General features: G+C 35.6%; 2 protein-coding genes across 2 annotated transcripts; both read right to left on the bottom strand.

Annotated features, from left to right (window-relative positions):
• Positions 1-15,912: 15,912 nt before the first annotated feature.
• LOC106652656 lies at positions 15,913-17,150 on the bottom strand. The gene is made up of 4 exons (XM_014371746.1): positions 16,692-17,150; positions 16,557-16,612; positions 16,180-16,498; positions 15,913-16,104 (listed from the first exon to the last, which is right to left on the bottom strand). Exons 1-4 carry the CDS (start codon positions 17,148-17,150, stop codon positions 15,913-15,915), a joined length of 1,026 nt encoding a protein of 341 aa, XP_014227232.1.
• A 37,558-nt stretch (positions 17,151-54,708) lies between these two features.
• LOC106657821 (piggyBac transposable element-derived protein 3-like) lies at positions 54,709-56,478 on the bottom strand. Its single transcript, XM_014379497.2, has 3 exons — positions 56,298-56,478; positions 55,005-56,042; positions 54,709-54,755 (listed from the first exon to the last, which is right to left on the bottom strand). The coding sequence occupies exons 1-3, from the start codon at positions 56,476-56,478 to the stop codon at positions 54,709-54,711; spliced, it is 1,266 nt and encodes a 421-aa protein (XP_014234983.2).
• Positions 56,479-72,089: the final 15,611 nt, after the last annotated feature.

Raw genomic sequence — 72,089 nt, forward strand, 5'->3', positions numbered from 1 at the left:
GCAACACATCACCGGCCGATTGAAGATCGAACGTCGTCAACGGTAAACGAACGGCGCGACCGTTATCTGCCTAAATCTTGTGTCGTTGTACTCGATACCGCTCGAGAGAGCTACGTTGTAAGAGAGCCACCGATGGTCCGGTCTCGCTCTCTCCGAGGCCTGTTGTAGTTTCGTAATAATAAATCGTTATTATTTGTTTTCTTTGAAATAGAATATCGCGTGTCGTTATTTATGCGAGAATGTGTGCGTGGCAATATCCTTCTACCGAACTGCAGGCCTTCCACAGGTAGACCCTGGACGTACAGGACGGATCCATGAGCCAAGGGACACACATAACCGACGAGGTACGTCGGGAGTAAGATATGAGGTTATAAAGTCAAAATGAGCCTAAACAAGGTAAAAAAAGCAGTCTTCAAGCACCACCAATACTTGCCAATTTCACCTCAAAATAGTCATTATTTCCGGAGATATGAGAAAAAATAACTGTTCATGTACATTATTCGCAATATCTCGCTAACTACTTGACCAAATCGGATGGAATTAAGCTTAAAAGATTCGTATTGATGCGTGCTTCCTATATTTTCCACAAACAGCTCCATATCATGACGGATTGACCGAGATATGAGTGAATATCTTGTTTCATAACCTCAAAATAAAGGCGCTTGACCTTCTATATCTTCCTCTTTACTTGGAGAAATCAGACAAACTCAGCTTAAAAGATTCATACTGACTTTTTATTTTTCCTAACATTATCTTGAAAATTGACGGAGATATAAGTCGAAATGAGCCTCAACAAGGTCAAAAAAGCGGCCTACAAGCACTACCGATACTTGCCAATTTCACCTTAAAATAGCCATTATTTACGGAGATATGAGGGAAAATAAATTTTTATGTTCATTATTTGTAATATCTCGCTAGCTACTTGACCAAATCGGATGAAATTAAGCTCAAATGATTCCTGTTGATCCGCATTTTCTATATTTTTCACAAACAACAGAAATTTTCGTTTGAAATGGGTCGAAAAAAAAATTTTTTTTGATCGGAGGTTCAATAAAAATTAATCAGAAAGCTAATTTTTTTGGACAATGTCTGCACATATAATATGCACAAGAAATCTCATAGATTTTCCGTAATAATTTTGTTTTTCCGATGTGAAAAAATAGAGATCTAACGAATAAGTGACTCTCTGATCGTCGGAATTTAAAATGTTCAACTACTGCAGAAGCTGTCTTTCGTCTTTTTACAACGTTACAGCCCATTTTTAATTTTATACTTAACAAATGCGACGATTCTACGTTAAGGTGACTTTCTCGAATATCGGTATAGTGTAAGTTCAACCACTGTAGAAGCTGTCTTTTGTCTTTTTGAGACGTTACAGCATGATTCCAATTTTGCAGATAACCAATTTAGAGACCTGTCGAGTTTCAGACTCTTTTATTCGTGGCATGATGGATGTCCACCCCCTGCAGAAGCTGTCTTCCGTCTTTTTGAGACGTTGCAGCACGATTCTAATTTCTTCAAACTTATCTAGCGACCCAACGAATTAGCGACTTTGTGATTTGTGGGACGTCCGATGTTTCACCATGTGGAAGCTGTTTTTACAATAGTCAGAGAATGTAAGAATATTCGAGAGTCAGTCTCTGCACTCGTCCACCACAAAGCTGGTCGATTTTTAGAATCTTAATTTCTTCGCTCTATCGACGCCTGAGCTGATTTATCAATGGCAATATTTGTATAATTTAAGAAAAATCGGGACACAGTTTTTGCACTAGTCGCGCGCATAGCTGGTCGATTTCGAGAATCTCAGTCGGTCGCACTATCGATTCCTGCGCTCATTTTACGATCAAAATTGTCCTCAAATGTAAAAAAAATCGAGAGACAATTTTCGCACTCGCTGCGCGCATAGCTGGTCTATTTCGAGAATCTCAGTTGCTCACTTTCGAACACATTAGGTTGTATATTGAATTAAAAGTTAGCTCTTACGTGTTAGCAATACGAAAGACTGCTTCAATAGAATAATCTGCCACAAAAAGTCTCCAAGCATATTGACTTAAGAGCTTATCAAGTCTCTTACGACTTGTTTATTAGAGACATAATTGAATTATAAATTAAAAAAATGGCGAACACAGGCAGAAAATCTTACATCTGGAAGGACTTCAGATTTATTGTTAGTTAAATATTTTCACGTAAAAATTATTAATTAGCCTAATATTATCCACAGAACATAATAACATTATTAATTATTAAAAAGAAAATTATTAATTGGTTTCGTTGCATTAACATAAATCTTGTACAATCTTATGGAACTATACAATCTCGCAGTGTACTTTTAATTTTTTTATCATAATTTATAGCAGTTTCTGTAATTTTACTTTCTAGCATCACTTTCAGGTATACTTTCAATACGTTATCATTTGGCCTTTTTTCATATTCTTTTTTTATTGAACTTCGCGTTAAATTTTTAATTTTTTTCGGATTGTGATTGTATGACTTTTTTTGTATCGTATTTTTTAAGTTAGGCTCAAAATATTTAACTCTTACATTATTTATGCGCGATATTTTCGTTATTTTATTTTTTTTTTTGTATTCTCGTAATGATTCCCGGTAAATAATCATATTTTTTAGAAAAGTAGGCCCAAACTAATTGATTATTCTTAAAATCTTCGCGAAGCAGTGCAGAGTTCTCAGACTCATCTACACGTCGTACATGCAACATAAGCTCATTAGAGCATGAAGGTATTGGCGCTTTTGCAAACTGTGCATCGGTCACGACTGTGGGTGTGTTTTCGAGAAAACCGCCAGGAAGAATAAATTTTTCGGATTCTATTCCACTGTTAATAGAGGGCGAAGAGGCTATTGGGCTCAAATTTTCTGGTGGATCCGAAGGTAAATTTACTACTTCTTGCAATGAAAATTTTTTGTTGCAAGAAGTTACCATTGGTGCTTCTGAGTGTATGACAGGCGGGAAAATTGACAGGTGAGACCTGGGGATGAAATCATGATTTTTAACTTTCCGACGAAGACGAAAAATATCTTTGAAAATAAAATGAGTTACAGTAAAAACTTGAGCTTTCCACGTAGGTCTTCTTTTAGTTGTTGGTATGAATCAGGGCATCCATTCAATCCTCCAAATTCTTCTCGAATAGATTCTTGAGCTGATTTTAACGAAAGCGGTGATTTTCTCAGCAAGGATCGAATATGTTTAATTTTATTTTTGTCATTTAAATCAAGCTCATCATCTACACTTTTTCCTTCTAGACGAGCATAAATATGATGAGCTTTGTCAACAGAAACATAATCTGCTGACTGAATTTCGTCTATTTCAAAGGTTCCATCACTGAAGTGAAATATACGAAAAATTAATAATAGGAACGCTTAACCTTCAGGATAAATTTAAGAAAAAACTTACAAAACCGTGAATAAAAGCAGCGAGAGTGTTGGATGAATATCATACAATGGTGAGTCAGCGAATGCGCGAACTCCACCAAAACTGTTCATATAAATTCGAAATTCATCGAAATTTTCTGTGTGTCGAACTACACTGGGACCCGCGATTTTTAATATTAACGATCGGCAATCGTCATCTGAATGAATCGATGTCCTAGGGTTTCGATGTAAATGTTTGTGCAGCTCGAGCAACTTACACAACTTTCTATTGAAATATTCTTTATTCAAAACTACCTTTTTACTCATGGTATCTGCAAAATAAATACACACGGACAAGCCTCTACTGTAATGTGGAGCTACAGACTGAGTAAAAAATAATAAGTATTATATTTAGTTTCCATGGCTACCGAGCAGCTAAATTCGGAAAACTAAAACCAAATCATACCCATGAACAATGCCATTGTCATACAAATTATGATTTCAAAAAATTCTACCATAAAAATAAATACGACTACATATGAAAAAAAGGTCGTGTAACGATTAAAATGTACTAGAAATGTCAGAAAAATTGCAAGACAGCCTCTGTTCTAGTGAAGCGCATGAAGAGTCGATTTTGAGAATCTCAGTCGGTCGTCTTAGGATTAAAATTGCATAAATGGATAAATTACTATAACTTGTGTTTCTTTGAATTTGTGGTATTTTTGGTATTTTTTGATTTTTGAATTGCACAAAAGTTCATGCAAATCCTTCGTGAATTTCAACAATTCGCTCAAGTCGATCACATTTAGAATGTCGATGAATTGATTTGCGGCATCGTGTGAAGTTGCGCTATAGAAATAGGAACTAGCCTGTTTTATGATGTCAAAATTTCTCATTACAAGCGTAGCTGCCGCATTAGTTCGCATTAACTCTTTCAAGTTACAACGTAGAGCTAAAATGTCGCTGAATTTCGGATTCACACCCGGGGAGCTTGAGGAAGTTAAGCTTTGTTTTTACGATGCTCTCGATTTCGGAGCAAGAAAATTCGAGCTGGAGCATTCATACGCCATCGAACAAGGAAACGAGGCCGATTTTAACCTGGTATTCGGAAATGCTGTAGACTACCTCAGAGGCCTTGATGACATTTTTATCTGTAGATTTTTTACATGTAAGTCTAATATAATTTAAAAAATTTTTTTATTTTTATTAAATCTAAATGAAGAACTCTTTCAAGTTCATTTCTTTTTTATATAAAGAATTTAAACTCAACTAACCTAATTTTAAAAAAAATTCAAAACGATGATTTTAATTCGTTTGTGTTTGTGAGTTAGCCTGCATTGATAATGTTTATTTGTTGCAGGGAAAACTATGAAGCACCTTTTTCTGGAAGCCAGGATGATCGAGCGCCAAATGTCGCTGAGGACAACACTCTCAGATGTAGATGAAGAATTCGTCAGCCAGTATGCGCTGTTCTTCCGCGCGTATCGTCTGCGAAACAATAATTATTTAAAGAACCTATCCCTCTCAAATCATAGATATTATTAAAGTTTATGTTTTTCTGTATATGTGAGTGTTCTTGTTGAATGTAATAAAAAAAAAAGTCAATAATTATATTTGAATAATCACTCTCTCTATCGCTCACTCTATCGCTCTCTATCTCTCTCCTTTATCTCTTTTTCTCTCTCTCTCTCTCTCTCTCTCTCTCTCTCTCTGTCTGTCTCGATAAAAAAAATAGAAATTTGGCAATTTCAATAATGAAAACCAAAACCGATCTAAGCTTCCCAGTGCAACCTTGGACTCACTATGGACATATTTTTCTCGATAAAACGCTGCTGTATCGTGCGGTCACTTGCGAATGAAATTTCGACTAAACTGGTCGAATCGCAAAGTCCACGAGCGACGTTCGACGCTTAAAAATTGAAAAACTCGTCCTCGAAAGCCGATTCAAGCTTCCCAGCGCAACCTCGTGCTTGCGACTCAGCAAATTAGCGACTTTCTAATTGTCGGCTTGTTGTAAGTTCAACCAATGCAGAAGCTGTTTTCCATCTTTTCACGACGTTAAAGCCCCATTTTAATTTTGTCGTGAACAATTGCAGAGACCTATCAAATTAGCGACTCTCTAAATGTTGGCTTGTTGTATATTAAACCACTGCGAAAGCTGTCTTACGTCTTTTTACAACGTAACAGCTCAATTTAAATTTTATAGTTAACAAATGCGACGATTCCACGATAAGGTGACTTTCTCGAATATCGGTATAATGCATGTTCAACCACTGCAGAAGCTGTCTTTCGTCGTTCTAAAAACACCACAGCCCGATTCTCATTTTATCGTGAATAAATTCAGAAACCTAACGAATAAGCAGCTCTCTTATCGTTGAAACGTCTGATGTTCAACCAATGCAGGAGCTGTCTTTCGTCTTTTTACGACGTTACAGCCGCATTTGAATTTTTTCGTGAACAAATGCAACGATTTCACGATGAGGTGACTTTTTCGAATATCGGTATAATGTATGTTCAACCACTGCAGAAGCTGTCTTTGGTCTTTTTCCAACGTTAAATCCCAATTTTAATTTTATCGTGATTAATTGCGATAAGGCGGAACAAAAGCTAAATATTGTAAGTGATGATATTAAATGTTACCTTCCAATTTCGATTTTCATAGCGAAAAACGATTGTCATTATACTTATCTTTCGTTAGCTGACTGTATATAATTAAGGCAGCTTATATACATGTTCTGAAATGTTGCCATCCATAATAACGGTATTATGAATTTTTACAAATAACCTAAATCAGTTAGGAATTGGTAGTGTTAATAGTATTGTTACAATGGAACTGACACGAGCTCAAATTCATACTCTTCAGCACGAAAGTCTTGTTAGGCGTGATTTCAAAGTTGTTGAAGCACGGCGCGATTTTGCTCAAAGAAATCCTGAGGTTTTACCCGTGCCTAGTCGAAAATCTTCTTATAGGTAAAAAACGAAATTTCTCACGAATCTCATTAGGTTTAAAAATTATTTTTGGGAATCTCTAGATTAATTCGGACTTTGAACGAGCATGGGGTCGTAAATCCTCCAAGAAAAGGCCGAATAAAGCCTGTCGTCGATGGCGAATCGCTAGGAGAAGTTGTGAATATGTGTTTGCACACTGAAGGGGCGAGTATAAGAAGTATAGCTGCAGCGACCGGTAACTTTAATAGAAAATCTTTAGTATCACTTATGACGTTTAAAAATTTAAAAAGTCTAATCCTATAAAATATTGTTACAGGTGTTAAACAAACTTCAGTTTTCAGAATGTTAAAATCAGTGAACTTAAAACCTTTTAAGTCCCTCAAAGTGCAAAAATTACGTCCTGCCGATTTAGTATCCCGAAGACGGTTTTGTGAATGGGGACTCAATCGTTTTAGTAAGACACTTTTTATAATTATTATCCGTAGTATTATACACGGGGCGAACAGAAGCTGAATTTTTATCCTCCTGCGGGGTAAAGAACGTCCAAGCGTGTCCAATTTTTTAAGCATGCGACTGTAGTAATGTGATGGTAAATAGATGTGCTCTACCCTGGTGGAGGGTAAAAATTACTGTTCTGTTTGCTCCGTGTAGCTCTACGTATACATTACGTCATTATGAAATACATATCCGGGTATCAACTCGAAGCGACACATAGACTTGCTGACTATTTTGCAGATGATGATCCAAATTTTTTCGCAAATGTACGTTTTACGGATGAAAGTTCATTTACCAGTAACGGCGTGAGAAACCAGCAAACACAACGAAAATGGGCCTTTGAAAATCCGTATTGGATAAACGAGAGAAATCACTATCCGGATTTTAAGGTAATTTTAATTATCAATTCAAAAGTTATGAACATAGTGGTTTGTTTTCACCATGAGACGGATGTCGGGCTCTCGAACTATGTCATAATACCGTACCTCGTCGCCTTTATTGAACGATTTAAAAACCAACTGCCAAATTAAAATCGTATTGACACCTTTTTGCCACTGCACGTTGATTCCCACACGCTATGACACTGCGCGCATAGCAATAACGCATAACGCATGTTTTTTCCTCTCGGTTTATTAACCCTTTAACGCCTAAAATTGTAATTTTGTGTATGAATTTTTCATTGCTTGAAAGCCATAGATAAAGTTAATGTTTTTCTACCTCGTCCTGCAATTTTTATCTAGCCCCTATATTTCTTAAATGGCGAATTAAGACCATGCAGCGATATCAAAATTCATCAATTTTTTACTCGACAATCGTAAACTTTACGGTGAATTTTTGAATAATAAAAAATCATACAAATCGATCAAAGAATACGTGGAAAATTTTTAAGAATTTTTAAAAATATAATAGATCTTTCAAAATCTAGTAATTTTGCAAAATAATACTAATCTAACAAATTTCAAACAAAATTTGTTCAATTAACATTCTTTAGAAAGTCAATAATAACCGACGAAAAAATTAATTTGTATAAAGATAATAAACACAGTAAGAAATTTCACGATTTTCTACTCACTTATTATTGACTAAAGAGAGAAAGTTTTTAGAATAAAATAGCTTAATTTTGAATATTTGCGTGAACGTTTGCGTGCCCCTGACTAGCCAGAGCGGCGTTGTAAAGCTTCATTGCCGAATATTTGTTGCACTTATTGTAAGGTTGCCAGCACACTACGTCGTAATTTATAACCGAAAATTTTCCACAGATAATGACATGGATTGGAATTATCGGCGAAGAATTTATTGGCCCATATTTTTTTGAAATCAATATTACGGGAAGACTTCATGCTGGATTTCTCCGAAGAGTTGCATTGCCAAGGCTTCGTGAAGTTAATCCAGATGCTTGGTGGCAGCAAGATGGATCACCAGTCCATGGGAGCCGTGAATCACGAGCAAATTTAAATCGTCTATTTCCAAATAGATGGATCGGAAGATTGGGCCGATACCATGGCCGGCGAAATCTCCAGATTTGACCGCGTGCGACTTTGGATTATGGGCTGACTTAAAACGTCGAGTTCATAAAAGAGGCGTGAGTGTTTAAATAATATTTTTTTCAACATAAGCACCCTTTTGAGGCGTATTACGCGCTGAGCAAGCTGTGTGGGTAATCGGTTCGCGTACAATCGAGGACGGTAGCACGCTCTGACGGCATTCAGAAGCGTCACCGTTATACCGTTCGGCGAACACAACAAACGGCTATAGCCTATACTCTATAGCATTGATCGATCTTCGATGGATTAAAATGAATTTTCAATCCATGTTTGCGATCAATGCTTTACAATATTAGTATTTTATACAAAGGGTGTGGATATGATTTTTCTGCAAAACGAGGGGTTGCAGCAGAAGCCAAAGGCGAGTGCTGTATCGAGTTTTGCTAAGAAAGCTCATTCACAGTAGTTGCATACAATATTTTATAGCATGAGAGCCTAAAATTAGCGTCAAAGCTGCGATTTTTGCGTTAAAGTGCTATAAAATGAATCATAAATATCCATCGTATAGCTTCTCATACCGTGCGCTTACCAGATGTGAAACATCGATGCTTGTGTTGGGATTTTCTGACTTTTCTTTTTCTTGATTGTCTCGTTTTTTTGATTCATGTTTTTTGTTCTTTTGTTTTCTTACTTTTTACTTTATCGATTTTAGATTTTTGTATTAAATTGATTTTTTCTTGATTTTTCGAGTTTTAATTCGTTTTTAATTTTTTACTTTTTTTGTTTTTTTTTTAAATTCTATTGCGTAAGCCGTTCAACTTCGAAAAGTCATGATCCTTAAGCTATTTTAGGCCGTAAAGAGTAAACTTGTTTAATTGATGTTGAAAAAGTTTAATTTAATTGTAATATCATTCGATTGTTAAATATAAAGGAATTAACTAGATAAGTTGTTGATGACAAAATGTAGATTTCATTGATTATTCGATCGGTATATACATTATAGCAAAAACACTGTCCAAACTATCGGCATTCTGTATGCTCAACTAATACAGAAGTTGTCTTTCGTCTTTTTAAGACATTATAGCTCGATTTAAATTTGAATTGCAGCCTAATGTGTCGATAAAGCGACTGACTGATATTCTCAAAATCGACTAGCCATGCGTGCGACGAGTGCGAAAACTGTCTCTCGATTTTTTTTAAATTATACAAATATTGCCTTTCATCAATGAGCTCAGGCGTTGATAGAGCGAAGAGACTGAGATTCTAAAAATTAACCAGCTTTGTGGTTGACTAATGCAGAGACTGTCTCTCGATTATTCTTAAATTTTCTGAATATTGTAAATACAGCTTCTATGACGTCTAGAAAGACCAAAGACAGCTTCTGCGGTAGTTGAACTTACACTATACCGCTATTCGAGAAAGTCGCCTTTTCGTGGAATAGTCGCATTTGTTCACTTTAAAATAAAAAATGGTTTATAACGTTGTAGAAAGACGAAAGACAGCTTCTGCAGTGGTTGAACATCCGACATGACGCCAATCAGAGAGTCGCTTATTCGTTAGGTCTCTGAATTCGTTGAGTATAAAATTAGAATCGGGCTGTAACGTCTTAGAAAGACGAAAGACAGCTTCCGCAGCAATCGTAAGTAACTCCTCGCGACTTTTCAACAATTCCTTATCAGTTTCAATAAATAGAAAGAGGCGCGTGAGGGGAAGTTGGCCCTCCCAGCCGCCGTTGCTAAGGGCGTCTTGTGCATAACACTGTAGCGAAAAAAATTATTTTTTCACGTCGGAAAAAAAATTATTACGGAAAATCTATGAGATTTCTTGTGCATATTATATGTGCAGACGTTGTCAAAAAAAATTAGCTTTCTGATTGATTTTTATTAAACCTCCGATCGAAAAAAATTTTTTTTTTCGACCCATTTCCAACGAAAACTATCCATTATTGTTATTTCTTATCACATATCCTGGTACTCCATTGAAAAGGGCAAACTTTTTCCTTAATTTTGATATAAATTTTGTATAGACAATAATGTCGTTTACTATTTTTAATTTTGAAAAAACCAATGTGTGCGCTTTATCTGGAACATACTGTAAGTCGAAATGACCCTAAACAAGGTCAAAAAAGCGGCCTTCAAGCACCGCTGACACTTGCCAATTTCACCTCAAAATAGTCATTATTTACGGAGATATGAGGGAAAATAACTTTTCTTGTACATTATTTGTAATATCTCGCTAGCTACTTGACCAAATCGGTGACCGATTGAGGCGAAGATGTGTGTGTCCGTCAATAATAATATCGTCGATCGTCATCGCTCAAGTGCCGCTAGCTTGACCCGTTGTTGCAGCGCACGGGCCTGCTGCTCCGTCTGACGCTGGAACTCGGCAAGTTGTTGTTGTCGGCACTAGCTCTTCCTCGTGTAGCACTCTGAGTTCCTCTCTTCGTCGTCGGAGAGCTTGATTAGCGGTGGCGATCATCACGCGTCGAGTCGTCACTCGTTGTAGGTCATCACTTGCAATGGCAATGGCGTCGTCGCCCTCCCGGGCTTGATTAATTCCAGCTACGACTTCGCGGGCACTCTCTTCGTCGTATGATTCTAGCTCGATGACTTGAGATGTTTTTGCGGCGTCGCTGGCCGCGCTTGGGAGGGCGCGTGCCTCGTCTTGCAGTTTGACTTCGTCGACCTTGGCCTCCTCCTTGGCGTCGCCGACCGCGACCAGGAGGGTACGCATTTCGTCGGTCAATCCGGTTGGGTTGTTTCCTCGGCGTTGTCGGCCGCGACCGGAAGGTTACGCTCCTCGTTCTGTGGTCCTACCTCGTCTACGGGGACTGTCTCAGCGGCAGAACAACCTCGGCATTGTCCTCAAGTGCTGGCATTGTTGGTTCACTTCCTTCGATGTCCATGTTGACTATCACTTCCTTTTTATTTTTGGCGACTTCCGCAGCTGTCGAGAAGCGAGCTCGCTCGATGGCAGTTACAGTGGTACTGACCAGTACGTGCGAGTCAGCGAGTTGTGATGCGGTTCGCTCTGAGCGCCTGGCGGACGCTTGCTTAATCCGGCCTTTGTTCTTCGTCGCTGCGCTCGCCCGGCAGTGCCAGTTGCCGTTTCGTTGATGTGTGCGTGCGAGCTCACGTATTGCGTGAGTCGATGTTTGATGCGACGGCGAGTGGTTACCCTCTTTGAGCGAGTTTCGCTGCTCTCGCCTGCGTCATTCGAGGGACCAGCACAATGTCTTTCTCGGTCGTAATATTCGAATCGGCGCCAGCCGGTACAACATCGTGCTCGATTGCAGCTGGGCCCCGTACCTTTCGAGCGACAGACTTGCCGCTTGGATTTTGCGTGACCCCGTTTCTCTTTGGTCGTCGTACGGCTGTGATTCGATTCACAACGATGCGTTGTTGGCGTGTCCTTGGCGACTTTTTCGATTTTGCAGCTTGGGTATTTTCTTCGATCGGAGGAGAATTTTCTTCGCTGACGGAAGAGGCGAGTTCGTCATCGCTAGGATTCTCCTCGAAGTCGATCGTTTGTAGATCGTTTGTCTCTGATTCACAGACGACATTTCCTTGTTCGTCACTGATCTCATACACGTTCGAGCCGAGGACTTGGGAGACGACGTAAGGTCCTGTAAACGGAGGGACCATCTTTGAAGCGATACTGCCAGAACCCGATGATAAGATTCGATTTTTGCGCCAGACTTGATCGACAACATGGTATACGACGTCGCGATGCCTTGCGTCGTAGTATTTAGCCTGCCGTTCTTTTGCATCTCGCGAATTCTTTGCAGCAAGTTCATGGATTTCCTTTATTTGATTCATGCGATCACGCCAATGGTTTATCTGCTCTGTTTCGTCGTCTTTCGCATCGGCCTCGTCCTCTTGCTGGCGTACGGTATTTCCCGGCCACGGGTGGTGGCCCATATTTAAAAAGGCAGTGTTTTTTGCAATACGAGTCAAAAACATAAACCTCGATCAAATATTTTAAATAATCTGCTTGTGCTGTTGGAAGGGTGAACAAATCATAAGAAAAGTGATTAAAATATATATACAAGTCTTTATTAATAAGTATAGAATTATCAATAATATAATATGGCAGTCAAAGGCGACTCAATCAAAAAATAACTAATAATTGCTTCAAGTTTAGAAAATTAACAAAAAATATAATCTTTGTCTTACCACGATAACTTTTACAACTTTTATAAGTTATGTGGCAGACTCTCTTTAACGACAATAAACTTCTATCGTCGGACCTGCCGAGTATATACAATTGTCTTGGACTCTTAGAGTCCTCAAATTGTTTACAAAAAACAGCGCTAAGTAAAGCTGGTCACTCCTATGACGAGCGACGGCCACCTAAAGCTAATGCTTCGCGACCGTCGTTCTCTCCGAATAGCACGGCGACCTAGGGCAAACCCATTCGTCGAGCTTCGTGGCGACCTGAGATGGCTCACCGACCACTACTCATCCATATGAGTTCCAACTCTGCTTCTTAGAAGCTGTTGCATCAATCGACTACATGGTAGGAGACGCCTGCCTATATACGTTTACCAGCTCTCGGTCGCTTATGGGAGCGACGCTCGCAGGCAGACGCCACCTAGTGGTGTGAAACGTAAACGGGCAGGGCTCATTTTCGTCGACTCTTGCGTAGCGGTTTTATACGCGAAGGTGAGTTCGGGCAGGTGTACGTCCCAGGTGTTATGTTTTTCCTCGATATACGCGATTATTCTCGTCTTGAACGTGCGGTTCACGCGTTCAGTAGGATTTTGGTGAGCATCGTACAGCGCGTTGGTGGTGTGTTTCACGCCTCTTTCCTTCAGGAATTGGTCGACAATTTTATTTTTAAATTCGGTGCCGTTGTCTGAGTGGAATATATCGGGCACCCCGAATCTCAAACAGATCCGCTCGTTGAGCTCACGCCAAATCGTCTGGGCGTTGGCCTTGCAAATTAGAATGACTTCGACCCATCGCGTAAATTCGTCCACAAAAACGAGAATATATTCGTTGCCTCGGGCCGTCCGAGGAAAGGGCCCCATAAGGTCGCCAGCAACGACGCTCCATGGTTTTGTAAACGGGCGTCTTCCCATCAAGCCTGCCGGCAGAAGCTGTTGCACCTTGCCTGGCTGACATATTTGACATGCCTTTACGTATCGCGTCACGTCGCGATGCAACGAAGGCCAAAGGTAGCGTAACGCAATGCGCTCGTAGGTCTTGTGTCTGCAAAAATGTCCTGCAGTCGGTTCTTCGTGATTTTCGTGCAGAATTTCTCGGCGCTTATGTTTTGGCACGAGCAATTTCAAGGCATCCTGATCCTCGATTGAGTCTTCGATCGACGCATCAGGCCGGTAGTGGTACAATCGATTACCAACTACTTTATGCCAAGAAAATTTTTGCGGTACCACGCGTCCTTTTCGTCTTCGATGAAAAGCGAAGAAAATTCGCAACTTTCGTCGTCCTCTTCGTGAAGACGCAAGAGTGCGTCAGCGACAACATTTTGGCTTCCTTTCCGATAAAGGATTTTAGTCCGGGCGCTGGTGACACTTGAGTGAACTTGCGAGATCCCCTCGGCGAGTTGACGGATTTCTATATTTTTTGGGTCACTGAAACCGAATTTGAATGTCGCCAGGCCGAATTCCTGGTCAATTTTTTGTTATAAACAAATTAATTGTTTAAACAGCTATATCTTGTAAAATATTGAAGATAGATTGAAACAATTTTTTTTCATTTTATTCGTCTTTAAAAACCAAAGAAATTACATTAAATTAATTGAAAATCCGTCCACTAGAAAAAAAGTTATGCAATAATTAGTGTAAAATACATCTTTTTTCACCTTTCAACCTCCGTAACTTTGCTCGTATTAGTGCGATCGAGCTCATCGACGTCTCATTTGAAAGTTAATAACCTACAGAATGATGTAACATAATTTTTATATACACCCGGGAGCAAAGATTCTCGGAGTTCGAGTTTTATATTCGATTAATCGAAATTTCGATTGCATGATGCACCCCGTGCGTAATGTAGTCGCGAGTATCATTACATGCGCGATGTAAACAAAAATAGTGGTCTGCTACTTGTTTTGCTTGAAAACTTGGTTCGTATTTCTGTCAACTCAAAGGATAAAATTTTTTAAGGTAAGGAGATTTAAACGTTGATAATAATATAGATTACAACTATAAAATAAATAATTATTAACTAAATTTAATTTTTTACTGCTAGCAGGGTTCGAGGGAAGCGCAAAGAAGAGTTTGGATGTGGTGGATCATCGCTTCAAGACATTTTTTCATCTAACAAATATTAAATATTTTTTTCTTTTAATCACCTTCTACTTCATTAAACCTTGTATTTTTGTTTTAGGTTTCAAGCGCATAATGACACAGGTCAGAAGAGTGAAAAGTCAGAAAATGTCGAGCAGGCTAGGCTTGATAACAAGAAATGACAGAGGACAGAAGAGAGAAAAATCAGAAAATGTCAAGCAGGCTGGGCTTGATAGCAAGAGAAGAATTAAGTGTGACGAGTGTTTATGATAGTTGTAATATGCGTGCATGAGTGTGTGAAATGGGATGAAGGCTTTTACCCACCGTATCGTGATAGCTTTATGGATAGCTTAATATACTTTACGATACACATAGTAAAAGCCTTTATCCCAATCTGAAACATGAACAATGATTATTACTATGTAACTTATGCTGCTAAAGTTTACTTTTTTCCAAGCCACTCGCTGAGCCATAATACTGCACTTTTCAAAACAAAATAAACACATGGCTCATCAAGTGGCTTGGAAAAAATTAAACATGAGCAGCACAAGTTACATAGTAATAATCATTATTGATGTTTCGGATTGGCATAGAAGTTTTTATCCACAAAATCATGAAAGTGTATCGTATTAAGCTATAACCCATAATGGTTTCAGTTTTGTTGAAAATTTAATGTATAAAATTGCATTACGCTTTCATGATTTTATGAATTACAAGTTCTATGCCAATCTGAAACATTCATTATAATTATTACTATGTTACTTGTGCTGCTCAAGTTTACTTATTTCCAAGCCTTTTTGTCGAGCCATGTTTTTTATTTGTTTCGAAAGATGCAGTATCATGGCTCAACGAGAAGCTTGGAAAGAACAAAACTTACCTCACTTTGTAAAATAATGAAATTTTACCAGGTTGGAAGCAAGCTTTTTACCTACAGCCTCATGAAAGTTTATTGTATTTTTTATTAATCGTGTGGCCTAGAATAATATAATTTTTCGTAGTTTTATATACAATAAACTTTAATGAGGCTATAGGTAAAGGGCTTTATCATAATCTGAAATCTTATAAAAATTGTTTATTATGTATATGTAAATAATCATTTTATAGTAAATAAGCGAACATGTACGTTATTAATAAATTTTATTGTAAATAAAGACAATATTTCCATAAAATTGTATGTAATGTCATTTATTTCTAGTACCATATGCTCTTTTTATATAATTATACTATCATTTCATTAAATCAACAATTTTATGAGCAATTTTTCGGATCAACTTCCATTTTTTCCAACAATTATTTCCTAATAACTAATAAAGCTTTTAACTTGAACATAATTTTTTTTAAATATTTAACTTTTTAAAACATTTTTTACTAATAATGGATTGATGATCCCTCGTTGTCTAATACTTTTTGTAGTCTGGTAGGTACTGAATCAGTCAGTCGTTGGAAGTAATCGGGTCTATTTCTCATCGCTTCCCAACCCTGTTCTACCCTCACTATTAATTCTTCTTCTGTTCTCGCTATTGACGGCGTCCACTCTCGAACTAATTCGGCCCATACATTCTGTTTGAAAAAAGCGTTAATTTAAAATCAGGAAAGTCGTAAAATAATTTATCGTGAAGAAAAAATTATACAAACCTCAATCACGTTTATTTCTGGTGAACAAGGGGGTAACGGCAATCTATTGAAGCGAGGATTATTCCTCCAAAAATTTCGAACAATATGTGCTGTGTGGATAGAGCAGTTGTCTTCAATAATATTGATGAGATCTTGATCACCAAAAGCTGCATTAATCGAGGGAATAAAGACATCCTCTAATAATTCCAGGTAGCCGTCGGATTTCAATTTTCTGTCAATTGGAACCAAAGCTCCGGGAAAATACCCACAAACCCATCCGTAAAAAGATCTGGTTGCGCGGCCACTCCGACTCCGTGGAAGAATATATTTTTCGTCGTATCTGCTCAAACGTAGTTGATTAATTGTTGATTTAAAAATTACGAAATATTTAAAATTACCTCATACGTTTAGGACGCCTAACGAGTCCTCGTCCATCTTTGTGTGTAGAAAAAACCTAGAGAAAGAAGATAAATTGAAATAAATGAGTATAGTATTTAATGAAAACAAATTAAAAGGTACAAATTTTTTTAAACCTTCTCGTCCATAAATATTGTTCTTCGCCATTCCTCCTGAGACAAGTGCAAATATCGTTGCGCGAATTCCATCCTCGCCTCTTTATGCAAACGAATCAATTTGTTTTTAATTGCCGGTTTGAAGCAGCGAACATCGGTATCTTTGCGCATTGCCCTTCGTACCGTCCATCTGCTGCAATTTAGCATCAATTCGTCCTTTATTTTCGCCGCTGGCATAAATGGTAACTCTTCATTCATCAACTGGATGTTTTGAATTTCGTCAACAGTTAAAGCCTCTTGTCGCCCATTATTCTCCCGCAGATCGACCAAACCTCCTAAGTTCTCCCTCAAAATTTTTTTATATTTAAATAATGTGCTTGGAGAACAGTTCATATATCTCAAAATTTCTTCTTTAGGTGTGTTACTCTCAATCATTCTGGACAAAATTGCCAAATTGTGACGTTTCGGTTGAAAAGCCATTCCTATTTAACAAAATAGAGGAAAAGTGAAATTATGCGACGAAAGCGCGGTTTTGTGAAAAACGTGTTATTTTATTTATCCGATAAAAATAAGTAAGGCAAATTATAGAATAATTTTATAACTAATACGATTCCAATAATAACGAAAAACACAATTTCAGGCGTTAGATAAAAATTTCGTTCGCGTTTTTTTTCGTTCAAATTTTGAAATTTTTTATTTAGACTTACCAATGCGCTTCGAGGTTTACAGCAACTTAGTTACTTTTAACCATAGTTTTCTGCAACTATTGAACATATTCACTTAATGACGATCGATCGTCGTGAAAATAATCTTCGATCTCCGATCGTCGTTTGTTATAAACATCATCGCGCTGCATACGTGATATCCACGCATACTCACATCTTCGTTGACATAGGCCGTAACCAACAAACGTGAAAATTTTAAGAAGAAAAATGTTTGGAGAATCATTAAGTGCATTGGAAAATCCTCTCATTCTGGACGTCATATTTTCAATGATCGACCGACCTACCTTGAAAGCAGCCTCGAAAGTGTGCACGTAAGTAGCTATTTAATTAATCACGCAATGTAGAATAGCATCAATTATAAATGAAAAAATTAATAATGACGATAGTGGTTTTTTGCTTACTATTAAAAATATATATTGTTAGTCAAATTGTTTTTTTTTTCATATTATTTATAGTGTCTGGCAAGACCGAGCACTCGTGTGGATTCGGCATAGGAGCTCCGCCGATTCCCCACTATTTTTCGACACGGAGTTGGAAAGAATCCAAACTAGGATTCATGAGCTTTTCTTCGAGGTCTGCAATGCCAATGTTAATGAGGCCTTCACGGAAATAAGGACCTTTAAATCCATTCTGGAAATTTTAAAAAATGAAGGAGAAATAGAAGAAGAAAATGGATACGTAACATGTAAGTTTAATATTTATTTTTTTATTTACTATTTTATTATAAATTGTTGTAATACATTGCTTTCATTTATTTTCAGGGTCTGAAATCAGAAATATTTACAAGCATTATCATAAAGATGTCTATGTAAGGAAGTAGTACTTCCTTAGAGATGTGTATTGTGTAGATGATTAGGTGGGGAGCAAAGTTGTTGCTTGTAAATAATAAGTGTAGACGGGAATAGAGAAACGGTCAGAAGGATATGAGACGGGTTGACGGTAGTGTGTTGTCGTAATTGTCGTTTCTTTATTTCAGGTATGTTAATTTGTAAATAATTTGTAAAAAAATGTTTCTGAATAAATAAACTCTATTTCAGAGCAACAAATTGGCCATACTCATTGGAACCCCGTCATATATTATAAAACGACAATTCTCAATACATAGAAAAAATCGTCAAGATGTCCCGATGTCTATTTGAAGTAGTGCTCAGAGACAAATCAAGTATCGATGGCACAGGGGATGGCAAATCGAACGTTTTACGTATAAATTCAATTACTATCGAAGGAGGAAAGTCATATGAGTTCCCACTGGAATTGCAACCAGTAGGGTTACACAAGGAATTTATGGCCACAGCAGTATATGCGAGAGTGAAAAATTCCTTGAAGAGGAGACACCAAAAACGCTCAGTCTGGGTTAGCGTAACAGAAGATTTAAAAAAGGCATACGTTGATGAGTGTGGGAATATCTGCTTCGCAGACGTGATTCTAGAAGAGATCCCATTCCCATCGGCGGAAGCGAGTATTAACGAAGAGACGGTGTCACAAATAGTAAGACAGGTTGTGCAAAAAGAAGAAGGAGGATCAACGCACAACTTGAGGAAATTATCAGAGAGATTTGATATAGAGAAATATTCAAATAAAAATCTAAACGCCAAGCAGTGGATTGAGACTTTCGAAGCCGAATGTGAGCGCTTTAACGTAACTGAGGATAGAAGTATTATTGAGATTCTCAGGAATTTTCTAGATAAAAATACGTTGGACTGGTATAGCTCGATGCGAATCAAGGAAACTATTGAAGCTCCGTGGATCGTGTGGAAGGAAAATTTTTGTGAAACATACGCAAATAGAGGATGGAACTCAATCATATACGCGTTTTCTTTTAAATATATTGAAGGATCTTTGGTTGATTACGCGGTGAAGAAAGAGAGATTATTATTGGAAACAAGAAAGACAATGGATGTCAATACAATGATTGATTTGATAGCAGTAGGTCTGCCAAAATTCATAATAAATAAAATAGAGAGAGATGGGTTGAGAAAAACAGAGGACCTATTTAATGAGATAAGTAAATATGAGTATATGATTAAAAGAAATTTCGAGAAAGGAGACACAAATAAGTATAATAATAATACAAGTAATACGAGAAAGCCAGACCAAAAACAAGCATGTAAGGTGTGTGCTAAGTTAAACAAAGGCTCGCGGTTCCATCCTGAAGAATTGTGTTGGTTTAAAGGCAAGAATGAAAACAGAGAAAGGAAGGCTGATAATAAACAGGTCAACAGCGCGGTACTGGCAATCGATGACTTTAGCGAAGAAAAAAACGAGTAATCACACCATTAATTAAAGTCAAAATATTAGTCAATGACTCTGTGGAAATGATGGCAATATATGATTCTGGTGCAAATGTGTCGTTGATAAACGCGAAGTTATTAAAGATTAAGGCAAGGAGAGCCAGTGAGATGAAGAGCTCAGAGGGCATTGTGATTAATGGTGTGAGAAACATAGTCGGAATGGTAAATTTGAAAATAAAAATCATGGATATCGAAAAAGATTTGAACGTATATGTGATTAATGATAATACGTTTAAACACGATTTTTTGATGGGATTAGATATGATAAAAGAATTTAAATTAGTACAGCATGCTGATCTGTCCATCTCACAAGAGATAAAAGTTCCGTTTTGTGAAGAGGAGGGGTCAGGAAAAGAAATTTTAATAAATTTTAATGAATTCATAGAACAGGATCAATGTGAAATGAAAATGGATCATTTGAATGAAAAAGAAAAAAATGAGATAAATAGTTTAATTGAAAAATATAGAACAGTGTTTGCTAAAGATAAATTCGATGTGGGCACTGTGAAAAAATATGAAGCGCGGATTGATGTACAAGTGGAAAAATATTGTAGTAAAAGACCGTATCGGTGTAGCCTAGAAGATAGAAAAGAAATTGAGAATCAAGTCGCGAAACTTTTGGAAATAGGACTGATTGAAGAATGCTACAGCCCGTTTGCGGCACCGGTAACACTAGTCTTTAAGAAAGAAGAGAATAAGAAGTCAAGACTCTGCATTGACTTCAGAGAGTTAAACAAGATAATAACCCCACAGGCGCAGCCTTTTCCGCTGATCCAAGATTTGATAATCAAGGCAAGAAATTGTGAATTTTTTTCGACATTTGATATAAATTCGGCATTTTGGTCAATTCCACTGAGGATCGAAGATAGGAGTAAAACCGGCTTTGTAACGCAGGACGGTCATTTCCAGTGGACGTGTTTGCCATTTGGAATGAAAACTTTACCGGCAATTTTTCAAAGGATCCTAAGTGGAATTTTGAGAAAATATAGGTTATCCGACTTTGCTGTAAATTATATTGATGATATTTTGATATTTTCAAGGTCCTTCGAAGAACATATTCAGCATATTGCAAAAGTTCTAGAGGCGATTATAAGCGAGGGGTTTAAACTCAAGTTTACGAAATGCAGGTTTGCAGAAAAGTTTGTGAAGTATTTGGGTCACATTATTGGATGCAACACGGTTAAGCCGTTGAAAGATAATTTGACAGCGATAAAGAGTTTTCCTACGCCGAAGAATCAGAAAAATATCAGACAATTCCTGGGAAAAGTGAATTTTTATCATGAATATATCCCAAGGATTACTACAATTTTGGAGCCGTTACATAGCCTTTTGAGGAAGGATAAACCTTTTGTATGGTCGGATGCATGTGAAAGAGCATTTGAAGAGGTAAAAAATTTACTATGTTCTCAGCTGGCGCTAGAGATTTTTGACCAGGAGCTACCTATAATTATTTATTCCGATGCGAGTCTGGAAGGCATCGGTGCGGTATTGAAGCAAAAGCAACGTAATGGTGAGGAGAAGACAGTGGCGTATTTTTCAAAAAAGCTAAACGAGGCCCAAAAGAAGAAAAAAGCAGTGTTTCTAGAGTGTTTAGCTATAAAGGAGGCTATTGCTTTTTGGCAATATTGGCTCTTGGGAAAGCCGTTTACAGTTGTTACGGATCACAAGCCGCTAGAGAACTTAAATATTAAATCAAGAATCGATGAAGAGTTAGGTGATTTAACATACTATATATCTCAATTTGATGTAAAAATCAAGTATTCCCCAGGAAGAGATAATTTGGAAGCCGACTGTTTAAGTAGAAATCCAGTTTTGGAGTCGTCTAAGAAGGAAGAAGAAATATTAAAACTAGTTAATTTAATGGAACTCAAGGATATAATAGAAGATCAAAATGAAAATACGGAGTTATATAAAGAGAGAAAAAAAATAAAGAAAAACAATATATTTTACAAAATAATAAAAGGTAAAGAAAAGATTATCCTATCAGAAGCATTCAGCAAAAAGTTAATTAAGAGAGTGCATGAAAATATGTGCCATATAGGTGTAAAGCAATTGCAATTGAAAATATGTCCCACGTATACGGCAAAAAATCTAACTAACAATATTAAAAAAATATGTAAAGAATGTAGAATATGTATTCAGAACAAGTCAAGAGGTCAAAAAAAATAGGATTATTGTCTCAGTTGGGTCCTGCCTCGAGACCGTTTGAGATAGTTTCAATTGATACAATTGGAGGTTTTGGTGGGTCGCGGTCGACAAAAAAATATTTACATTTATTGGTTGACCATTTTTCAAGGTACGCGTACATTTTAACGTCGAAAAGTCAATGTGCGACGGATTTTATAAAATTAATAGAAAAAGTTCCAGAGGTGAAGAAAATTAAAATGGTTCTTGCTGATCAGTATCCCGGGATAAACTCGAAAGAGTTTAAACAGTATCTGGTGAGAAACGGAATTCCAATTGTGTTCACAGCGGTGAATTCTGCTTTTTCAAATGGGTTAAATGGAAGACTTAACCAGACTTTAGGTAATAAGATTAGATGTAAGATAAATGAACGAGGGAAAAAGTTAGCATGGACTACAATAGCGCACGAGTGTGTAAAAAAATATAACGAAACAGAACACACGGTTACTGGGTTTGCCCCAGAGTATATTTTAAATGGATTAGATGTATCATTATTACCGGACGAATTAAAAATAAAAAAAAGCTGTAGTGAGTGGTTGAAAGATAGGGAAATTGCATTGCGAAATACATTAAAATCACATAGTTATAATAAAACACAGTTTGATAAAAATAGAAAAAAATATGATTTTAGAGTAGGTGAGAAAGTTTACGTAGAAAACGGAAATAAAATAAATAGGAAAAAACTTAAAGAATTAAGAATACGTCCATTCACAATTATAGAAAAAATATCAAATTCTATGTTTAAAGTAAATATCGGTCATAGAAGTCCGGAAGCTGCTATATTTTACGTTACGAAGTTAGTTCCTTGTGTTGTAGATGAAGAGAAGGTTTAAAGAAAAAAAAAAAAAAGATTTTAACTCCTGCGGGGGAGGGTAGATGTAAGGAAGTAGTACTTTCTTAGAGATGTGTATTGTGTAGATGATTAGGTGGGGAGCAAAGTTGTTGCTTGTAAATAAGAAGTGTAGACGGGAATAGAGAAACGGTCAGAAGGATATGAGACGGGTAGTGTGTTGTCGTAATTGTCGTTTCTCTATTTCAGGTATGTTAATTTGTAAATAATTTGTAAAATAATGTTTCTGAATAAATAAACTCTATTTCAGAGCAACAAATTGGCCATACTTATTGGAACCCCGTCATATATTATATCTATAACTACGCTTTCAAACAAAGGAAGACAATGTACGATTAAACCTAAAAAAATAAAAAAAATGAAGCTTACATAAATTAACAACTTCATAGAAATGATGATAATATATAACAATACATAAAATACATAAATTTAAATAAAAATGTTATTTTTAAAACAATGATTTCTCACTTGAATATAATAAACAATTTTTATAAGATTTCAGATTATTATAAAGCTCTTTACCTATAGCCTCATTAAAGTTTATTGTATATAAAACTACGAAAAATTATATTATTTTAGGCCACACGATTAATAAAAAATACAATAAACTTTTATGAGGCTGTAGGTAAAAAGCTTGCTTCCAACCTGGTAAAATTTCATTATTTTACAAAGTGAGGTAAGTTTTGTTCTTTCCAAGCTTCTCGTTGAGCCATGATACTGCATCTTTCGAAACAAATAAAAAACATGGCTCGACAAAAAGGCTTGGAAATAAGTAAACTTGAGCAGCACAAGTAACATAGTAATAATTATAATGAATGTTTCAGATTGGCATAGAACTTGTAATTCATAAAATCATGAAAGCGTAATGCAATTTTATACATTAAATTTTCAACAAAACTAAAACCATTATGGGTTATAGCTTAATACGATACACTTTCATGATTTTGTGGATAAAAACTTCCATGCCAATCCGAAACATCAATAATGATTATTACTATGTAACTTGTGCTGCTTATGTTTAATTTCTTCCAAGCCACTCGCTGAGCCATGATACTGCATTTTTGAAAAACAAAATGAACACATGGCTCAGCGAGTGGCTTGGAAGAAATTAAACATAAGCAGCACAAGTTACATAGTAATAATCATTATTGATGTTTCGGATTGGCATGGAAGTTTTTATCCACAAAATCATGAAAGTGTATCGTATTAAGCTATAACCCATAATGGTTTTAGTTTTGTTGAAAATTTAATGTATAAAATTGCATTACGCTTTCATGATTTTATGAATTACAAGTTCTATGCCAATCTGAAACATTCATTATAATTATTACTATGTTACTTGTGCTGCTCAAGTTTACTTATTTCCAAGCCTTTTTGTCGAGCCATGTTTTTTATTTGTTTCGAAAGATGCAGTATCATGGCTCAACGAGAAGCTTGGAAAGAACAAAACTTACCTCACTTTGTAAAATAATGAAATTTTACCAGGTTGGAAGCAAGCTTTTTACCTACAGCCTCATAAAAGTTTATTGTATTTTTTATTAATCGTGTGGCCTAAAATAATATAATTTTTCGTAGTTTTATATACAATAAACTTTAATGAGGCTATAGGTAAAGAGCTTTATAATAATCTGAAATCTTATAAAAATTGTTTATTATATTCAAGTGAGAAATCATTGTTTTAAAAATAACATTTTTATTTAAATTTATGTATTTTATGTATTGTTATATATTATCATCATTTCTATGAAGTTGTTAATTTATGTAAGCTTCATTTTTTTTATTTTTTTAGGTTTAATCGTACATTGTCTTCCTTTGTTTGAAAGCGTAGTTATAGATATAATATATGACGGGGTTCCAATAAGTATGGCCAATTTGTTGCTCTGAAATAGAGTTTATTTATTCAGAAACATTATTTTACAAATTATTTACAAATTAACATACCTGANTAATTATTTATTTTATAGTTGTAATCTATATTATTATCAACGTTTAAATCTCCTTACCTTAAAAAATTTTATCCTTTGAGTTGACAGAAATACTAACCAAGTTTTCAAGCAAAACAAGTAGCAGACCACTATTTTTGTTTACATCGCGCATGTCATGATACTCGTGACTACATTACGCACGGGGTGCATCATGCAATCGAAATTTCGATCAATCGAATATAAAACTCGAACTCCGAGAATCTTTGCTCCCGGGTGTACGTCAAATTGTTTTTAATGCCATCTGTTGTTGTATAATGGATTGTGGAGGGGACGAATTTGAGCAAGTCTGCGAGACAGAGTAGAAATACTCTTGACAGTCACCAGACTGGAGTATGACAAGTGACCCTGAGGAGGATCGATGTTATTTGTTGCCTCTTAGTTTACAAGTTTTGTAAACTCTACGTTAGTCCTGAAAAGGACTAGTTTTTTATGCAGGCTGTTGCTTTGGGCAGAAGGACTGGCTGTGACCAGCGGTGACTAGCTATGACCGATGTTGACCGTCATGGAGGGGATGGTCGGATGGACGATGACGTCGTTGTCGGCTCGGGCTGCTTGGCTGTCACATGACTCGTGAGAGTGGAGTGACACAAATGCCGATCACTTTTCTGTCCAACTTGTAAAGTTGAACAGTCAAAAGTCAATAGACAAAAGTCAAATCGCTTTTCTATTCTCACTTGTAACAGGTCGAACAGTTAAAAGCAGATTGAATAAGGTCGAAAGGCACTTATACTAGTACTCTAAACTCGACCTTTTCTCATGCGGATACGACTTTTTTCTGGCACCACGGCACCTGGCGGCCGAGTCGGAAACTTGCAAAAGTAAAAAGTGGGGAAAGGTTGTGAAATGACAAGGCGAATATGTTTGTTGCAATTAGACCAAGTTCACTATTGAATAAAGTCCCTAGGTCGCAACTCTCAAGAGCTCGTCGTCGCGAACGCGAGGACGAGAGTCGATGTGTTCTGGCTGGCAGCCGAGAGACGACTTTCCTTTGCTTGGCCAGGCGCCTCGCTTATATAGGAAGAGAGTGCGCGCTGATTGGCTGATGCCGCGAGGTGGAGACGAGTGCAGCAGTGCACGACGTTTGAGTGGGGACGCACGCAGGGGTCTCGGCGTTAGTGGGGATAACACTGTAGACGTGTATGAACGTAATTTTATGGCTCTGACGTACTTTCCATTTGTTTATACGCGTTTTTTGCTGAGATAAATTAGTAAAGCAACGTGGCAACTCAGTTCAAACGAAAGTACATCAAAAAACAAACATTTTAAGAGGTTTTAAAAGGTAATCGGTCAACTAGACGTCAAGTTACAGCCTTCTGAGCTTGGTTCATGAGTTCATGTTGCCTCAGTGTGCACGCCCTAAGCGCTCGCTCGTTTCTACGCTCAAACTTAGAAGGCTGTAACTTGCCATCTACTCAACCAATTTCATTTCAAAACCCTTTAAAATTTTTGTTTTTTGATGTACTTTCGTTTGAACTGAGTTGCCACGTTTCTTTACTAATTTATCTCAGCAAAAAACGCATATAAACAAATGGAAAGTACGTCAGAGTCATAAAATTACGTTTATATACGTCTACAGATTGCATTAAAAACAATTTGACGTACATAAAAATTATGTTACATCATTCTGTAGGTTATTACCTTTAAAATGAGACGTCGATGAGCTCGATCGCACTAATACGAGCAAAGTTACAGAGGTTGAAAGGTGAAAAAAGACGTATTTTACACTAATTATCGCATAACTTTTTTTCTAGTGGACGGATTTTCAATTAATTTAATGGAATTTCTTTGTTTTTTAAAGACGAATAAAATAAAAACAAATTGTTCCAATCTATCTTCAATATTTTACAAGATATAGCTGTTTAAACAATTAATTTGTTTATAACAAAAAATTGACGAAGAATTCGGCCTGGTGACATTCAAATTCGGTTTCAGCGACCCAAAAAACATAGAAATCCGTCAACTCGCTGAGATGATCTCGCAAGTTCACTCAAATGTCACCAGCGCACGGACTGTTTCGTAGTCGTACTGTTGGAGCTCCAGGGCCCAACGATCTAGCCTGTCCGTCGGGTTCTTCAAATTGTGAATCCACTTCAAGCTACTGTGATCCGAGATCACCTTGTAGTGGTATCTTTCGACGTACGGGCGGAATTCCTGAACCGCCCACAGTACGGCCAAACATTCTCGTTCCGTGACAAAATAATTTCGCTCGGCGGCATTCATCGTGCGGCTCGCAAAACACAATACGCGCTCGGTGTTGTCGATCATCTGAGTGAGCACTGCTCCGAGGCCCGTATCCCTAGCGTCTGTTTGGATTACGAATTCATGTTCGAACGACCGCTGGTTTAACACCGGAGCAGTAGCAAGCATGCCACGGATTTTTTCGAACGAATTTTGTTGATCCTCTGCCAACGTAAATTTTACTCCCTTGCGGGTGAGTCGTGTAAGCGACTCAGCGATTGTCGCAAAATTCTCCAAGAATTTCCGGTACCAGGAAGCCATCCCAAGCAAGCGACGCAATTGCTTCAGAGTCTTCGGCGCCGGGAAGTTGACCATAGGCGCGGTCCTGTCAGGATCAGGTCGTATCACAGAGGCCGATTTTTCGTCGACTGCAGTAGGGAGAATAGCGACCTTATCTACTCTTCCTTTTTGGCGTTTCCCGAACAGTCGGGACAACGTGATCGAATATAGCCGGGCCAGCTGCATCCCCAGCAGACGACATGTGCTTGCGGTCCAGCTTCACGGTTTTTGTTTTTATCACTGGCTGGCTCGCGCGGGCTCTTCTCCCTGTCAGCATTGGCTTTGGTTTTGGGCGACGTTATCCTTCTCTTCGTGCTCGCGCGGCTGTTCACGTTAGACGCCGCTGTCGTAATCGCGGTTGTGAGTCCTTGAAGCTTCTGATCGAGCAACTTCTCGATCATCTTCGCGATGTCATCGATTGGCTCTGACAACGACGCGAGCTTCGCCGAGCCGTCCTTTTCGCGAGCTTCAGGTTCGTCCCAAGCTGTCTCGGGCATCATGCTCAATTTTGATGGTATTGGCGGCTGATCTTATTTCTCGGCGCTGTGGAGATTTTCAGCGTCGCGCGCGAGTTCAACGAACTCGTCGATGGAAAGTGCCTTGTATCGAGGTACTAGCTTCTGTAGCGACGGTAGCATGTTGTTGTGGAGCAAGTCTAACTCTCGCTGCAATGTCCACGGCTCCGCCAATTTGTCGATAACTGTGAGCAGACAATAAACGTAATGGTTTACGGGCTCCGTTCTAACTTGCGTGCGGCGCTGCGCTTCTTACTCGAGCTTCTGTTGGTATCGGCGATCTATGCCGTAACACCGGCGCGCTGCGGTGCAGAAGTCTTCCCACTTTGTCCACTCTGATCGTTCTTGTCGGCACCATAGTCGTGCTTGGCCCGTTAACAGCTCGGTGATGCTGTCGAGCAAGTCTTCGTCGGATAAGCGTGCCAGTCGCCGGCACTCGCCCACGCGCTGGATAAATTCTTCCAAGCTGCTGCCTTTTTCACCGTTAAATTCGACCTTGCATTTGCGAACGATTGCGCCTACATCGCTATGATAGACGGATCATACGCGGCGCTCGTTGCAGAAAACGGTGATGATTTGTGTGACGCATGCTGACGTGACTTTTCTGCACTTTTCGTGTCGACTATTGGTGAACTTAATGCAATGTCGCGATTATAATAGTCAAGTCTGAAGGTATCATGAAAGTTGATGTGTTTTTGTTTCGTGCCACACAATATCGGGTCTAATCGCGAACTGCTCGCTAGCTGGGACAGCGGCTCTATATTTTTCTGTGCCAGTAATTCGTTGCTTTTGGTCAGCTGGCATATGTCCAAACTAGTTCGTTCTTTTGTCTCTTGCAGTTCTCGTTGCATTTTGGTTATTAACGTTCTAATATCATCATCGAGCACAGTTGGATCTGCCGTTTTCTCGTGCTGTTCGCTGGCCGACGTCTCATCATGCTCGCTCGTATCTAAATTTAATTTTGTCGTTAAATTTAGTAGTTTTTCGTCGCGGTTCGCTCGACTTGTTGCTTTGTCGCATGCGGTGTCGCTTGGAGCAAAATCATTTGCTGTATAGTTTCCTTTCAACCGGTTGATTAAGATTTGCTCTTGGTAGTCGCGATCACCGTCGGATTTTAACTCCAATTCTTCGAGATATGCGACTCGAGTCTCTGCGTTGAGCTCTACGATGAATTCATATAGCTTGTATTGACGCTTCGTGCTGTCGTTGAGATCCATAGTCATGTCGTATTTGTCTTCTCTCTTGATATTCGATCGCGCTGATGTCTTCTTTTCGCGTACGCAGTATCAGCTGCTCGCACACTGTACGTCCTATAGTGCGTGCAGCTGTATGGGTGTTCGTGTGTCGCTCGCGCTATGCACTATACCGTTTGTTTACGTAGAGCGACTCGCTCCGATTTTTGAATTCCGCGAATTACTAACTACGCAGTTACAGGTCTTTCTGTTGCCTGACTATTTTGAAGTTATACAAATTCACTCCTCTTTTTTGATTATGTTCTACGTAACTTTTTCCATACAACATACACGCGTGACGCTGCTGCTATGTCGTTTTTTCTTTTGATTTTACTGGGGCCGATGAGTTTGCGATTTTCGCGTATAGCAATTTTACAACAAATTTACATACGGTAATCTATAGGCACGATTCTTGGGTATTACGCAACGGTGCACCCACGTAATTACAATGTTTTTTTTCGCGTACAATTACTAATTAATTACCAATTTTAGTTGGGCGCCATGTAACGGTTTCCGTGACCGCTACAATATTCGTAGAGAAATCTTAGGCGATGCGAGTCCTCGCGTAACGGAATTATTACATATATTAATACATACATTAAAACAGGGAATAATATAGGCAAAATATGAAGTGTTTATTAAACGGACTTTGAAATAGCGAACGCAGCAGCGCAATCGCGGGCACACTCTCAGTCACACAGAGACGCGATTGCACACGGAGAAGAGGCCGAGTACTCGAGAGGTACTTACAGTTGTTGTATGCCGTCGATGGCCGCTCGCTGTAATCGCAGCTGGCTTGACCCTCTCGCTCGTATGGGCCGCTGCTGGCTTGCACAGTTCGCGAAATCGCAATAACGGAAAAGATAACGTGATTCTAATTCACAATTCAATTCGTTGCGCAAGTCGGGCGAATCTCGCGTAACGCACTTGCCGCGTTCAATCGTAATTATTATCTCGCGACGAGGTCGAATTCAGAGTAACGCGCACGATGCTTACTCATCCACGATCACCGAGTATCTCTCTGTCTCCACGCGCTTCACGTGCTCGCAAGCCGCTTTAATTGGTCACAAGACCAATTAGCCGGCCCTTGCTCCGTAAGGAAGAAGAAGACGGGCGATTCCGCGTGCGATGACACGGGGACTCTCTCTCGCACTCACACCCTGGCATACACGCGCATCGCTGCGGCTGCTGCGTCAGATACATTTTTGTGTCTACGTCCGATGACAGTGAGACTGCGTGCTGAAGAGGGAAAAGGCCTATGACAGCGTAACACGACTGTCACAGTGTTCACTCTCACTTACTTCGATACGCACGCGACCAATTCCAAAATTCAGCTCGACACTTGGTGGAAATTCTCGCTCAAAGTACTTTTACTTAAATTGAGTAATTCGATTAATAAGGCCCCGTTTGCAACACGTTAGGCGCCATTGTGACGTGCGAGGGTCTAGACAGCAGCCTATGCTCGCCCTGCAGTCTAATTATTTTATTACTTAGGCTCCGGTTAGCCTATCTGGTCGTCTTACCACAAAAGAAGGTCTAGCCATCCACCAAGTGCGCCTTGAGCGTTGGCAAGTCCGTTTTAAAAAGTGTACAATTTGTGAAGAATTTCGCGAAAAGGTTCGCGAAATGATCACAAAGGAAAATAGGTTAAATCGAAAAGTCACTTATTTATTCAATTAATTTCGAAGTTGTTCGTCTGCTAGTAAATTGCAAATATTCTTAAATTACTAAAAAATCGCAGTTAATTGACAAAAGATTTTCAAGGATTGCTCAAAAGTGACGTCGGAGAACCATCAGGGTCCACGCAAGAAAATCCCAGGAGAAGCCGTCGAGTACCAATGCGCTCTCGGCTCGAATCCCGATCTTGTGCCGCGCATTAGCACTCACGCGTCTATGCGTCACCGTACGCAAAGCCTAATGCCATGATTTTTTGGAAACAACTTTTTCAGTCACCAAATACGCGAAAAGAGCCTGTTTTATGAATATTCTGGATTAATACGTTCAATTATGGGACAAAACGGCCGATTGAACGCATATAACCCTTTATATTATTGACAAATTAATAAGCAATGATATGAGCTAGTCTCCACGGTTTTCAAAAATTTTTTTTTACATTTTCATGTCGTGAGTACTTGCAACAAGAAAAGACTGTTTTTTGAGTGCATTTTATCGATGCATCCATGGTTTCAAGGGATCCTTGGAAAAGCTCGGTTTGGCTTTTTATAGCAGCAAATACAGCATGTTATAGGGTAAATCTGCCGTTAAATCCTAATTTCCGGTAGCCCCGTATTCAGTTACCTTATGGTCCCTAATAGAGCCTGTTTTATGAATATTCTGGATTAATACAATCAATAAATGGACAAACCGGCCAATTAAACGCATACAACCCTTTATATTATTGACAAATAAATGAGCAATGATATGAGCTAGTCTCCACGGTTTTCAAAAATTTTTTTTTGCATTTTCATGTCGTAAGTACTTGCAACATGAAAAGAATGTTTTTTAAGTGCATTTTATCGAAGCATCCATGGTTTCAAGGGAACCTTGGAAAAGCTCGGTTTTGCTTCTTATGGCAGCAAATACAGCATGTTATAGGGTAGATATGCCGATAAATCGTAATTTCCGGTAGCCCCGTATCCAGTTACCTAAAGAACCCTACTAGAGCCTGTTTTATGAATATTCTGGAATAATACGTTCAATTAACGGACAAAACGACCAATCAGACGCATATAACCCTTTTTATCATTGACAAATTAATGAGCAATGATATAAGCTAGTCTCCACGGTTTTCAAAAATTTTTTTTTGCATTTTCATGTCGTAAGTACTTGCAACATGAAAAGACTGTTTTTTAAGTGCATTTTATCGATGCATCCATGGTTTCGAGGGATCCTTGGAAAGGCTCGGTTCGGCTTCTTATAGCAGCAAATACAGTATGTTATAGGGTGAATCTGCCGTTAAATCCTAATTTCCGGCAGCCCCGTATTCAGTTACCTATAAGTCCTTACTAGAGCCTGTTTTATGAATATTCTGGGATAAAACGTTCAATTAACGGACAAAACGGCTAATTAAACGCATATAACCCTTTATATTATTGACAAATTAATGAGCAATGATATGAGCTAGTCTCCACGGTTTTCAAAAATTTTTCTTCCATTTTCATGTCGTAAGTACTTGCAACATGAAAAGACTGTTTTTTGAGTGCATTTTATTGATGNATCACGTCGGGGTCACCAAATTGTAGGAACGAAGGACAAGAAATATAAATATTCTTAACAGTGAGGAGCTTTATTATTTGAGACTAGCTCGTCTCGGAGGTTGCCGCTGAACTGAACTTAACGATTAATTAGTTTTATCGCCTGGCGAGGATAAAACAATAGATGAACATTTTAGCAGTTCAATTACTTAATTATACATGTAAGACTGCGGTGAAGTGAGTCGCCACATATCACTGACAAATTAATGAGCAATGATATAAGCTAGTCTTCACGGTTTTCAAAAATTTTTTTTTGCATTTTCATGTCGTAAGTACTTGCAAATGGTTTCAAGGGATCCTTGGAAAAGCTCGGTTTTGCTTCTTATTGCAGCAAATACAGCATGTTATAGGGTAAATCTGCCGATAAATCCTAATGAGCAATGATATAAGCTAGTCTCCACGGTTTTCAAAAATTTTTTTTTGCATTTTCATGTCGTAAGTACTTGCAACATGAAAAGACTGTTTTTTATGTGCATTCTATCGATGCATCCATGGTTTCAAGGGATCCTTGGAAAAGCTCGGTTTTGCTTCTTATTGCAGCAAATACAGCATGTTATAGGGTAAATCTGCCGATAAATCCTAATTTCCGGTAGCCCCGTATTCAGTTACCTAAAGAACCCTACTAGAGCCTGTTTTATGAATATTCTAGATTAATACGTTCAATTAACGGACAAAACGGCCAATTAAACGCATAGAACCCTTTATATCATTGACAAATTAATGAGCAATGATATAAGCTAGTCTCCACGGTTTTCAAAAATTTTTCTTTGCATTTTCATGTCGTAAGTACTTGCAACATGAAAAGACTGGTTTTTAAGTGCATTTTATCGAAGCATCCATGGTTTCAAGGGAACCTTGGAAAAGCTCGGTTTTGCTTCTAATGGCAGCAAGTACAGCATGTTATAGGGTGAATCTGCCGATAAATCCTAATTTCCGGCAGCCCCGTATTCAGTTACCTTATAGTCCCCAATAGAGCCTGTTTTATGAATATTCTGGAATAATACGTTTAATTAACGGACAAAACGGACAATTAAAGGCATAGAACCCTTCATATCATTGACAAATTAAGGAGCAATTATATAAGCTAGTCTTCACGGTTTTCAAAAATTTTTTTTTGCATTTTCATGTCGTAAGTACTTGCAACATGAAAAGACTGGTTTTTAAGTGCATTTTATCGATGCATCCATGGTTTCAAGGGAACCTTGGAAAAGCTCGGTTTTGCTTCTTATGGCAGCAAATACAGCATGTTATAGGGTAGATATGCCGATAAATCCTAATTTCCGGTAGCCCCGTATTCAGTTACCTTATAGTCCCATAAAGCCTGTTTTATGAATATTCTAGGACATGGTTTCAAGTGATCCTCGAAAAGCTCGGTTTGGCTTCTTATGGGAGCAAATACAGCATGTTATAGGGTAAATCTGCCGATAAATCCTAATTCCCGGTAACCCCGTATTCAGTTACCTTATAGTCCCTGATGGAGCCTGTTTTATGAATATTCTAGATTAATACGTTCAATTAACGGACAAAACGGCCAATTAAAGGCATAGAACCCTTCATATCATTGACAAATTAATGAGCAATGATATAAGCTAGTCTCCACGGTTTTCAAAAATTTTTTTTTGCATTTTCATGTCGTAAGTACTTGCAACATGAAAAGACTGTTTTTTAAGTGCATTTTATCGATGCATCCATGGTTTCAAGGGAACCTTGGAAAAGCTCGGTTCGGCTTCTTATGGCAGCAAATAGATTATGTTATAGGGTGAATCTGCCGTTGAATCCTAATTTTCGGCAGCCCCTTATTCAGTTACCTAAAAGTCCTTACTAGAGCCTGTTTTATGAATATTCTGGAATAATACGTTCAAATAACGGACAAAACGGCCAATTAAACGCATATAATCCTTTATATCATTGACAAATTAATAAGCAATGATATGGCTAGTCTTCACGGTTTTAAAATTTTTTTTTTTACATTTTCATGTCGTAAGGCCTTGCAACAGGAAAAGACTGTTTTTTAAGTGGATTTTATCGATGCATCCATGGTTTCATGGGATCCTAGGAAAAGCTCGGTTTTGCTTCTTATAGCAGCAAATACAGTATGTTGTAGGGTAAATCTGTGCCGTTAAATCGTAATTTCCGGCGATCCGCATTCAGTTACCTAAAAGTCCCTAATAGAGCCTGTTTTATGAATATTCAGGAATAATACGTTCTAATAACGGACAAAACGGCCAATTAAACGCATATAATCCTTTATAATATTGACAAATTAATGAGCAATGATATGGGCTAGTCTCCACGGTTATCAATAATTTTTTTTCCATTTTTATGTCGTAGGTACTTGCAACATGAAACGACTGTTTTTTAAGTGCATTTTATGAATGCATTCATGGTTTTAAGAGATCCTAGGAAAAGCTCGGTTTTGCTTCTTAGAGCAGCAAATACAGTATGTTATAGGGTGAATCTGCCGATAAATCCTAATTTCCGGCAGCCCCGTATTCAGTTACCTAAAAGTCCCTAATAGAGCCTGTTTTATGAATATTCTAGAATAATACGTTCAATCAACGGACAAAACGGCCAATTAAACGCATATAACCCTTTATATCATTGACAAATTAATGAGCAATGATTTAAGCTATTCTTCACGGTTTTCAAAAATTTTTTTTTGCATTTTCATGTCGTAAGTACTTGCAACATGAAAAGACTGTTTTTTAAGTGCATTTTATTGATGCATCCATGGTTTCAAGGGATCCTTGAAAAGCTCGGTTTTGCTTCTTATGGCAGCAAATACAGCATGTTATAGGGTAAATCTGCCGATAAATCCTAATTTCCGGCAGCCTCGTATTCAGTTACCTAAAAGTCCCTAATAGAGCCTGTTTTATGAATATTCAGGAATAATACGTTTAAATAACGGACAAAACGGCTAATTAAACGCATATAATCCTTTATAATATTGACAAATTAATGAGCAATGATATGGGCTAGTCTCCACGGTTATCAATAATTTTTTTTCCATTTTTATGTCGTAGGTACTTGCAACATGAAACGACTGTTTTCTAAGTGCATTCTATCAATGCATTCATGGTTTCAATAGATCCTTGGAAAAGCTCGGTTTTGCTTCTTATGGCAGCAAATACAGCATGTTATAGGGTAAATCTGCCGTTAAATCCTAATTTTCGGTAGCATCGTATTTAGTTACTTAATAGTCCCTGATAGAGCCTGTTTTATAAATATTTTGGATTAATACGTTCAATTAATGGACAAACGGCCAATTAAACGCATATAACCCTTTATATCATTAACAAATTAATGAGGAATGATATAAGCGATTCTCCACGGTTTTCAAACATTTTTTTTGCATTTTCATGTCGTAAGTACTTGGCAACATGAAAAGACTGTTTTTAAGTGCATTTTATCGATGCATCCAGGGTTTCAAGGGATCTTTAAAAAGCTCGGTTTTGCTTTTTACACAGCATGTGATAGGGTAAATCTGCCGTTAAATCCTAATATCCGGTAGCCCCGTATTCAGTTACCTTATAGTCCCTAATAGAGCCTGTTTGATGAATATTCTGGATTAATACGTTCAATTAACGTACAAAACGGCCAATTAAACGCATATAACCCTTTATATCATTGACAAAATAATGAGCAATGATATAAGCTAGTCTCCACGGTTTTCAAAAATTTTTTTTCGCATTGTTATGTCGTAAGTACTTGCAACATGAAAAGACTGTTTTTTAAGTGCATTTTATCTATACATCCATGGTTTCAAGGGATCCTTGGAAAAGGTCGGTTTTGCTTCTTATAGCAGCAAATACAGCATGTTATTGGGTAAATCTGCCGATAAATCCTAATTTCCGGCAGCCCCGTATTCAGTTACCTAAAAGACCCTAATAGAGCCTGTTTGATGAATATTCTGGATTAATACGTTCAATTAACGGACAAAACGGCCAATTAAACGCATGTAACCCTGTATATCATTGACAAATTGATGAGCAATGCTCGGTTTTGCTTTTTATAGCAGCAAATACAGCATGTTATAGGGTAAATCTGTGCCGTTAAATCCTAATTTCCGGTAGCCTTGTATGACAATATATTCCGTGTAACAATAAATAGGCAAATTTATTAATCAATAACATGCGCCAATACATAATTATTAAAAATAACAATTAACGACTATGGAGAAAGACATACGGATGTTGTGTAGCAAAAGGCGAAGGCTTATACATACATTGCAATCAAAATATTAACATATTTCAGTCGACCGTTACAACAACGATACAATATATTTGAAACAAATTGACGAACCACATACGTATAAAACAACAACGCTCAAGAAACAAGGTATATCTAACCGGTCACGAATACACATTTAATTGACGGTGTGCCTCGTACTGCGACACGATGATATTCAGTTTCTTTATTCGTAAAAAACTTCAAAGAAAAACGAAAATTTTTTCACCGACAATCGTATTTTTAACATATAAACAATTATAAAATGAAAAGTGCGAACAAAAGGTGCGCGGTATTTTATATAAACATTTCCGGGCTACATATTTTGCGACGTACAACAATTACGTTCAATGTAGCGATTGTAAAATTACACGACATTAAAATAACAATATATCCACGAAAACGCTCCCACGATTCATTCATTGAATAGTCTTCTAAAGGCAGCTCGTAACCTATAAAACGCTCGCCAGCACATTCATCAAGAGTACATCTGCTGCAGTCACATTCGTTTAAATGAACGCTCTTTATGGTTAAAACGTCTTTCACGAGGTATTTCTTAGATTCCGCCAGATCATCCCACAAAATAAACCGCAACTGTGGAATTAGAGAAAGTCCACGATGAAAATGATTAAAATATACTAATCAGCTATTACAATTTACTATACCGTCTGTTTATATTCGTCAATTAAATTGATAACACGTTTTTTTGTACGTCGCCGGTATCCAGGCAAAAATATTTCAAGATCCCCAATGCTTTCAACTATTTCGGCAATATCTATAAAAAAATTACAAAATTACATCTGCAACCAAAAAAAAAAAACAAAGAAACAAAAAAAACAAAAATAAAGATAGGTACTTATTGGACGATCGATGGTCTTTTCCCAAATGTCACAAAATTGTGTGAAATAAGACTCTAACCGTACACTCATGCCATGCGGAACTACTACTTCCACAACTGTTGTCTCATCTGTAATCTCAATTTTGAACTCGCCATCTTATCCAGATAAACGATCACGGACGAGCTGCAATTTCACATTGCACAATTGCCACACCATTGGAACCTATTGATAAAAACAAAGTTACGACACAAATTATGATACATATATAAAGAAAAAAAAACTACTCACCCGTATCAACTGTGAATATTTCGAAGCATTATCATTGTAACATACGCAACGCACGACACCGTTTTCATCTTCCAAGTTGAAACTGAACACCCGGCGTCCATTACATTCACTCAAAGAGGCGACAGCGACAATTTTACCAACGAAACGAAACCTAGAACGAAATTAATACAGACAAAAAATTACCACACTAAATTCACTACTATTTATATAATTACGACACTGTGTGTATGACTGTGCATCCAGCTGCATTATGACGCCGAAGCATCTAACCCAAGCGCGAGTTTTCGCTTTAATAAAAAATTTTTCAGACGAAATACAGCAATTTCGAGGAAACATATGAAAAATGCATAAACTGCATCCAAGTGCATACAGCTGCATTATAACGCCGAATCACGAAATGCACCCAACCCTTAACGCAAGCGCGAGTTTTCGCTTAATTAAAAAAAAAATTCAGACGAAATACAGCAATTTCAAGGAAACAGATGAAAAATGCTAAACTACAATAATTTTTTCAATGTTATTTAAGAAAAATGCAACTTTCATTAAAAGTGCATATAAGTGCATAAGGGGTGACAATGCAGATAACGATTATACAATCAGCACTCCGTCTGACAAAAATAAACAAAACCCAATTAGCTTTATGCAAATCGGTCCACCCGTTCACGAGAAACCGTTGACACAAAAAGTTGATAAAAAATGCGAAGTTGCAGGTAGAACGACTTCGCTATGCTCAGCATAATAAGAGTAGCAATGCTGCTTTGTGGTCATGAATCGAAAAGTAGGGTTTATAATGATGAAAGTAAAGTTCGTAGGTAACTTTTAACCAAAGAAAACTTAGAAAATGATATTACAGGCTAGAGATCTCCCAAGGAACCTCCAACTTTTGTTATAACTAATTGTAGTTATTTAATCAATTGTTCAGACCTTGAGTATTACCTCATAGTCTAGGAGTTCATTTTTGCTATATTCGAAACTGCTGCTTATAAGTACGTTGGAATAATAAATGGAACACGTCGTGTATATGTCTGTTGGGTATATGCGTATGGCATATATGAGTTCGCGTCGGCGCGGGCTTATATTATAAGTCCCGGGACTGAGCGTATGCTTGTTATTGTAGTAGCCGCGGTGTAGCGCGGGTGTATGATCGTTGGAAAAAGTGACTTGTGTGCGTCTGCTATGTATATGCGCACGGCGTATATGAGTTGTGTCGGCGCGGGCTTCTATTGTAGGGCCTGGCACAGAGCGTATGCGTGTTATTGTAGTAGCCGCGGTGTAGCGTGGGTGTATGACTGTTGGGGAGAGAGACTCGTGTGCGTCTGCTAGGTATATGTGTACGGCGTATATGAGTGATTCTGACTAAAAATTTTTGATGAAAAATTTAGCAGTACTATTGTCAACAAAGAATCCCAAAAATAACTTTGGGCTTTATTTTCCTCCATAGTCCATTTGGGAAACCCGATTTAAATGTGGGTCAAAATAAAACTTCTTCAAATTTTCGAATGACACCGATCTAGATGCGCTTTTGATATGTTTTAAAAAATCCTAAAGCCAAAATTTTACTCCCCATCCCCCCCTCCTACCCCCTCCACCCCTATAAACGTCCATTCTTTATTTATATTCATTCTGAAGTCCTGAAGTAATTTTATATTCAATTTTATATATAAATTCAAAAATGGGTCGCAAAACAATTTTTTAAATAAAAAAAGAAAGTGTATGAAAAAAAATTATTTGTTAAATAATTTATTTATTCATGATAAGAAAAAAATTTTTCATGAAAAAAAATATATTTATAAAAATTTTTCATGAAAAAAAAATTGTTTATAAAAATTGTTTATAAAATTTCCCATGAAAAAATTTTTCATGGGAACACAATCAGTGTAGACGAGTCTCTATTCGAGCAGCAGCAGTAGCAGCAGAAGCAGTCGATTGTTAGAGCGAGTGAGACAGACACACTTCGGCACCGCGTGCATTGACCGCCGCAAGTGATTTTCGTGTCTAAAGTGAAGCAGCAACAACGTAGCAGCAGAACAGAATTGCTGTTGTATTTTTCAAAAACATTATTAGATAAGTAATCTATTTCAAAAACAAAATAACCTCATCACTAATAAAACTATTATATTACATACATACATACATATGTATGAACAACACATCTTTCCGGGGTTTTTTCAGCTAAACAGTTACATTTTCCGGGATTTTGTCGACTTTCCGGGAAGGACTGGAAAACTGATATGACTAAATACTTTTTCCGGGTGTCCCCGGAAGAATCATGAACGGTTCCGGTAAGGCCCGGAAAACACTGAAAGTTTCCGGGTATGAAATAAACAATTATTTCTTTTTTTCTAAACAGAATATTCGCTTTGTTCATTAAAAAAAAAAAAAATTGACTATTGAAGAATACCATATATCGAAAATCCTATACTTCTAGTCATCATAATAGCTGATTATTTTTTAGGAGTATCGCATTGTGTATGAGATTTAATAATAGTACATGTCATTCTGAGAATTCCATTCATTCCGTAGAGTTGCTCCCCACCATATCGAGTAACAACCTAATTTACAAAATATTCCAAGATGTTTAGGGAAAAATACTTGTATCTTTTGATTGCTTCTAATTAATAATCCGTTAAAAAAGTGTAGTAATCGTAAAAATTCAGTATTAATGACCAGTAGCAAAAACTATCGGGGCATGCTGAAAAGGTTAAAAACAGTTTATTTGCAAATATTAGAGAGCCGTCATAACGGATGTGACATTTCTCAGTTAAATCAAGAACATACACAACCAAATAACAGGTAAGTTTGGAATATATACTTGCTTTTAATCGTACTCAGCTTCAATTATCCACGTGATTATAAATAAGTTACAGATTATTAGCAAAAGCATGAAAACATGCTAAACACTTTCCGCGACATTGATGAAAATCTGTCGAAAAAATCCTTAACACTTATATGGTACAATCGAATCAATGCGAGCTCCGCAGAAATACTTCTAGCTCGTTATAATATTATCTAATTATTTTTTTGGGTATCGAGTTGCAAATGACTTTGCAAATAGAAAAAATGATTCAAGCAATTCAATTCATTCTGAAATGAAGCTACTTTCCTTACTGAAACAGAACCTGATTTAAGAAATATTTCAAAAAATTGTCGAGACAATAATTAACTTAAGCTCCTTACATTGCTTGTAGAAGGTAATCGTTCTGAAAACTGTAATTAACGAAAAGATAAAGTATTAATGAGCAGTAACACATTTCATCAAGACGAGATAATCATAATGACAGTTTTCACGACATTGACTAGGATTTCTACTTAGATTGAACTATGGGGGTAGCAGAAAAGTTTATTTCGTTGACAATACTTTGAAACGGAAAACCATGCAGGCTTACTAATCAGTCAGGCTACCTGAATAAAGACTAAGACACCTTTAAAATTTATGACGTCATTCGCAACACACTTTGCAACCGTTCAATAGCCGACACAACGGATGAAACATACCTTAGTATAATTCTAAATAAACACTTTAAAATTTAAGTTTAGTTTGAAATGCACGTTTGCTTTCGACCTTTCTGAGCTTCTACTGCTCACATGATTATTTATACCTTACAAAGTATCCACGAAAGCATTTACACATGCTCAACATTTTCCGCAACATTGATTGAAATCTTGCAAGAAAATTAATAAGACGTATAATTTACAAAAAAAATCCAGTGAGCCTCCAAGGTAATACTTTTTGATCGTAATAAGTATTTTTTGGTTCTCTATCAATAGTATGCACATTCAAATAAAATTTAAAATTATAAAAAACGACTAAAGCCATTCGATTAATTGTGCAAATGAGATCCTTGTAATGCTCAGGGGAAACTAATTTACAAACTTTTCCAAAAAATTGTCGAGACAACATTTGCTCATTTTTATTACTCATAAAGAGAAATGAGTCAGAAGTAAGTAAGTCAACGACATACAGTATTGAGAATTATTATTAAATTCAATCGAGACGAAACATTCATGACAACAGTTTTCACGACAGTGACAAGAATGAATGCTATGATTGTACAATACGGTAGCAAAAAGTTTATTTCGATTACAATACTTTAAAATGGAGAACGATGTGGGTTTACGAGTTGGTAAGAATACTTGAATAAATTTTGAGACACCTCAAAATTGAAAGACGTCATTCGCGATACACATTTCAAGTATTCAATATCCGACACAAAAGATGAAGCAAACCGGAGTATAATTCCAGATAAACACTTTCAAATTAAAAGTTGGTTTTGAATGTACGTTTGCTTCCGACCTTTTCTCAGCTTCTACTGCTCACATGATTATTTATAACTTACAAAGCATTCGCGTGAGCATTTACACATGCTCAACATTTTCCGCGACATTAATTGGAAACTTGCAAGAACATTCATAAGACGTATGTTTTACAATCAAATCGATGCAAAACCTTATCATAAATAGTTTTTGATCGTAACAAGTGTTATTTGGTTATTTATCATGGCTATCGCGGTTGAAATAAAATTTGCAAGTAGAAATAATGACTAAGTCGATTAATTGTGCAAACCAGATCCTTGTTATACTCAGGGTAAATTTGGTTTTCTAACTATACCAAAAAATTGTCGAGACAACATTTGCTCATTTTTATTACTCGGAATGAGAAATGAGTCAGAAGTAAGTAAGTCAATGACATACAGAATTGAGAATTATAATTAAATTCAATCGAGACAAAACATTCATGACGACAGTTTTCACGACAGTGACAAGAATGTCTGCTAAGATTGTAAAATACGGTAGCAAAAAGTTTATTTCGATTACATTACTTTAAAATGGAGAACGATGTGGGTTTACGAGTTGGTAAGAATACTTGAATAAATTTTGAGACACCTCAAAATTGTAAGACGTCATTCGCGATACACATTGCAAGTATTCAATATCCGACACAAAGGATGAAGCAAACCGGAGTATAATTCCAGATAAACACTTTCAAATTAAAAGATAGTTTGAAGTGTACGTTTGCTTCCGACCTTTTCTCAGCTTCTACTGCTCACATGATTATTTATAACTTACAAAGCATTCGCGTGAGCATTTACACATGCTCAATATTTTCCGCGACATTGATTGGAAACTTGCAAGAAAATTCATGAGACGTATGATATACAATCAAATCTATGCAAAGCCTTCAAATAAATAGTTTTTGATCGTCACAAATGTTATTTGGTTATTTATCATGGCTATCGCGGTTTAAATAAAATTTGCTAGTAGAAATAATGACTAAGTCGATTAATTGTGCAAACCACATCCTTGTTATACTCAGGGTAAATTTGGTTTTCTAACTATACCAAAAAATTGTCGAGACAACATTTGCTCATTTTTATTACTCGGAATGAGAAAGGAGTCAGAAGTAAGTAAGTCAATGACATACAGTATTGAGAATTATTATGAAAATTCAATCGAGACGAAACATTCATGACGACAGTTTTCACGACAGTGACAAGAATGTCTGCTAAGATTGTACAATGCCGTAGCGAAAAGTTCATTTCGATTACATTACTTTGAAATGGAGAACGATGTGGGTTTACGAGTTAGCAAGAATACTTGAATAAATTTTGAGACACCTCAAAATTGTAAGACGTCATTCGCGATACACATTGCAAGTATTCAATATCCGACACAAAGGATGAAGTAAACCGGAGTATAATTCCAGATAAACACTTTCAAATTAAAAGATAGTTTGAATTGTACGTTTGCTTCCGACCTTTTCTCAGCTTCTACTGCTCACATGATTATTTATAACTTACAAAGCATTCGCGTGAGCTATTACACATGCTCAACATTTTCCGCGACATTGATTGGAAACTTGCAAGAAAATTCATAAGACGTATGATATACAATCAAATCTATGCAAAGCCTTCAAATAAATAGTTTTTGATCGTCACAAATGATATTTGCTTATTTATCATGGCTATCGCGGTTTAAATAAAATTTGCAAGTAGAAATAATGACTAAGTCGATTACTTGTGCAAACCAGATCCTTGTTATACTCAGGGTAAATTTGGTTTTCTAACTATACCAAAAAATTGTCGAGACAACATTTGCTCATTTTTATTACTTGGAATGAGAAATGAGTCTGAAGTAAGTAAGTCAATGACATACAGTATTGAGAATTATTATTAAATTTAATCGAGACGAAACATTTATGACAACAGTTTTCACGACAGTGACAAGAATGAATGCTATGATTGTACTATACGGTACTATACGGTACTATACGGTAGCAAAAAGTTTATTTCGATTACAATACTTTAAAATGGAGAACGATGTGGGTTTACGAGTTGGTAAGAATACTTGAATAAATTTTGAGACACCTCAAAATTGAAAGACGTCATTCGCGATACACATTTCAAGTATTCAATATCCGACACAAAGGATGAAGCAAACCGGAGTATAATTCCAAATAAACACTTTCAAATTAAAAGTTAGTTTTAAATGTACGTTTGCTTCCGACCTTTTCTCAGCTTCTACTGTTCACATGATTATTTATAACTTACAAAGCATTCGCGTGAGCATTCACACATGCTCAACATTTTCCGCGACATTGATTGGAAACTTGCAAGAACATTCATAAGACGTATGTTTTACAATCAAATCGATGCAAAACCTTATCATAAATAGTTTTTGATCGTAACAAGTGTTATTTGGTTATTTATCATGGCTATTGCGGTTGAAATAAAATTTGCAAGTAGAAATAATGACTAAGTCGATTAATTGTGCAAACCAGATCCTTGTTATACTCAGGGTAAATTTGGTTTTCTAACTATACCAAAAAATTGTCGAGACAACATTTGCTCATTTTTATTACTCGGAATGAGAAATGAGTCAGAAGTAAGTAAGTCAATGACATACAGAATTGAGAATTATAATTAAATTCAATCGAGACAAAACATTCATGACGACAGTTTTCACGACAGTGACAAGAATGTCTGCTAAGATTGTACAATACGGTAGCGAAAAGTTTATTTCGATTACATTACTTTAAAATGGAGAACGATGTGGGTTTACGAGTGGGTAAGAATACTTGAATAAATTTTGAGACACCTCAAAATTGTAAGACGTCATTCGCGATACACATTGCAAGTATTCAATATCCGACACAAAGGATTAAGCAAACCGGAGTATAATTCCAGATAAACACTTTCAAATTAAAAGTTAGTTGTAATTGTACGTTTGCTTCCGACCTTTTCTCAGCTTCTACTGCTCACATGATTATTTATAACTTAAAAAGCATTCGCGTAAGCATTTACACATGCTCAACATTTTCCGCGTCATTGATTGGAAACTAGCAAGAAAATTCATAAGACGTATGATATACAATCAAATCTATGCAAAGCCTTCACATAAATAGTTTTTCATCGTCACAAGTGTTATTTGGTTATTTATCATGGCTATCGCGGTTTAAATAAAATTTGCAAGTAGAAATCATGACTAAGTCGATTAATTGGGCGAACTAGATCCTTGTTATACTGAGGGTAAATTTGGTTTTCTAACTATTCCAAAAATTTGTCGAGACAACATTTGCTTATTTTTATTACTTTGAATGAGAAATCAGTCAGAAGTAAGTAAGTCAAAGACATACAGTATTGAGAATTATTATTAAATTCAATCGAGACGAAACATTCATGACAACAGGATCAACGACAGTGACAAGAATGTCTGCTAAGATTGTACAATACGGTAGCAAAAAGTTTATTTCGATTACATTACTTTAAAATGGAGAACGATGTTGGTTTACGAGTTGGTAAGAATACTTCAATAAATTTTGAGACACCTCAAAATTGTAAGACGTCATTTGCGATACTCATTGCAAGTATTCAATATCTGACACAAAGGATGTAGCAAACCTTAGTATATATGTACGTGAAGCGTAATATTCCAGGACATTTCAATTTATTTAATATATAGATATAATTTATTGAATAATAGTGATATATTATCATTAATTTGAGAACTTTCTCATAAAAATAAATATAATTGTATATAGAAAGAAGCTTTCGAAATAATCTAGAAAGCAAATTACTTCCCTATCGTTCTCTCAGTTTGGTTTTTTCGGGGTAGCTGATAAATCACTGTTTTATATGATTTATCAGTAACTGAAGTGATAGGCTAGGACGAGCTCACGAAGGTTGATCATTTTCAACGATAAATTTAATTGAAAAACTATTAATAACTCTTTGGGACTCATAGTCATTACTGCAAACTATCATTACGTTATGTTTTGCCGGAATTTCATTGAATTGAAATTTTTAGTTCGATAGCTCATTGAGAAACAGATGAAAATAAGCAGACGATTCAAAAATGATAGAAAGTAGAACTAAGCTTCCGAAATAATTCTAAAAGTATAGGTTTTTTATTTCATATACTCTATTTTGCTATTTTGCTCTATTTTGATTTTTCGCGATACTCGGTAAATTACTTTTTCATATGATTCATCATAAGACAACATGGCATACGGCTACTTGTTTACTTAGGTCAAATTATTTTGAACGATTAAAATAATTGAAAAAATATCATAAATTTTATGAACTTATGACCTTACATACAGTCCCTACTGCAAACTATTATTACGATATATTTTGCCAGAATCTTATTAGTTTAAGACTTTCATTTTCCTAAAATTTCATAAGTTCGATGCCTCTGGTTCATTAGCTCGTAAAGAAAGAGGTGTAAATCGCCAGCTCAATCAATAATAATAGAAAGCATAATTAAGCTTACGAAATGATTCTCAATCTTAGTTAATTTTTTTAATTTGACGATCACTTGATTGTCCGTGACAGCGGTTAAATTTGTGTTTAATACGATTTATCATTGGCGGCATCATACTTGACGACTCGTTTACTGAAGCAAATTATCTTCAATAATTCTAAAAACAAACACTAAAACAATTTAAAAAAATAAAAATGTTTTACATCGAAAAAAAAACGACGTTTACTCAATAATTATATGGATACCATAGGCTACGCAGTGCGTACTGCGCGTATGTTAACTGCACTTCCTAGTTACCAGTCTAGCTTCATATAAGACCCAATTGTAGAAAAAATCGTACCGAACGAGCCTTAATGAATCCATGTTTTTATTTTTCGAACGTTGGCAATGATCGCTTTGTGAATGCATTCTTACACTCTCTGCGAGTATCTGGACTGTAATTTACGAATTTCATCGACAGTTTGCGAGCCCCTTTTAAAGTAGCCTTTGTTAACAATCATTCAAACGAGCCTGTAATAAGGACCATAGCTGGTCTTCCAGTCCAATCATTAGAGAGGCTCGAAGCCCTCGATGAAATTCGATGGATTGGACGCCAAAGATATAATCAAATCTACAAACAATTTTAAGACCATATTTATTATATGTATCTTGATGCAAGTCAGAAGAAGTCCAATCGCTAAAAAAAATTGCTAAAAATAGAAATAATAAAGTAGACTTTTCTTCAAAGCAGTTTTTTATTTAATCATGACAACTTTTTTATAATTAGAACCAAAAGTACAATTTTCTTGTCATTACAACTAAAAGTACAGTCAAAGGTAAATAAATAATTACATCATGGAAAAAACATTTAGTTTCATTTTCTGTTTCCAAAAGCTTGTTATTTTAACAATATAACTTGAATTATTATTTTATAAATTTTAGAAACAGCATAGATGCTTTATAAGCAGATAAGAAAATCTTGTTATTTTAATAAATAAACTTAAATTATTTTTTTATGAAGCTTAGTAACAAATTCTATACTTTATGAACTCATTCAAAAATCTTGTTACTTTTCAATAGTGTAACTTTATAAAAGACTTAATAATTAACTTTAATAATAGGATGCTTTAGAAGCTAATTTAAATTTTTTTTTATTTAAGTAATAAAACTTTAATCGATAATCGATTTATGAATGAGTATGCCATTTGACGCTTTATTAGCGAATTAGAAAGTATCAATGTAAAAATAAAAATAAAAATGTTTAATTAGTATAAATTTAACGGAATAACTATCCTATGCAAATTGACTACACATTTCCGGTTTGGTGTACATTCGCGTGATGAATGTACGTAATGTTTCCACAGTTTTTCCAGCTAGAAAATCATGCTCTGCAATGGCCTTTCTCATAGCATCGTTAGATGGAGCTTTTTTTACTTTTATTGCGCCAATAAATAATTCATACAACTTCTTCTTATTAGCTTCGGACCAACGTTGCCTTTTTATATTTGTCTTTCTCTTTGGAGGCTTCTCGACTTTTTTTAAAGTTTCTAAATCTTCCGATTCTGAAGATACACTGTCAGACTCAGCTTTATATGAACTTTCTTCATCTTCGCTATTGTCACTTGGTATATGTAGTCTCGTTTTTTTCGGCGAACGTTTTTCATCCATGGATTTCTTTTTTTTAGACGCAGGTTGCTTGTTTGGACCTAAAAAGTCATCACGTGTTAGATAATTCTAGCATAAATAAGATAACAAACTAAATAATTATTTAATTAAATAAGTTTACATACAGGAATCTTCGTCGTTTTCGTCGCTTAATGTGCCGTTATTCGATGAAAAGTCAATTTTTCTTTTTTTCAATCTCGTGGATTTTCTTACGATTATTTCAGGAGATGTATCCATAAAGAATTAAAATTGGTTGGTCAATGAACTAAAAATGTCAGCGCACTGAATATTAATTTTAAAGTTTTTATCATCATTATTCAATGATACTTCTCAACAATATGATTAGAATGGATTCAATAATGAAGGTTCATATTCACATACAATTGACATTAAAGCTACTAAAGATATATGTAAAAGAGAAAAATTATTTTTCTGTCATGGAAGTCATGTGGAAAAAATGTGGATTGCAATGTTTACATATTATATCGGTAAACGATAGTCACACATGATTGCCCCATGCCAAGATTGTTTCTTTCTTTGCATATTTGATATGCCAAATACCTAATAAACTTCTCAAGATTTTTTTATTGTGAATATGAAAGTTCATCTTCACATGTAATTTACACTCAAGTTACTAAAGACTAAAAGTGAGTAAAGGAAAAACATTACTTGTCAATTATGGAAATGATTATTTCGCACCAAACAAGGTGGATTGCAATGTTTATGTATTATATCAGTACACGATAGTCACACATCATTGCCCCATGCCAAGATTGATTAATCTTGAGAAATTTATTAAGTATTTAACATGTCTGATACGTAAAGGGAAAAACAATCTCAAATTTATTTGCTTCAAAAAGTTTTATCATTTATATCTTGATAGCTGCATATGATAGGTAAATTCATTCAGTCATGAAAGATGAATTCTTATGCGTATTTTACTATTTAATAAAATTCTCTAAATGTATAGAATTCGTTTGCTTAAGGAAGTTTCGATTATCACTTTACGTATTAAACACGCCAATTACTTATTAAGCTTTTCAAAATGAATAGAATTTCTTAAACATTTTACTATTAAAACTGAACATAATCACCATCATTTTGGAATGAGTATTCCGCCAGTCTTTTCAAAGATGTCACTATAGGAGATTGTTCCGTGGATAACCTTTTTTCAATTTTACTGTCCATTGCTTCAAAATTATCTTAACAAATGAAAACATGAAATTATTGAATTTTTAATTATTCGTGATTTTTAACTATTGATATCGTATTGCTTCCTCATAGAGGAAGCTTTGTGATGGGCTCCATTTCGGCTTTTTTATAGAGTAATCGTAGGGTATATTTAATGATATTTCTATATACTAGATCGAATTTCTGACACATGTTGGTATGTATGTGTGTGTGTGTGTGTGTGTGTGTGTGTGTGTGTGTGTGTGTGTGTGTNTTTATTTAGAAGAAAGAGAAAAAGGAGTTTACATTAAGTAGTAATGTAGCAGAAGAAAGAAAATAACAGATTAGTTTACATAGAGTATGTAGGTACATCCACGTCTATTTTTCCCTTTGTTCCATCCCCGCGGAAACCGCCGTTAGGCATTACTTCACGGGGATGGAGGAGTTGGCGTTTTGCGCTTCTTGGGGGCTTGGATGCGGTGGCGTCTTCTTCCAGCTGCATCGTCCGGTCATCACCTTCTATCCATTCCTTCGTCTCTCAGTCTTGTTACGACTGAGCAGGCGAAGGAAGCAACCGCGAGCCAGTTCGGCTCGCTCGCGAGCATGAGCCTGGTGGTGTTCTCCGGCGTCATGACCTCGTGGAGCGGGGAGTGTAGACTCTCTCTTTCCTCGCTGAACCTCGGGCATAGGTAAAACACATGCTCCGCGTTCTCGATGGATGAGGGGCAGACCGGGCATTGCGCGCTTTGATTGTGGTCGTAGCGTCGGCTATGGTGTTTGAAGAAGCCGTGCCCGNGCACATTCGTACTTAATGAACATTATAAATTCTAGTTTACTACAAAGTGTCATAAAAAAATGAATTATTTTATTAATTCAAAATTAATAGTTCAAAATAATTCACCTCATTTATTCAGACGGCACGAACCTTATCGTTTCAAGAAAAATCATATGCATCCGTAATCTCACGCCTGTCCCGGAAAAGCAGATTTTAGTAAAATTGAGAAAAGGAATGAATTTTTGAGATCATTTCATAAGGTTTATCCTAAATTTTATTATATTTGATTGGGCTGATGATTTTTAACTGTTTGACCACCAGATACTGAACCAAGAATCTCAAACTAATAAAATTCTGGCATGATATATCATAACGGTGTTTCGCTTTACGTTTTGACAAAACAATCACCTAATAAACTTTTCATAATGAATAATATTGTTACATTGAAGAAGATTTATTCTCAGACATATGTTAGCAACTGCCAAGTTTCAATTCTACGGCTGTCCCGGAAAAGCAGATTTCAGTAAAATGAAGATAAGGATGAAAAACCAAGAACATTTAATAAGTTTTATTTTACTTTTTATTCCAATCATTGCTAAGAGAAGTTTCCCTTTTCATTCTATGTATCGTATTGGTAATTTATAGTCAGATATCATTAGCACAAGCCAAGATTCAATTTAACGGCTGTCCCGAAAAAGCAGATTTCAGTGAAATGGAAAAAAAGAATGAGCTTTTAAAATTATTTCATAGGCTTCATGGTACTTTCTATTCCAATCGATTGCTTGGGGTAGTTTCTTTTTTCACCTAATGTATCGTACTATCGGCTTGATAGCTAATATGACATATTTAATTTTTTACGAAATTAATTTTATTTGGCAAATGCTGCCTTCAAGATTCAACTTTATTATTCTTCGTTGTTCAACTTGTATCGTTTAGCAGACTTTCAAAAAACAGTTTATATTTGTAGATGATTATATTTATGGCTCGTCCCATGTTTTTATTTTTCGAACGTTGGCAATGATCGCTTTGTGAATGCATTCTTACACTCTCTGCGAGTATCTGGACTAGAATTTACGAATTTCATCGACAGTTTGCGAGCCCCTTTTAAAGTAGCCTTTGTTAAAATCAAAATCTTCAGGTAGTTTTTGTTAAAAATGGAAGATTCGCTTTATTATTTAGTGAAGTATGAACAAACATACTGTATACCAGAAAGAATGGAAGTAAGGAACGGTCAACAAATGTGTAAAACGTCTTCTGATGGTTGGAAAAATTGTTTCACATTGGCTCGTGATGGTGAGTAGTTGTGTTTGTGTACAATTCTGCTGATTTAAATTATCTAATGGTTTGTTTTTTCAATTTTACAGTTGATAAAAAAAAATTAGAATATTTGAAAGAAGGTTATGAGTCCATGTTGAAAGAAAAAATCAATAAGTGTATCGATAGTGGTTCATCCAGTCATTTTGACCATGATCATAACAAAATTTTATCAGATTTAGCATCTAAAGAAGAGAATGAGTGTGTTGGGAAAAAGTTGGACAATGAGGTGATATCAGCGCTTGAGGAATCTAATGATGATGTCAAGATTCTTAACGATGAAGTATCTATCACAGAGCAAGAAGGTATTGTAAAAAAAGCTCAGCTACTTATAACTTGTACACGAATTACTGATAAAAAAAAGAGCTCCTGGGGGGCTGTGACTTTTTACAATTAACTTGTACGCCAATGTCAAAATGTGCATGAGATACTCTCTTGACATATTCACTTCATTATCCTTGAAAGTGTGTGTGCGTACCCTGCTTAGGNTTGTGGACGCATGACGATGGTCCTCAGCTCCTCGTTCCTGGCAGAGAACGCACGCTGGTTGGCCTTTGCAGTCCTTGGCTTGATGGCCCTTCTGGCCACATCGATAGCAGAGCTCCGTGCGGTCGGGCCCCCTGCAGCGAGCGGCCATATGGCCAGGACTCCAGCAGCGGTAACAGCGCGCGGCCTCCTCTCGACCACGGATGCGACAGTTCACCCAGCCGATCCTTATGTGGCCCAGCTTCAGCGCAGCGGCCGCCAGGTCGTCCGGCAGCGCGACCACAGCCACCTGCGTTCCCGAGTATGCCCTCCGCAGGGACTTCACGGGGTCGCGTTTGGACACCGGAACGCCCAGCAGAGTGTCCAGCGCCATGGTGACCTCCTCCTTGGTGACGCACTCGTCCAAGTCCTTGATCTCGATCATGGACGTGTGCTGCAGGGCACTGGCTGTCGCCGCGGCGCCAAGCACCTTACCAAGCTCTTCGCCGAGGTCGGAGGCGTTATGCACGCCTTTCTTCAATTGCAGCACCAAGGCACCCGCGGCGCTGCGTCTGATGGTATTTACGCTGCTGCCGACAGTCTGCTGCAGCGTCGGATCCGACTTGAGGGATCGCAGGATGTCCGCGTACTTAGTCGCATCCTTCGCCTTGATGACGATTGCGTCTGGTCGGTGCTGAGCTCTACGCTGCACTGGACGCGGCTTCGGCTGTTGACGGGCGTGAGGATTTCTAGGTGTTGTTGCCGCCTGATTACGCTGGTGGTGACGTCGTCGGTCGACAAGTACGAATGCGTCTTCGTCTCCGACCTCGTTATTGTTCTCGTCATGCTGCTTGGTTGCTGCTGTCACCGCGTGGCGCTTGGGTGTTGAAAGCGACGCCAGCGGTGACGTTGCAGGCCGCTTACTGGTTGCACTGCCCGAGAACAGAGGGGTAGTGCAAACCGCCTTGTCCGCTACGGGAGGGCGAGGCGGCACTTGGCTTGCCAGTGACTTCTTCAGCGCTGTGAGAGCCAACCCAAGGCTCAGCTGGTAGCTGTTCACCTCCTTATGGAGATTGGACCTGCCATGGATAAACTCGCCGAGACCGCGTATAAGGCCGTCCATACGCTCCAGTTTGTCCTCCAAGGTCCCTGTCGCGAATTCCGCGGGAGGCGGGAGCGTAGCATCCTTTTCTTTGCACTTCAAAGGGGCGTTGATAATTTTCGCCGTAATCGCCTTGACCATTGTGCAAGGAGACGCTCGCGGCGACGGGTGCGGCCCACGCTCCATCAAGCTCGGCACGCTGGACCCCTCGACCGACGTCTGCCCCTGCGGGCCCTGCAGCCCGTCGTTCGCGGCTGCCGACATGTCGCGAACCGCACGCGCCTTCTGCGTTCGCACCACGGTGCTAGGCAAGCACACACTCCAGCGCGCAGAGCTCACACTGACAGCACAGTACGCGGGAAAACACACAGCCAGTGAAAAAACACTACTACAGCTGCACACGCACAGCCACAGAACTGTACACACATGCGCCGACGCGGCGCGTCAAGCTGCACACCTGGCGCACACACAGACACTTCGGCACCACGTATGACCGCACTAGGAGTTAAAAACACAAGAGCGCGAGCAACACACGTCTTACTCGCTTTCTAGTCCAAGCGCGAATCCCGTGTGTGTGTGTGTGTGTGTGTGTGTGTGTATGTGTGTACCGTGTGCAGAGCCTTATGTAGAAATAACGATATACTAAATTTTTTTTTTAAATTATTATTCATCGTAAATAACTTTTATGGAGGAAGCTCCTTGCCAATGTTTTGGCAGCGGTTTTGAAGGGGTATTTTTTAGGAATATAATACTTTCAAGCTGAGTACCGACATAGATATAGTATACGCATGTGTGTAAGCGATAATGGGTGAGTGGGAATAGCGTACACGCGACACCTCTGCTTGCCAGCCAAGAGTCGAGTGCTCCGATTTATACAGAGACCAGCACTGTAGTAACACTCGAGTTGTTTTTGTAACCATTGTCTTTTTATATATCTTTATTAAATTATTGTTTTTGTTAAAATCAAAAGATATTTATTTAACCACCATTTTCCCAACAGTATTGTTGTTCCCTAGTGCACTCACTGTATTTGAAAAAAAAGCCTTCTCTTACTACATTAAAAAAAGGTACAAGTGAAAAATTTTTTTTGGTTTAGGTGAATATGATTCTAAGATTTTGCTAAATAAGAATTGATTCGATAATGCGAGACCGTTTCCAATTCTCACTCAATTTTATAATTCCTTTTTTTTTCAGATGTGATATAAATTCATGTAAAGGAACTATATGCATTGATATTGAAAATATACGAAAAGAAATATGCAGTTATTGCGGAGCTCATACAAAAAATCGTTCTAAATATGTAAACATATTGAAAAGGTGCATATTATCATATTCTTATGGAATAACTAATATCAGTATCGGAAGTTTTCATGAAACTGTACCTTTGTTAGTCAAAGGTATTAATCATTTTCATTACGTAGCAAATCCACCATTCTATTTTTTACATTTAGCTGAAATAGCCTTACATTATGCTACCATTGTAAATTTGATCTAAACAAAATTGTAGAAATAATTAAAATTAAAATGGTTATTAAAAGTATTAACAAGTTTAAATTCATTAAATTTTGAATAAATCCAAACTAAAATACATATTTTATTTTCAGAAAATTATTAATTGTCACTTCGTTTTTGCTTCCTCATAAAGGAATTTATGTGATAGGCTTAAAAATGAGATTTAGAACCAGACGTCGTACCACAATTTGGTTTACATATTTGGAAACTACATGGAATTACCGACAAATGACTATGTTTTTTTTTTCTACTCCACCCCATTTGGGCACTCACCGGTAACTGCCGCTAGGCATTGCTTCGGTGAGGCCGGGGTTAGTTGAGCATTTCTGCTACTTCTATGTTAGTCGTTTCCATTCATTTCCCATCCGTCGCATAGTGATATGCGACGATTAGGGGTTCAGGGACTTATTCTTCTCTACTTGGTGAACCTCCGATCCTGCGCGATGCCGTATCTCGATTGTCCTATCCCCTTTTTTAGAGCCGTATCTTTGTGCGGTCACATATTGCTGGCGTCTCCTTCTGAGTTAAGTATTAGAACTCGCTGCCAAGTGCCATCTTGTGAGTGTGGTTCTCGCTTCTGTCGCCGCCCGGCAAGTGACCAGGTTGGCGGGTCGGCTTCATCTTGTGAGTGTGGTTCTCGCTTCTGACTTCATCATGGGAGTGTTGTGCTCCATCTATTGCCAGCCTTGTGAGTCCTCGCCTTGGTAGGAAAGTGCAAAGTCTTTGGTTCCGACTCTTTTTTCCGCGTCACTGACAGCATTGAATATTACATTAGCATTTACAATTGAAGCTTGGATGAGTCTCAAAAAAACTACCCACGTCCACTTTTTCGATCGAATAGTTGGAAGCAAATAGTTGCAATGGACGTCATTAACATCATTGCCACCCATAAAACTATTGTAGATGCTGATAGCTCTCGGAAAAGGTACTTCGGCTTTATTTCGTTCTTGCTTATTATATCTTTTTGCAGCGAATAATGGAGTTACCCCAGCAGCGGCAGAAACAATCAAAACTGGTTTCGAATCCATCACAGTAATGTAATTTACACCGCTGTTCTTATCATGCTTTACGACATACTCACCTCTTTGAGCTTTTTTACTCAAAACATTTTTATCTTTGATTCTATCTTCTCTAATGGTGCCTGTACATTTTAGCCCCAACCTCTTCAAATGCCCAACAAGATCTAAGCTTGTAAAATAATTATCAAAATATAAATGGAACTTAGGCACTTTGTCTTGAGGGATAGTATCAAAACAATGTTGTAGTAAGTTCATGACAACGCGAGAACCTAATACACACTTACTAAATTTACCGCCCGTCGAAGAATTTTTTCCGCAGTATAAGTCAAGACCTAATACAAAACCATCGGAAGTGGAAAGACCCCAAAATTTGAGACCAAATCGTATGGGTTTTCCTCGAATGAATTGTTTTAGTACCGTCCACGCATAAGACTTAACCATCATTTCATCGATGGAAAGAGCACTTCTCCAAATACCAAACTTCAAAATATTAGTTTGAAATAAGTTTAGTAAAGAGCGGACATGCCAACCATAGTCAGTGGGATTTTGATCTTTTGCTTTTGAATATTTTAATTTCGATTTGATCTCTTCAAACTTTTCACGGGACATTGCAGAGCTAATAACATCACAAGATAAAAAGGGATCAGTTGACCAGTAGTCTCTCTGAGATTTCCTTTTGTTCAATGAAGTCAAAATAATTATTCCTAAAAATGTATTCAAGTCTTGTAAATTCAAATCGAAATTATTTTCTTTACAAGCATCCATAATATATTGTTTCATTTCCATGGAAAAAAATGTTTCAAACAATTCTACTGGCTCACTTTTTCGTATTTTCTTTTTTGTTGAATCTTTCAAAAAAATATTGTCTTCAATATTATTTGGATACTTTTTTTCTCCTTCCACCCAATCGAAAACATGATTTTTTTCTAGTTTAGTTTGAGTTTCAGTATAGGTTTTACTAGCTTTTTTGTAAGTTAAATCAGAAATTTCATTCTCCAAATCGGTATCAAAATCTGATGCATCAGAACCAGAATCATTGGGATTTGGAACAGTAATTATATCATCGTAGGCCTTCTTTGATGTATCAATTTCGTACCTCTCATGACAGGGGGAGGACTGCCTCTTACGTTTTCGGGACATTATGATGTTAAATAATAAAAATACGAAGTATAAACAATAATTATGGCAATCAATACTTTTTATCGAATGATCGCATGAAATATCTCGATTCCAGACGAGATAAACAATCACTTCGATACGAATAAACGTATAAGGTCACAAAACAGCACGTGAGCAGCAAGTAATAAAAATGAGTTTATGCAATACTTTTCGACTTGATAAATGAGAATTATTAGAAAGAAAAACAAAAAGTCGCAGAATTCATAAGTCAAAAAAGAAGAAATTCTTTTACGTCCTCGTCGTTCTCTCTGGGTCATGCAAAAAGTAGAATATTTTTTTTCTCGAAAACTATTGAGTTTAGAGAAAAAATTTATAAAACAAAAAAGTTTTAGAATTGATCAAGGAACACACCTGAATTTTTTCAGAATTTTCTGAGATGATTTTGGGAAATTGGATTTCCCCTATTCTCTGGAAAAGAAAAATGGTCTCAGAAAATTCTGAAAAAATTCAGGTATGTTCTTCGATCAAATTCTAAGACTTTTTTATTCCATAAACTTTTTTTCTAAACTCAATAGTTTTCGAGTAAAAAATGAGTTATGTTTTATGTGAACTTTTTTCGATTTGGCCGCCATTTTGTTTGAAAAAGTGGTTCGAAAATTCCATAAAAATTCCCTGAGATACTTTGATATTCGTGATCACCCCTGATCATATTTATATCTTGATTCCTTAACGGTAACATGGCGAAAAAAAATCGAAAACTTGATTTTTTGCAAAAATTTTTACGTTTTTTTTTGTTTAAACAGCTATAACTTTTTTATTAACCCTTTAACGCCCGAAGTGACCATTTTTGGACAACATTTCTAGCGATGAATTACACCGACTAAAAATTGTTTAAAAAACTTTTCAGACATGATTTCTCACGTAAAATTTAATGTACTTTTCGAATCCGAGGTCAGAATTAAAAAAAAATCATTCAATTAAAAGTTATAAACAATTTTGTAAAAAAAACATGAAATTTCGAGAAAAAAATCTCGTTCAACTCAAATTTCAACACGGAAAGAAGGTTCGCTCGTGGGTCTCACGCATATAAATTTGGTCAATGGCATGTATACTTTATTCTAAAATAGTTATAATGACGAAATTCAAAATGGCGATCATAAATTCGGCTCTCGNTTCATCATCGAAAAATAGTTTTTTTTTTTTTCTATGATTCATCTCCTCAAGTGAAGACTTACCATCCTCTTCATACACTCGTTTTTTAACACCTGTCGATTTTCGCCTCAATGAAACATCTATCATTTGAAAAAAGGATAAAAATAGAATTAAATAGAAATCTATACTAAAAACGAGTATGCTATCGTGAAAAAAAGGTTGAAAATATTTTAAATTATTAAAACACGTAGTTAAAAATAAATATATACCAAATTTAAGTTTCTCATCTGCAACTGTAGCGGGGATATCACATCTCTCCAAATATACTCGACATTTCTTCACAGCTATGACTGTCCCGTTGGAATTACCTTCATTATTTTGACGATGAGTCTTTAATTTCTTATCAGTTCTTTTACGTTTCGTTGAATGATTCCTACTGGGTCGGCTAGATTTTTTTATACTTTCTGCGGAAAAGTTCGAACAAATATGAATTCATTCAGATTTATGAAATATGGTATTTGAAAAAGAAGTGGTGTTTATAATAAAATTATTATAATATTGTGAGTGAAAAATCCATAAAAGTTATAATTTTGAATTATTAATCAAAAAAGTGATGGATATTGATGTATCTGTCGCAAAAAAAGTTTAACGCGTAATTAACTTTGAACGTTTAAATGTTCTAATTTGTTAAAATAATGAGATAATTGCATACCTTGGGCTATTGACTCAGGATTTGCATCAGGTGAATCAGTGGAAACGAAAAGTGATTCTTTCACTTCGACTGAAATTATTGTAGAGGCAGTTTTTGGAATGCTTGCTGATTTTTCAACATGGGCAAGCTGCTGTGGATTTTGATTACTTGTACATTTCTCGTTATCTTTATGTTCATCGGAAACAATGGTATTAGAAAGCTCTAAAGTTACGATTTCATCTGGAAAATAAACCAATTACAAATAACACAATTATTTCAAAAATATTTATAAAAATTATCATCACACTCAAAAACTTTGATGAGACATAAAATTATAAAGAGTTATGCGTATTTATTGTGTCATTGCAAAGAAAGATTAAAAAGCAGTATTCCCGATATCGAATAAAAGTAGTTAATAAAAAAGGTCGTACCAAGTTGGGATTTTGAATTCTTATAGTCTACAATGAATACTTCATCTTTATAACTCGAGTCAACTGAAGGTTTCATCGAATCTGCACAAGGTATAGTTAAATTAGAAGAACATTCAAGTTCAAATAAATTTGAATTGAATTTTCGATGTGTTTTGCAAGAAATCTGTATTTACCTTGTTCAGATTTATTTGAAGGTAACTCTTCGATTCCCAAAAAAAAAAGAACAATATTATTAAATGATGTTAACCTGTTGAAATTGCTTCAAGTAATTGTATATCTGTAGCTGTTGACTCAGAATTGGCAAGTTCGGCAGGCAGAGTAGTTGTGGAAACGATAGGTGACTTTTGTTCTTCCGAAGAAATAATAGAAGAGGCAGTGTCCGGAATAATTGCCGACTCTTTCATAAAGCCAAGTTGCAATGGATTTTTCTCCAGTGCAGATGCCTCGCTGACTTTATGTTCGTAGGAAACAATAGTATTAGAAAGTTCAGTGGGTACGATTTCATCTGAAAAACAAAACAATTTTAAATAACAATATTATTTTTAAAATATTTATATGAATTCAAGACAAACTCGAGAACATTGACGAGACATGGCAGTAAAAAAGTGTGCGTATTGATTATACTATCGCTAAATAATGTCAACGTTATATCATTGATTTTACAAACGAGTAGATAATAAAAAACCATGTACCTTGTTTGGACTTTAAAGTCTTATGGTCCTCATTAGCTACTTCCCCTGTATTACTGCAGAGATCGGAACTTTCCTTTGAATCTGCAGAGAATAACATTTGATTAAAACATTTCAGTAAAGTCACAAGTATATAAATTGAATTATTTATGTATGAAATGAACAAAAACAGATTATACCTTGCTTAACTTTGTCAACAATCGTCTCTTTTTGATCTGAAAAAATTAGGAATATTATTCAACGTTCCAATCGGTTCAAAATATGAGATAATTGTATACTTTTAGCTATTGACTCAGAATTGGCAAGTTCGGCAGTCGGAGTAGTAATGGAAAGGATAAATGACTTTTCTTCTTCCGAAGAAATAATAGTAGAGACAGTGTCCGGAATAATTGCCGACTCATTTGTGTGGTCAAGTTGCAATGGATTTTTCTCCAGGGCAGATGCCTCGCTGACTTTATGTTCGTGGGAAACCATAGTATTAGAAAGATCAGTGGGTACGATTTCATCTGAAAAAAAAAACAATTTTAAATAACAATATTATTTTTAAAATATTTATATGAACTCAAGACAAACTCGAGAACATTGACGAGACATGGCAGTAAAAAAGTGTGCGTATTTATTATACTATCGCTAAATAATGTCAACGTTATATCAGTAATTTGACAAACGAGTAGATAATAAAAAACCATGTACCTTGTTTGGACTTTAAAGTCTTATCGTCCTCATTAGCTACTTCCCCTGTGTTACTGCAGAGATCAGAACTTTCCTTTGAATCTGCAATGAATGACATTTGATTAAAACATTTCAGTAAAGTCACATGAATATAAAATGAATTATTTATGTATGAAATGAACAAAAACAGATTATACCTTGCTTAACTTCGTCAACAATCGTCTCTTTTTGATCTGAAAAAATTAGGAATATTATTCAACGTTCCAATCGGTTCAAAATATGAGATAATTGTATACTTTTAGCTATTGACTCAGAATTGGCAAGTTCGGCAGTCGGAGTAGTAATGGAAAGGATAGTTGACTTTTCTTCTTCCGAAGAAATAATAGTAGAGACAGTGTCTGGAATAATTGCCGACTCATTTGTGTGGTCAAGTTGCAATGGATTTTTCTCCAGTGCAGATGCCTCGCTGACTTTATGTTCGTGGGAAACCATAGTATTAGAAAGATCAGTGGGTACGATTTCATCTGAAAAAAAAAACAATTTTAAATAACAATATTATTTTTAAAATATTTATATGAATTCAAGACAAACTCGAAAATATTGACGAGACATGGCAGTAAAAAAAAGTGTGCGTATTGATTATACAATCGCAAAATAATGTCAAAGTTATATCACTGATTTTACAAACGAGTGGATAATAAAAAACCATGTACCTTGTTTGGACTTTAAAGTCTTATGGTCCTCATTAGCTAATTCCCCTGTATTACTGCAGAGATCGGAACTTTCCTTTGAATCTGCAAAGAATGACATTTGATTAAGACATTTCAGTAGTCACAAGAATATAAATTGAATTATTTATGTATGAAATGAACAAAAACAGATTATACCTTGCTTAACTTCGTCAACAATCGTCTCTTTTTGATCTGAAAAAATTAGGAATATTATTCAACGTTTCAATCGGTTCAAAATATGAGATAATTGTATACTTTTAGCTATTGGCTCAGAATTAGCAAGTTCGCAGTCGGAGTAGTAGTGGAAAGGATAGTTGACTTTTCCTCTTCCGAAGAAATAATAGTAGAGGCAGTGTCTGGAATAATTGCCGACTCATTAGTGTGATCAAGTTGCAATGTATTTTTCTCCAGTGCAGATGCCTCGCTGACTTTATGTTCGTGGGAAACAATAGTATTAGAAAGATCAGTGGGTACGATTTCATCTGAAAAAAAAACAATTTTAAATAACAATATTATTTTTGAAATGACTCGAGCATCTGAAGATTTCAACGAATCCGCAAAAAATTAGAGTAAATTAAATTATTCATTGGAATCGAAAAGAATATTTGAATAAATGTTCCATGTGCGTATAAAAAAAAACTGTATTTACCGTTTTTTACTTTATCCAAAAGAGGCTCTTTGCTTCCTAAAAAATAGCAACAATTATCAAACGTGTTAACTTGTTGAAAATATTCAGAATAACTGCCCACCTTCTGTACAATTAGATATTTGAGGGTTCGGAAATAGGGAATTTACTGTTTCTCGCTGTGTCTGCAGGGTGCCAGTACTGGTCTCGGATCCTCTTGACCGACTTTTTTCACGAGTCACTTGGGCCGCAATAACTACCCCTTTTTTCTTCTTCCTTCTCTTCTTCTTCTTTTTTTCATTTGAATCATGAAAATTCTTTATTAACTCTGTCAAAACGAAAAAAAAACATTCATGTATTTAAACAAAGATATTATTTGAATTATTCTTGTATGAAAAGGAAAAGAACAGTATTTACCTTGTTTAGCACCATTCATAATAGGTTCTATGAATTCGGAAAAAATTAAAAAATTATTGAACATTCTACTCTGTTGAAAATATGAGATAATTGTATACCTTTAGCTAATGACTCAGAATTGTCAATTTCGGCAGGCGGAGTAGTGGTGGAAACGATAGGTGACTTTTTTTCTTCTGAAGAAATAATACTAGAGGCAGTGTCCGGAATAATTGCCGACTTTTCGACATGGCCAAGCTGAGATGAATTTTGTTGAATTGTAGATTCTTGATCGTTATCTTTATTTTCATTGCAAACAGTGGCATCGGAAAGTTTCAAAGTTCTGGTAAGATCTGAAAAGAACATTCGAATTAGAACTTTTATATATACTCATATCATTTGTGGTCGTACTCGAAAAACTCAACAAAATATAAATTAATAATAGTAATGCTAAAGATAATGCCAAACAAAATTGAAAACATTTCAAATAATTAAAACACGGAGTTAAAAATAAATAAGTACCAAGTTGAAGTTTCTCATCTGCAACTGTAGCGGGGATATCACATCGCTCCAAAGATACTCGACATTTCTTCACAGCTATGACTGGCCCATTGGAATTATGTTCATTATTCTGACGATGGGTTTTTACACTCTCATCAGTAGTTTGAAGATTCGTTGAATGATTAGCACTGGATCGGCTAGACTTTTTTCTGGTTTCTGCAAAAATTTCAAACAAATATGAATTTATTCAGACTTATGAAATCTGGTATTTAAAAGAGAAGTGGTGTTCATAATGAAATTAATTAAATGTTGTGAGTGAAAGGTCCATAATTATTAATCAGTTTGAATAGCAAATTATATACTTTTTTGTTTCAATTTATTCAAACGAAAAAGTATATTATTTTCTTCTCAAACTGATTAACAACTTTTTTAGTAAAGTAATGGTGACATTCTTATTGCCAACGCAGTTTTGTGTATGTGCCTCTGAAAATTATTAAAGTAAGTCAAATGAAATTGAATACTAATTGAGTAAACATAAACAATATTTGTTATATTCTGCTCGCCCTGACCTAATAATGTTTACCAATGAAACCCTGATCTGATAAGAATAAAAAAATAATGTTTATATTTTACTCAATTAGTAGATCAGTATTTTTTATTCAATTTGAATTATAAAGAAGGAAAAAATTCAATTTCAAATAAGAATTTCTTGTTTATAGTAAATATTTCACTGATATTATTGTGACATAACATTAGGTGTCAAAATATTGATAAAAAGTTTAAGGTACGTTAATCTTTTACAGAGGCACATATACAAAGCTCATTCACTTTTATCAATTTTAATAGAATCTATTGTAACAAAAAATAGTGTTATATATTTAGCCATGATTTTACCATAGGCAATTAATTTATATTCAAAAATTTAATTCTGCTTTCTGTAAAAAAATTATAACTTAATAGTCAATGCTGTCTAATAAATTTAGTATAAAATTATACATCCTCTTTTTTTCTTCTTGGGCTAACATCATATTCTTTACCAAAGACACACTGATTTGAGAATAATAGAAAAAATAAAGTTTATGTTTACTCAGTTAGTTGATCAGCATTGTTTATTAAATTTCAATCATAAGGAAAGAAGAAATTCAATTTCAAATTTGAATGTCTTGTTTATAGTAAATATTTCACTGATATTATTGTGATATAAAATTAGGTGTCAAAATATTGATAAAAAGTTTAAGGTACGTTAATCTTTTACAGAGGCACATATACAAAGCTCATTCACTTTTATCAATTTTAATAGAATCTATTGTAACGAAAAATAGTGTTATATATTTAGCCATGATTTTACCATAAGCAATTAATTTATATTCAAAAATTTAATTCTGCTTTCTGTAAAAAAATTATAACTTAATAGTCAATGCTGTCTAATAAATTTAGTATAAAATTATACATCCTCTTTTTTTCTTCTTGCGCCAACATCATATTCTTTACCAAAGACACACTGATTTGAAAATAATAGAAAAAATAAACTTTATGTTTACTCAGTTAGTTGATCAGCATTGTTTATTAAATTTCAATTATAAGGAAAGAAGAAATTCAGTTTCCAATTTGAATGTCTTGTTTATAGTAAATATTTCACTGATATTATTGTGATATAAAATTAGGTGTCAAAATATTGATAAAAAGTTTAAGGTACGTTAATCTTTTCCTGAGGCACATATACAAAGTTCATTCACTTTTATTAATTTTAATAGAATCTATTGTAACAAAAAATAGTGTTATATGTTTAGCCATGATTTTACCATAAGCAATTAATTTATATTCAAAAATTTAATTCTGCTTTCTTTAAAATTATAACTTAATAGTCAATGCTGATCAACTCATTGAGTAAACATAAACTTTATTGTTTCTATTATTCTCAAATCATTGTGCCTTTGGTAAAGAATATGATGTTGGCGCAAGAAGAAAAAAAGAGGATGTATAATTTTATACTAAATTTATTAGACAGCATTGACTATTAAGTTATAATTGTTTTACAGAAAGCAGAATTAAATTTTTGAATATAAATTAATTGCTTATGGTAAAATCATGGCTAAACATATAACACTATTTTTTGTTACAATAGATTCTATTAAAATTAATAAAAGTGAATGAACTTTGTATATGGGCCTCTGGAAAGGATTAACGTACCTTAAACTTTTTATCAATATTTTGACACCTAATGTTATGTCAAAATAGTAATAGTGAAATATTTACTATAAACAAGACATTCAAATTGGAAATTGAATTTCTTCTTTCCTTATGATTGAAATTTAATAAACAATGCTGATCAACTAACTGAGTAAACATAAACTTTATTTTTTCTATTATTCTCAAATCAGTGTGTCTTTGGTAAAGAATATGATGTTGGCCCAAGAAGAAAAAAAGAGGGTGTATAATTTTATACTAAATTTATTAGACAGCATTGACTATTAAGTTATAATTTTTTTACAGAAAGCAGAATTAAATTTTTGAATATAAATTAATTGCTTATGGTAAAATCATGGCTAAACATATAACACTATTTTTTGTTACAATAGATTCTATTAAAATTAATAAAAGTGAATGAGCTTTGTATATGTGCCTCTGGAAAAGATTAACGTACCTTAAACTTTTTATCAATATTTTGACACCTAATGTTATGTCACAATAATATCAGTGAAATATTTACTATAAACAAGACATTCAAATTGGAAACTGAATTTCTTCTTTCCTTATGATTGAAATTTAATAAACAATGCTGATCAACTAACTGAGTAAACATAAACTTTATTTTTTCTATTATTCTCAAATCAGTGTGTCTTTGGTAAAGAATATGATGTTTAGTCCAGTCCAGTTAGATCTGACTCTATGTTAAACGTGAAAAAATTCGCAACCGGCGTTTCTCACCGGGATCCGTTAGGGTTCGATGGTAGGAATAAAGTAATAACAAATGCCACAGTTGAGTCGATTGGAATTTCAACAATTGGGCCCTTTAAAATTAGGAAAATTGGTTTTTCGGCTACAGATTGAAAACTGTACATTTTATAAAAAAAAGTTCCAAGCGAAAGTTGTAGGTCCTTGCAAGACCTTCAATTTTACATATATAACATTGGAAATCGGTTCATTTGATTATCGAAATTGCCTCAATTGTCAATAACAACAAAAGGGACTTACAGACATTGCAAGAATATCTAAGTGGGCTCAAATCAAAGATAACTACTTCTTCTTTTGTAAAATAACATATTTTTATCATAGATTACAAAATAAGAAGTAATTATCTTTGATTTTAGAGCACGTAGATATTCTTGCGATGTCTGTAAGTCCCTTTTGTTGTTATTGACAATTGAGGCGTTTTCGATAATCAAATGAACCGATTTCCAATGTTATATATGTCAAATTGAAGGTCTTGCAAGGACCTACAACTTTTGCTTGAAACTTTTTTTTATAAAATGTACGGTTTTCAATCTGTAGCCGAACTTTATAACAATATTTTTAAACTAGGTATCATGTCAACATTGAAATAGTAAGGTTTAATAGGAATGATTTTACCATAAAAAGAAATATTATATTTAAAATTCAAATTCTTCTCTCTGAATAGTTATAATTTTAAAGTCGATGTTGCTTAATTCATTTTGTAATAGCTAATGCATTATATTTCTTAATTTTCTGGCGCACATATCACTTTGTATATTAGAGACACACGTTTGACAAGTTATTTTATCTGCAATTTTTGTTTATTTTTCCATAAAAAAGAAATTCAATTTCAAATCTGAAGTGATTAAAGAACATTGACTTTTAAATTGTAACTTTACAGAAGGAAAAATTTAATTTTGAAATCTGAATTTCTTTTTTATGGGAAAATCATGCCTGTACATTTCTCACTATTTTCATTTTGACATGGCACATAATATGTACATGATTCATAAAAAGTTTGAAATACTCGATTCATTCAGATTCAGATTTCAGAGGCAAATTAGAAAAAAAAAATTATCTCACCCTTTGGAAAGGTTTTCGTAGTCTCATTTACGTTGTTTGGATCCAAAAATGGAAATAATTTCCATATTACTTTTCTATGCTCATCGTAGTTATAAACAATTTCTTCTCCTTTGGCGATATCTCTTTTTGCAAAAAAGATAATATGAGGTTTATTCTGGTCACTAGTCCATACAATTGGATATATATTTTCGTTGAATGAGTGATTTATTAGTCTGCCAAAACTACCATCATCATCGGTAGCATCAATGCTGTAAAACAATAACATCAAATCATTATATTGGTTAAATGTCAAAAATAACTAATAGCTATACCAATAATTTGTTGAATTTTTCCATTTAAAAAAATACAGGTAGCAGTGTTTATCGTTTCGAAGAGAATACTTTTTTTCCCTTTCGATAGCTGGTTTCATCCCCTTTATCAAATTTCCTTTATATTCTACTATATAATCATTTTCTAAGAGGTTTTCGGAAGCATAGACTCCTCGGCCAAATGTATTATTTTGAATCTAAGTATATGATAAAAAATTTAAATTATTAACCTAAAGAATGAAACTAAAAATTTGTCGCAATTTTCAAGTATAAATCTGTTTGAATGGTCTTACCTTTAATCGACTAGGAGAAGAATCCTTCAACTCTTTATTGAACTTTTCAGCTTGTATTATCTCATAGCTTTCTTTCATATCTTCCAAATCTTGCAAGTTTTCTAAAAATGTTTAAAAATATGAAGAAGGTTATAAATAAAAGGGCATTGTCCAGTACCAAATATATACTTACTGTTACGTGCAAGGATCACACAATTTTGCCATTTATCATTATAATGAGTTTTGCAGAAATAAGCCGAGCCCTTCTTACCCATTATTTCGGGAATTATATATTTTTGCTTGTATTTTACAAGATAGAATAACGGGTCTTTTATCCGAGTTGTTCTCATTTTGAAGCCGAAAAAATATAACGTTAATTAAAAAAATGCGAGATTGAAAAAAATATAACGTTGATTATAAAAACGCGAGATGGAAACAGGAAGTCGATTCCTTAGTTCAACTTGCTCGAGATACGAACATCAGAGCTTCTGTTGTCACTGGTGGATGTTCTTAATACCGAACTGATTTTTGTTTTTCGAATGTGGTAATACTGCGTGCCGTCACTGCAAGTAACACTAGCAGCTCAACATAGCGTGTTACGAGTTACAGCAAGCATCGACTCTCAAGGCAGAGGCGTCTTGTAAATGTGGAGGGGGGTTCTTTGTTAAAGCCATAGCGTGTTACGTGTTACAGCAAGCATCGACTCTCGAGGCAGAGGCGTCTTGTGAATGTGGAGGGGGGTTCTTTGTGGCAAATGGTCTTCTTCTCACTACGGTACGTCTAACGTACTTTTCAAACGCGAACGCGAATGAGCTCGCCTAAACCAGCTCTCGTCAGTTGTTAGCCTACACTGCGGCGTAATAGAGCGAGAGACTGCGCGAGCCAGAAGCTCTCGTAACCATAAGTGCTAACCGAAATAATCAATCGACAACTTGTGATAACGACGGTGCCTGAAATAAACTCGGAAGAAATAAAGCCAAGATTATTCATTATAAGGTAAGTACTTTTTTTTCAAAATTCTGAAATTTAAATTAGTTTATAAATCGTGTTTTGTGAGGCCATGGCTGTGCCGGCAGACACAGTATTCGCTGTAGAAAAAAAAACAAACGCATAACAAAGGCAAGGTCGTTTATCTCATGACGCGTTTCGAATTCCTACTTCTTGACTTTGAGGAAAGAAAACCTAAAAAAATAACAATAACGCTCGGGCATTTGAAGGTTATCTTGAGAAAAATAACTTACATCTTAACTTTGGGAATCGTAACTATCTTGAAAAAACAACGTTTACGGAATCATTATAATTCTATGAATAAAAAGGGTATCAGATTATATTTCCGTACTAAAAAGCCCACTTTTTCTGTTGTGCATTTTCCGATTCCCAATTCATATTAGTTCTAATGTCGTGAAAAACGTTTTCTTGAATTGGTGCTTGCATAATATAACCTCCTTACATCAAATCAATTACAGGACAAAGTTCTATTTAAAACCCAAGTTCTTTTGCAATTGAAAATTTCGCATAAATAATTCCAACCATGCAGCCTTATTTGATAAAAAAAGAAATAACAATTACGCTCGGGCATTTGAAGGTTATCCTGAGAAAAATTACTTACATCTTCACTTTGGGAATTGATAATAATCTTGGGAATGCAACGTTTACATGGATATTATAATTCTATGAATAAAAGGGGTATTGGATTATATTTGCGTATTAGAAAGCCCGTATAATTTGCTGTTGTGCATTTTTCGACTCGAATTAATTTTAGCTAATGTCGTGAAAAACGTTTTCTTGAATTGATGTTTGCATAATATAACCTCCTTACCTCAAATCAATTACAGGACAAAGTTCTAATTAAAACCCAAGTTCTTTTGCAATTAAAAATTTCGCATCAATAATTCCAACCATGCAACCTTATTTGATAAAAAAAGAAATAACAATTACGCTTGGGCATTTGAAGGTTATCTTGAGAAAAATTACTTACATCTTCACTTTGGGAATTGATAATTATCTTGGGAATACAACGTTTACATGGATATTATAATTCTATAAATAAAAAGGGTAGTGGATTATATTTGCGTATTAGAAAGCCTATATCATTAGCTGTTGTGCATTTTCTGACCCAAATTCATTGTAGCTAATGTCGTGAAAAACGATTTCTAGAGTTGATGTTTGCATGATATAACCTTATTACCTCAAATCAATTACACGACAAAGTTCTATGTAAACTTCTAGTTTTTTTGCAATTGAATCTGTCGCATAAATTATTCTTACCATGCGGACTTATTTGATAAGAAAAGAAATAACAATTACGCTTGGGCATTTAAAAGTTATCTTGAGAAATAATATTTACATTTTCACTCTGGGAATTGATAATTATCTTGGGAATACAACGTTTCCATGATGATTATAATTCTATGAATAAAAGGGGTATTGGATTATATTTGCGTATTAGAAAGCCCGTATAATTTGCTGTTGTGCATTTTTCGACTCGAATTAATTTTAGCTAATGTCGTGAAAAACGATTTCTAGAGTTGATGTTTGCATAATTTAACCTCATTACCCCAAATCAATTACAGGACAAAGTTCTATTGAAAACCCAAGTTTTTTTGCGATTGAATATGTCGCATAAATTATTTTTACCATGCGGCTTCATTTGATTAAAAAAGAAATTTTAATTACACTCGGGCCTTTAAAAGTTATTTTGAGAAATAATATTTACATTTTCACTCTGGGAATTGATAATTATCTTGGGAATACAACGTTTACATGGATATTATAATTCTATAAATAAAAAGGGTATTGGATTATATTTGCGTATTAGAAAGCCCGTATAATTTGCTGTTGTGCATTTTTCGACTCATTAATTTTAGCTAATGTCGTGAAAAACGATTTCTAGAGTTGATGTTTGCATAATTTAATCTCACTACCCCAAATCAATTACCCGACCAATTTTTAAGTAAATTCCAAGTTCTTTTGCTATTTAATATATCGCATAAATTATTCAAACTATGCAGCCTTATTTGATTAAGAACGAAATTTCAATCACGCTTCGGCTGTTGAAAGTTATCTTAAGAAAAAATGTTTACATCTTCACTCTGGGAATTGATGATATCTTGGGAATACAACGTTTCCATGATGATTATAATTCTATGAATAAAAAGGTCATCGGATTATATTTGCGTATTACAAAGTCCACTTTTTCTGTTGTGCATTTTCCGATTCCAAATTCATTCTAGTTCTAATGTCGTGAAAAACGTTTTCTATAGTTGATGTTTGCATAATTTAACCTCATTACCCCAAATCAATTACCCGACCAAGTTTTATGTAAACTCAAAGTTCTTTCGCCATTTAATATATCGCATAAATTATTCTTACCATGCGGCCTTATTTGATAAAAAAAGAAATTACAATTAAGCTTGGGCATCCAAAAGTTATCTTGAGAAAAAATATTTACATTTTCACTCTGGGAATTGATAATTATCCTGGGAATACAACGTTTACATGGATATTATAAATCTATAAATAAAAAGGGTATTGGATTATATTTGCGTATTAGAAAGCCCGTATAATTTGCTGTTGTGCATTTTTCGACTCATTAATTTTAGCTAATGTCGTGAAAAACGATTTCTAGAGTTGATGTTTGCATAATTTAATCTCACTACCCCAAATCAATTACCCGACCAAGTTTTATGTAAAGTCCAAGTTCTTTTGCAATTAGATATTTCGCATGAATAATTGTAACTATGCGGCTTTATTTGATTAAAAAAAAATCATAATTACGTTCGGGGATTTGACAGTTATTTTGAGAAAAAATATTTTCATCTTCACTCTGGCAATTGATAATTATCTTGAAAAAACAACGTTTACGGAATTATTATAATTCTATGAATACGAAGGGTATTAAATTGTATTTGCGTATTAAAAAGCCCATATCTTTTGCTGTTGTGCATTTTCTGACTCAAATTCGTTGTATCTAATGTCGTGAAATACGATTTCTAGAGCTGATTTTTGCATTATATAATTTCATTACCTCAAATCAATTACACGACTAAGTTTTATGTAAAATCAAAGTTATTTTGCAATTAAATATGTCGCATAAATTATTTTAACTTTGCGGCCTTTTCTGACAAAAAAAAAAATTAAAATTACGCTTTGGCCTTCTAATTTATTTTGAGAAAATTTTTAACATCTACACTATGGTCATTGATAATTTATCTTAGGATATCAGCGTTGAGCTTGTTGAGATTGTTGGTTGATATTTGCGTTATGTTTTCCTATCACGTCGAATCAATTACATGATCAAGCTTTATGTAAACTTCTTGTTATTTTTCAAACGAATGTGTCGAATAAATTTTTCATAAAACGAGTCTGAAGGTAATTGGAAAAACATCCACATTTACACCACTGTCTCTCATATTCATCTTTAGTAAGCAACTTTTTTATGCATATCGAAATGCTCAGGGAAGTTATTTATGCGTACATTTTTACATTTCCACTTCATTACAGCAAATTTTTTCTCTTAAAATATAATCTCTTTAGTTAATACCTTTGTATTACAGAGTTTTAAGTAAAATCAAAGTCTATTTCTATCAAATGCCGCCTAGGTGCCACCGCACCTCTTGATTTGATGATTTTTCAGACCATCAGTTCTCTAATATTCTGGAGACTTTAATTTTTCAGTCTCTGACAATCAATTTATTAGTCATAAAAACAATCTATACTAGCCTACTCAAATTTTTACGAATCATGAGCGAAGTTAGGCATTAGTTATTTTCGTTATTGTCGCTGTACCTTTCGAAATTCAAAACTCCTGATTGCTAATGTCATAGAAAATTCTATTACGGGTCCATGATTGCATAATATAATATCTTTAATTAAGATTGTTGTTATTATTAAATTTTTGGTAAAATTTAAGTCCATATTATTGAAATATTTCTTACAAGGTATAAGACTGCGAGTCCTTAAATAATTCGCTTCGTATTATCAGACTCTGACAATGAACTAATAAATTATGAAAACCATTTTCACAAGATTCTATATAAATTGGCTGGATTCATAAGAAATTTTTTCAAAGTTAAATTGCTGAACAATAATAGTTTTTTATTAGACTGCCTCTGATGGAATAACAGTAGGAACTACTATTACTTCTATAA

Source organism: Trichogramma pretiosum, unplaced genomic scaffold (assembly GCF_000599845.2).
Source record: "Trichogramma pretiosum strain Unisexual culture from Peru unplaced genomic scaffold, Tpre_2.0 scaffold88, whole genome shotgun sequence".
In the NCBI taxonomy this organism is placed as follows: domain Eukaryota; kingdom Metazoa; phylum Arthropoda; class Insecta; order Hymenoptera; family Trichogrammatidae; genus Trichogramma; species Trichogramma pretiosum.

Bases quoted from the DNA above. Each gene is read 5' to 3' on its own strand.
- LOC106652656 (XM_014371746.1), bottom strand. From the start codon at position 17,150: ATGGCTTTTCAACCGAAACGTCACAATTTGGCAATTTTGTCCAGAATG. The intron at 16,499-16,556 runs GTAATTTTAAAT...ACGTTTGAGCAG, and splicing joins AGGCGTCCTAAACGTATGAG to ATACGACGAAAAATATATTC. The intron at 16,105-16,179 runs GTTTGTATAATT...TTTTTCAAACAG, and splicing joins CAGAAATAAACGTGATTGAG to AATGTATGGGCCGAATTAGT.
- LOC106657821 (XM_014379497.2), bottom strand. From the start codon at position 56,478: ATGTCCCGAAAACGTAAGAGGCAGTCCTCCCCCTGTCATGAGAGGTAC. The intron at 56,043-56,297 runs GTAAAACCTATA...ATACATTTTTAG, and splicing joins TTTAACTTACAAAAAAGCTA to GAATAATTATTTTGACTTCA. The intron at 54,756-55,004 runs GCTGGCAATAGA...GGCATCGCGCAG, and splicing joins CCAAGGCGAGGACTCACAAG to GATCGGAGGTTCACCAAGTA.